We start from the raw sequence: 72,089 nt of genomic DNA, 5'->3' as shown, positions 1-72,089 counted from the left end.
TAACACGAGTACTTTATGAGGATGAGCCAGTATTATTCTGAATATTCCTCTCATTGTTTCATACGAAATCGCAAGCTATTCCAAACTCTCAGACATACTATAAAAAGTGAGAGTTTTCATGTCAACTTTTGCATGTGCAATCTAGGTAGACCATCACTTCTGTTAGGGACCACACCATTTATGTGACAGTGTCTTCTTCTAAGAACATGGTATATTCTGATGTGGTATTTCTCTGAAGGCACTGGAGCATGCTACAGAAAATGGAGGTAACCTCTTCCTGTGATATCTTCAGCATGCCTTGCCAAAAAGAAGCCAAACATTTTTTGTGATGCCTTCAGGACACAAATTATTTTAGTTGTTTGTATTTTTGCTGTGTTCTCCCCCTGAACTCTAGCTTCGCAAAATTTAAATGTGTCCTTGTAGCCATCTTCAACAAAAATCAAGGTGGAAAGGAGATACTTTTGTGTCCAGATGGTTAAAGCATTGTTCTTTGGTCAAGCTGTCTTAATCTTGATCCTTTCCCTAGAGTCTCAGACACACCTGCACATCAATGGTTTGTGGCGGGTGAGCAGAGACCCTGCTGCCAGCTCCTTGGAGCCCCGGGGTCTTTAACTTCAGCTGTGGAATAAGCCTGCTTCCATAACTTTGTCAGGAGATAGATACGTTAAAATCTTAGTGTTGTTTCTCTTTTCTTAAAAGAAAGAACCATCATGTGACAGTGTTTACTTGCCCGTTTTAAAAAATATATATGTGGAGGAAAAATTAGAATCAAGACTTCTTTGCTCTGCTTTGGTGTTTTTTCTACAAAGGAACTTTCTGATATCTGGAGCTAAGTATGCCTAGAAACTACGGACCTGAAAATCCAAATCTGGACCCTGGATTTTTACTGAGCCAATGCTGTAAATGTACCCCAGCTGTTAACTACACGGGCTACAAAGAGAAGGATCTCAAAATGGCTCATCAAGTGACTTATAAATATTAGTTCACGCGAGGAGTAATTTCTCTATGACAGTATGATGCTAAATCTACTCTCTTCATTAGATTCTAGGACCTTCATTTTTCTTTATTTAGATTCTAGCCATATTCCAGTCACATGTTAGGTTGGAGGTGTGCACATTAGTGCTGGTAGATGAAGGTTCACTAATGTTATCTCTGGCATAGAGAGGATGTATATAAGGCTAGAACACGAGTCTGAAAATATTTAACCAAAAAAAAAAAAAATACTACGACACATTATTTTACAAGGAAACAGTTTTAAAAAGCGAAAGTGTTTGGACTAAGTCTTTCTTTTGAAAGGGGGTTCTCGTTTTATTTTTAACTGGTAGCTATTCTGCAAACACATATATAAACAACTTGAAATCATGGGTCTTGAACCTGACGCATCGTACCAAATGGGAAACTGTAAGCACACCCACAGCTGTTCCTAACACTGAGACACAGGTGCCCCCAAATGGTCAAAATCATGGTAATATGCTTAATAGATTTCTAGCTGTGCCTGGGTGTATTTTATTTTAAAAACTAATGATCTAAATGTGATAGATGTAAAGGTGATTTTACCCATAGCCTAGATTTAACGAAAATATATATTTCCTCAAACACACACCACAGCACACGAATCTTTATGAAGGTATAAGTGGGCGCTCCATTTTGTAGACTAAAAGTATACCTTCTTCAAGCTAAAATACCATTTGTCTAAAGGTTTTAAAGGAGTAACATACTCTTAGCTCAGAATATAAAGGTTGTGACATTATAGTGTATTGAAGGGTTCAGTTTTACTTCTTCCTAGAGCACATGAGTGACACCCTGTGGCCATATTTTCTTTCTTTTTATTTTATTTTTTATGATTGTATTTGTTAACATTTCGAATTGCCTTCCTTCCCAGTCTCCCTTCCATCCCCCCCTCAGACTATCTCCCGCCCCTTTGCCTTTGAGAGGCACCCCCACCCACCTATTCCCCCGTTCTCTGGGGCATTTGGGCCTCCACAGGACCAAACACATCCCCTTCCACTGCTACACATTACTGTTCATTCTCCTGACCATCCAGATTCTCTCCTGTCTCTTCCCATACCTGTTCCTTCCCCCTCCTCTTCCCCTCCCCATCCCCTTTCCAACTCAGGTCCCTCCCTGGCCCTGCCTCCCATGATTATTTTGTTCTAAGTGGAATTCTTCTTCTAAGTGGAATTGAAACATTCACTCTTTGGCCTTCCTTCTTGTTAAGCTTCATATGGTCTGTGAGTTGTATCATGGGCATTCTGAGCTCTTGGGCTAATATCTGCTTATCAGTGAGTGCATACCATATATGTCCTTTGGTGTCTGGGTTAACTTACTCAGGATGATATTTTCTAGTTCTACCCATTTGCCTGTAAAATTCATGATGTCCTCATTTTTATTAGCTAAGTAGTACCCCATTGTGTAAATGTACCTCATTTTCTGTATCCATTCCTCTGTTGAAGGACATCTGGGTTGTTTCCATCTTCTGGGTATTATAAATAAGGTTGCTATGAACATAGTGGAGCACATATATTTGTGGTATGGTAGAACATCTTTAGAATATATGCACAGTAGTGGTATAGCTGGGTCTTCAGGTAGAACTATTTCCAATTTTCTGAGCAACTATCAGATTGATTTTCAGAGTGGTTGTACCAGCTTGTGATCCCACCAGCAATGGAGGAGTGTTCCTCTTTCTCCACATTCTCACCAGTATCTGTGTCACCTGAGTTCTTGATCTTAGCCATTCTGACTGGTGTGAGGTGGAATCTTGGGGTCTGTTTGATTTGCATTTCCCTGAGGACTAAGAATGTTGAACATTTCCTTAGGTGCTTCTCAGCCATTCAAGATTTCTCAGTTGAGAATTTTGTTTAGCTCTGTACCCCATTTTATAAATTTGGTTATTTGTATATTTTGGATGTTAGCCCTCTATCAGATGTAGGATTGGTAAAGATCTTTTCCTAATCTGTGGGTTGTCGTTTTGTCCTATTGACAGAAGCTTTTCAGTTTCACGAGGTCACATTTGTCAATTGTTGATCTTAAAGAGTCACTGGTGTTCTGTTCAAGAAAATTTCCCCTGCCAATGTGTTCAAGGCTCTTCCCCACTTTCTTTTCTCTTAGGTTCAGTGTACCTGGTTTTATGGGGAGGTCCTTGATCTACTTGGATTCGAACTTTGTACAAGGAGATAAGAATGGGTCAGTTTGCATTCTTCTACATGCCGGTTGAACCAGCACCATTTGTTGAAAATGTTATCTTTTTTCCACTGTATGGTTTTGGCTTCTTTGTCAAAGATCAAGTGACCATATGTGTGAGGGTTCACTTCTGGGTCTTCAATTCTATTCCATTACCTCTTTGTCTACCTTCCTGTCTCTTTGTACCAATACCATGTGGTTTTATCACTACTGTTCTGTAATACATCTCGAGGTAAGGGATGGTGATTCCCCCAGAAGTTCTTTTACTGTAGGGAATTGTTTTCACCGTCTTGGGTTGTTATTCCAAATGAAGCTGGGAATTGCTCTCTCTCTGTGAAGAATTGAGTTGGAATTTTGATGGGGATGGCATTGAATCTGCAGGCTGCTTAGAGCCAGCTTTGATGATATAGGTACAGAACAGTGCAGCAGAGGTCCTCTTGAAAGCCAGGTCTGAATTTGTCATCATTGGAAAACAAGACAGTATAGTATGTTTGCTCACAGAAACAATGAACTAGTAAGCTCTGCCTGGATTTCAAACATCACAGGCTGGGTCTTAATGGCTTGCACAGGTCTCTGTCCATAGCATATTATGTATACATAAATATGTATGTATATATGTATATGTATACATTTTACAATATTCATTACTCATCTGTTTGGAGCATTTGTCAAATATTTCACGTATCGCTCATTTGATCATCGTAACAACTGTATTGTCTTCATAATTTGATAGGTGAGGAATGAAAGTTAAAGATTAGGAAATTTAGATACACCAAGAAAGATTTTGAAAGAAGAATTAAAATCTCCTCTCCGCTGATCTGTTCATCTGTTCCCAACATGGTCCATGAAGGCTTCTAACTCCTTGTTTAATTTTAGTTTAGGTCTGTGTGTATTTCCCATATGTATGAGCACATGTGTGCCTGGTGCTCACAGAGACCAGAAGAGGGCATCAGATCTCCTGGAACCCGAGTTACAGATGGTTGTGAGCTGCCGTGTACATGTGCATTATGGGGCCAAACCCAGTCTCTGCAAGAGCAGCAAGTGCTCTCAACTGCTGACCCATCTCTCCATCCCACCAGGGCTACTTTTAACATGGACGAAGCACCCCCCAGACTTTAATATTTGGCATGTGTTTTTTTATGTTATTTTATATATATAGTGGTTAGTGGTGAGGTAGAAAGAGCCTCAATATGTAAATATTAAAGAAGAATTTTCTGGGGACAGTATTTATAGTCATGGTGGGAGAGAAGAATTACAATGGCTTGCTACATGCTAGGGATATCTCTTCACTGCGTGTTCTGATTGGCTGATCTCTGCCTTATCTCCATGGTTCATGTGCATTCTTCTGATGGTTTGAATGTGCTTGGCTCAAGGAGTGGCTCTATTAGGAGGTGTGGCTTTGTTGGGGGAAGTGTGTCTTTGTGAGAGTGTGTTTTGAGACCCCCCCCCCTCCTAGCTGCCTTCTGATCAAGATGTAGAACTCTTGGCTCTTTCTTCAGCACCACGCCTGCTTGGATGCTGCCATGCTTCCTGCCATGATGGTAATGGCCTGAACCTCTGCACCTGTGAACCAGCCCCAATTAAATGTTCACTTTTATAAGACTTGCTTTGGTCATGGTGTCTCTTCACAGTGATAGAAACTTTAATTAAGAAATTTCCATAAAAGAAAAAACTGAGACACTTTGAAATTAAGCAAATTGCTTCTGTGGGTTGAATTATATCTTACCAAGATTCATATAATGAAGTTCTAAGTCCCAGTACGTAGGACATATCTTTTATCATTTTTGATTAAAAAGTTACTGTGAATGTTATTGAAGATGAGAATCACACTGGAAATGGCTGGGCCTCTAGCCCAACATGACTATTATCCTTGTGACATGAACAGCTAAGAGGAAGCAGCCATTCGGATGAGGAAAATACATACAGAGCAGGGAATTATGCAGCCACGGGCCAAGGAATATCAACAACTGTCACCAGAAGTTAGGCATGGGACATGGAGCAGAGTCTTTCTGGTGACTCCGGAAGAACTTATCCATTCCGACACCATGCTCAGACTTCTAGGCTCTAGAACTTGGAGATAATATATTCATTCTGGTCTAAGCTACTCTGTTTATGGTACTTTATCAAAACAGCCCTAGAAAGAAGAAACGTGGGAGACGTGGAAGGAAAGGGCAGGGATGGGGGCAGAGGTTCCTGGGGCCCAGTGGTGGCCAGCATCTGGGATCAGGAGGAAGAAGACTTCATGCAAGGACCACACTGTTGAAACAGTAACTGTCCCAGCCTCTCATTTATATTTCCTGCTAGGATCTGCAGTTCAGTACCATAAACTACATATAAAAAGTTCATATAATGAGCTGCATACAATGAGCTACATAAAACAAGCTATACATATTTTGAGTGTGCAATTTAAGTTATATGTGCATGTACCATGAAAATGTTTCCCCCAACCCCTGCCTTTTCCACGTAGATTTGACTTCTGAATCTTTTCCTTGAGACAACACATCCATCCATCTGGTGTCTAAGGGAACTGAGGAGGAGGGGAACAGATGGTGCAGACAGTCAGACTACAAGGGACATTTGATGTCCCTTACTCACCACACGTTTTCCTGAAACCATCTCTGCCTGCCCTGGTATTGGGGAAGTGCCCAGCCTTAAGTGTTGGAGTCCATGGTATGTCAGTCTCTTTAGGCTGTTGTGACAGACTATTATAAACATGGCAGCTTCTGACCAACAGAGATTGGTTTCTCACTGCTCTGAAGCTGAGAAACCCAAGGTCAGGGACTCCACAGTCAGTGCCTGACAAGAGTTGGCTTCCTCACTGAGCTGATCTTTCTGCTGTGTCCTCACATGACACACAGGAGGAGGTACAGCTCTGAGGCATCCTTCATTAGAGCACTAACCCTGTCTCTCCTACACCATCACTTCCCAGAGTGCACAGTCAGTCAGTCAGCTGGTCATGTTCAGTCTACTACTTTCTGTCTCTGCTCGGGATTCTTCCCAATGCCTCTGAGTGTGCTCCCCCTCATTCTCCTCAACCATACCTGTGATAAGCCAGCCTGCCTGCATCTTGGGCTTGAAAGCCATCGTACATTAAAGTCAAGCCAGGTTCATTCCTGTTTATGATTAAATCTCTGTTTGTCACGGAGTGAGTTATTCCCCAAGTAACCTTAACTACAAATGGTTCTTGTGCTGGTCTGATTCCATGGACTGTTAGCAATTTTTACATAAAAACAAAACACAACCCCCGAATCCACAATCAAATGAATTTCTCTATCACCAGACCATTCAGACAATTTAAAATTCAGCCCAGTGTGAATCACCAAGGCTCGAATCATAAAACAGTTTACTCAAATTTATTTGCAAATAGATCTCCTTTTTAAACTGAGTTGCATAAGGCTAGTATGTTTTGGAAAACAGACTATTTGCTAATCAAGTTCATTTTCCTGTATATTGATGGATGACAGCAAAATGCTCCTGAACACGGAGAATGGCAGAGAAACTTTTCAGCAGGGAGTAAGGCTCTCCCATAGGCCACAGATGGGTACATTGACAGAGACAACGTCACTGAGAGTCGTCAGTCACTATGATTTTACAACAGCCTGGTGAAGAAGGCCTCTTGTGAATGTCTCTACCCCAGGCTGGCTTCAAATCTACCAAGCAGGCAAGAATGACCTTAGACCCTCCACTACCCCGAACTAGGATTGCAGGCATGAGCCATTATGCCCAGAAGGCTGGTTGCATGCTAAATAAACACATGACTAACCATCCCCTGTGCCCTGGTGATGATTTTGTACACATCATGAGATTTAGCAATAGCAGTGCATCTAACGGGTTTTGAGGATCAATTATGTAATGATAGAACTGTTTGAATTTTGTTTTTTTTTTTCTCCAATCCTCCAAAGTCGCTATGGAATGTTCCTTTATCTCTCATTTGCTTTGACTCTCACACGCATGTAGAATGCCCAGTCTTCCTTTGCAGGGATTCGCATCCTAGTAAAGATGTGCCTTCTCTAGAGATGAATAAAAGTAGGTCGTGACAGAATGCTGTGCGGTTTCACAACTCTGTAAAAACACACGGACCAGACTGAATTGACCCACAGAGATTTGTTTCTGTCCATTTTAATGCCCCTTTCCTAATGGCCCTGGCTGCTTTGCTCAGTGGGGTTTTATAATGTCTTCGCAGGTGCCAACACACTTTGAAATCCCTTGCCTACTTCTTTATTACAATTGTGATGGATGTTAAAGGTGTATGGAGTTGTACTGGTTTTTCCTCACAATGATATCTAAAGACTTTTATTTACTACTTTCTCTTTTCTGGGACTAGATTCATAGATCTACTTCCTTTCTCGCCCCTTTACTTGTTGGCTAAACAGTAAAGAGCAGCAACAAAACATTTTTGGGAGATGAAGATGTATTTCAGATTGATAGATTTTTAGCTAAATTTAGTTCAAATTCATGGCCTAGAGGGAAGAGGAATGACTTAGGAGACGGTAGAGTTATAAGGAATAGGTTTTAACTGGCACACTAGAATTAGAAATTAAAATAAAAATCATTTTAGAAAATTTTCTCTTTTTATTTATGTATCTGTCTGCCTTTGTATCTCTGTCTCTCTGACTGTCTCTGTCGGCCTGTATGTCTGCCTCTCTCTCTCTCTCTCTCTCTCTCTCTCTGAGTGTGTGTGTGTGTGTGTGTGTGTGTGTGAGTGTGTGTGTGTGCTATGTGTTTGTGTCCAATAGGTCAGAAGAAGGTGTTGGGTCCTTTGGAGCTGGAGTTACATGAAGTTGTGAGCTGCTCTATTTGGGTGCTGAGAATCAAACTTGGGTCCTCTAGAAGAGCAGCATGTACACTTGACCACTGAGCAATCTCTCCTGCCCCATAAAAACCATTTTTAAATGCTACCAAACTGCAAAGAAAAGTTGCATTTAGCATATTTTCTATAAAAAAAAAAAAAAAACATAAATCCATTCTCTAAGTTCTTTTCTTTTCCTGGCTCTTGGTTGACATCTCCTGATGCTCCCCCACAGATAAGCTGAGAAAACCTTTACACACCACAGAGTTCAATGAATCATTTATTAGGCCTCCACCTTTTGTAACTAATCTTTGTGAGTACTCTCAAACTCTTGACCATAAAGCACACCAGATTAATAAATTATTATAAAGCATTTGTAAGTAGATAAGCCTTGTCTAAACATCAAATAATAATGAGAGGGAAGTGAGTGTAAGCCATCCCAGAGGGCTTCTAATGCCCTTAATTCTCAGGTTGATCGGTTCTGAAAAGGAATTTCTCCCTTTTCTTTCTTTAAAAACATATTTATCAAAACAGAAGAGTTGGCTCAGCAGCTAAGAGCACCTATTACTCTTGTAGAGGACTTGGCTTCTGTTCCCAGCACCCCCATGAGGTTCACAATTATCCACCTAAGGCTGCAACTCTAGTTTCAGGATATCCAACACATTCTTCTGGCCTCTGAGGCCACCGGCATGCACATGTTACACATACATAAACACAGCAAACGCACACATTCATAAGATAATAAAATGCATTATGAAAAAAATTAAAACGTGTTTATCAATAGAATATAATTCCAATTACAAGTTATTGAAATTTGATGTGTAAAGGAAGCCATCTGTCCACTTAACCATAAAGACTGGTGATCAAGTTGTCTTTGAGCCATTTCTGCTTTTTAAATACTCCTCACCCATACTTTGTAAGTAGCCCCAACAAAACCTTTCCTTTGTCAAGCTGGATTTTGGTGACATCCTTGCTCTGGTCAGTTATCAGTTCCTTATCTTGAGTTAATAGATGTTCGTTCATGTATTTCCAGAAATAGTGTCACACAAGTAAGATTAGTAGTACTTAACCACATGGTTGTTCTCATTCCTCTCCCTGATATGTCTTCTCAAGGATTAGAGTGAGGGTAAACAGATTACAATCTGTGGCTAAATCAAGTTGTTTTGGAACATCTTATGACATGAGAATAAGTTTGAAAATATTCACATATTTATTTATAATTTATGTATGTAGTGTTATCTCTACACAAGTTGATGTGTGCCATGTTCCTGCAGGTGCTCTTGGTGACCAGAAGATGACAGTGGACTCTTCTTTTACTGGCAGTTGTGAGCTACCCGATGTAGGTGCTGGGAACCAACTGGGTTTGTGCCTCCCTGTACTCTGAGAGCTACTAGTGTAACTTACTCAGAAAAACACTTGGAAGATACAGTAACTAGAAATCTTTACCAGAGTGCTGTAAAATTCTGTTTGAAAAATTTATCGTATAATGTCAAAAATTGTTGAGATGGTTTGTATATGCTCATCCTATGGTGTGGCACTATTAGAAAGCGTGGCCCTAAGTGGGTGTGGTCTCCTAGTGAGCGTGAAGAATACCAACTTAAACGCAGGCTGCACATGTTCCTGGACCAGGATGTATATGTCGCTGCCCAACTCCAAGCTCAGGGATGTCAAGATGAAAGCATGACATGGTGGTGGAAATATTTGCAGCAGAGAAAGGGACAAAACTCTCTAAAGGGGACATCTCTTCTTCAGCCGCTGACTCTGTGACAACAGCGCACCCCTAAATGCCTGTCATTCGCTGCCCAAGGGTTTATTATCAAAGCCAAAGTACTTATATCCTAGTAAGAAAGAGATATGGGTTTCCTAATTTCACAGAAAACAAGTGTCCTAGTTAGGGATTTACTGCTGTGAACAGATACCATGACCAAAGCAAGTCTTATAATGGACAACATTTCATTGGGGCTGGCTTACAGGTTCAGAGGTTCAGTCCATTATCATCAAGGTGGAAACATGGCAACATCCAGACAGGAATGGTACAGGAGGAGCTGAGAGCTTTACATCTTCATCTGAAGGCTGCTAGCAGAAGACTGGCATGCAGGCAGTTAAGATGAGGGTCTTAAAGCCCACGCCCACAGTGACACACCTACTCCAAAGGCCACACCCACTTAGGGCCACACTTTCTAATAGTGCCACACCCTAGGCTGAGCATATACAAACCATCTCAACAATTTTTGACATTATACGATAAATTTTCTTAGAGGGTGAAACCAAGGGCACATGTAGACAGATATCATTTGGAGAGGAGAATATTAAAATACTACAAGTTGTGGTGAGAATCAAGTGTGTAAAAGTATGTGCAAATTTCCAGTAAAATTTTATAACCGAGGCTATAGCATTATCCAGCACCTGCTAAGTATTCAATTAATGTTAATATCTACCATTTACACATGAGATCCTAATTCTGTGTAATAGACCCCATCTAGGCAATTTTAATATTGCAAATAGATACTATAAAATGCTTCCTTAAAGTGGCAGGCCAAAAATAGTGAGACAGGATAATAGACAAATGGGAAGAAGAGAGGGGGAAGGGCGAAAAATCCATATAACTTACAATGCTATAGTTTTTCTATTTTATTAGTAAAGTTATTTCTCATCATTTTATATGCCTAACTTACAAATTAAACTTTATTGTAGGAATGCCTTCAGGGAAAAAGAAACATTTATAATACGGGGTCTGGTACTATTTGTGATTTTAGGATCTATTGAGGATCTTAAACCATGTGCCCTCAGCCAAAGGACCTAAAGGCAAGTCAGTCTCAGGATGCCTGGCCCTGTTCATCAATAAGGAAAATTCACCTTGTCAGCCAGTGGGATGATGAGGCAGAATAGGAAAGGGGAAGGCACTTCAGTAATGAATGCGCGCCTCATGAACAGAAGACATTTTTAACTTCCTACAGTGTCTTGAAGTGTGTGCAGGAAGACTTGGGGTAACACTTTGCTGAAAAAGAGAAAAATATGTGTCACATCTTTCTCTACCTCTCACCACTTTGTCAGAAGTGAAACCACGGCTGTCATGAGATTCCCATGAACACTTGTATCCCACTTAGGGAAACAAGAGCATGACCGGAAACCAAACCCCTGGGCTCTCAATGTGGATCAGCAGGATGCTGAAACAGGTCACCTGCTGCTGTAGAAAATGTGTATCTATAAACCGCTGTTCTTACCCTCTTAAAATGTTGATGTGCTACACATTTGAAAAGTGGTTGTACGTTGATATTTTATCGCTATTGCCAAAGTGCTTATTATAAAATATGATCTACAGTAATTTATAAGAAATAAAATGATTAAAAAATAGTTCTTTACTAACTCTTTTGGTCCTTGCCATTTAAACTTCAACATACATTTGCAAGAGTTCCTTCCCATCTTGACACACACACACTAGGTGTCAGGTTAAAATGTGGATTTCACCTCTTCATAGTTGTCCTGATATTCTTGTGTTTTTCTTGGCTTTGGGTAACCCAAAGGCTCCTCCTCTTCAGCAGACCACAGCTTAAGCAGCAGGAAGAGCAGATATTCCAAGCCTCTGTAAATTCCATGCTGGGGGCCACTTATTGTGGTCCTCAAGAGACAAAGTACTCTGGGCTACCATTCTAGCTGGGGTCAGAATGGAGGTAATGCTGATGTCAAGGTAACACCTTGGTTACCTTGGTTTCCAGCGTTGTCTAATGTGCAGGACGTAGCTCAGCAAGAGCTCCAAATGGGCGTGTACTCTGAGCCGTGGGAGGGTCAGTTGTAGCAATGCTGGCCTGTGAGACCCACCCCCACCCTCGCAGGTGAGAAAGTAGAGACCACACTCATTTTCAGGGGCTGACTCACTTCCAGGATGAAACAGGATGGGGAGGAATCGAATACCAGTTGTTTTTGTTTGTTTTTGTTGTTGTTGTTGTTTTTCCCTAATGTGGCAGGGCTAGAGCTAGCCTAGGGTTCAGTACCTCACAGGGGTACACATCCATCCAGAGGAACCTGGATTTCCATAATGGGATGGTCACAGCCTTTACGAATTTAAAAGTTCACTGTTTTGTGATTTTTGGAGGATAACCTAGAGATTCACACAAGAACCATGCAAGAGCTCTCTGCCTCCTAACCCCATAGCAAACCTTGCAAGCTTTAAAGAAGTGGTTTGTTAATTGTTTTCAATCTCTTACAAATATTTGTTTATTTTTTTTTAATTTCAAGAGTACTTTTCAAAAAGCTAAGATCCAGTTGGAGAGATGGTTCAGTAATCAACAGCGCCGGCTGCTCTTGCAGGGAACCTGGGTTAGATTCCCAGCACCTACTTTGTGGCTCACAATCATCTGTAACTCAGGCCCCAAGGGATGCAGCGCCCTCCTCTGGCCTCCACAGGCACAGCCTGCAAATGATAGCCTCAAGCAGGGAATACGCTCATACTCTTAAAATTAAAGAAATGTTAAAATCATGAGATAGTTATATGTTCCTATGTATTCCACGTGATGTTGTGGATTGAGGAAGGGTGTGGGTACTCTGTGGGACTAAGGAGAGGTTCATGATGGGATACGTGCCACCATGTCCCGGGAGGGCAGACTATGTGACCCACTATGGTGAGTGGCAGCTTCTGTGCATTCTCAGCCTTTAAAGGTGAGAAGCTCTAGACCAGTGGCTCTCAACCTTCCCCACCCTTTGACCTTTAATACTCTTCCTCATGTGGTGACTTCCAACTACACAATTCTTTTTGTAGCTACTTCGTAAGTGGAGATTTGCCTCTGCTGTGAATCATAATGTAAATCTCTGATATGCATGATACCTGATAGGCCACCCCTGTGAAAGTGTCACTTGATTCACCCACCCAAAGGGTTGTAACCCACAGGTTGAGAACCACTGTGTTAGAGGAAGCCTGGGGGAGGGGATAGATAGAGAAGGGGCCTACATCTGTTTCTAGCAGCATTTACCGGAGCTGGGGTTTTCTACAGATTGGACAGAAACTCTGCCAACATCTGGATATTTTCGCACCCTCCCCAAATTCACATGCTCAAACCTTTTGCATACTAAAATATTTAGGGTATATTAAAGCGTTTCTTTCATAAAGATGAAATTCATAGCTGTAATTCAGTGACCAGCTTCAGCTTACCCAGTGCCCTGCCCCAGAATATTGATGCTCTTTGCCTTCCCGTGGCTAAAGTTGTCCATCCTGGTGATGAGTTGCTGTTGACTGTCAACCTGGCATGATCCAGCGTCACCTAGGAGCCATCCCTGTGTGGGATGATAGTTTAGGTTGTCTGGGCTGTGAGGATTATCTCCAGTAGGTTAATGGAGCTGGGGTGACCCGCTTACTGGTGGGCTGCAGTATTCCTTGGGTTGTATAAAACAGGAGAAAGTTCGCTGAGCTTAGGTGTCTGTCACATTCCTCTGCTTCCTGACTGCAGATGTGACCAAGCTGCCTCAAGCTCTGCTTTTGTATCAGGACACCCCCACCCCCCCATGATGGACCACACCCAGAAACTTCAAACCAAACGTTCTCTTCTAATTTGCTTTAGTCACAACGGCACGGAACTAAGTGAGATGCCCATTAAGACCGAGATGTTTTAAAAGACCTTTTTTTAAAGTTCTATAGCCCTGGGTGAAAATTGGACCTCTAACCTTACAAGTTAGCAGCCCTTGAAAAATCTATAAATGCAAAGAATATAAAGAAGATGGAAGTATGAGAGTGGGTCTAGGAGAACAAAACAAAAACACAGAAGATTTAAAAAGATTAGTTTGGGGGGTATATCATGATTTTAGAACTAAACAAAAGTATTGTAACTATAGTTATTTGTACAACACCAACAGGCAGTTCTTGAAAGTAGCCAGAAGTGGGGAAGAGAGAAAGGAAGAGAGAGAAGGCGAGGACAGGGAGGGGTGACGATCAAAGGGAGGGGGTGAGGGAGGGAGAGAAGGGGGCGGAGAACAGTTGGTTTCTACATTTTTTCTTTTCTGATAATGGTGAAACTGTGAAAAATATTTCATTTAAGGAATCCTGGTGCAAACTGTTTTTTTCTCACCTTTTTCTCCCCGCACCTGGAAGTCATCGGCCACAGGCTCACCGAGTTGCAGTCTTAACTCTCTGAGTGAAATGCATGAGTCTTGCTCATCTCATGAGAGAAAGCTCTGTGTCTGCTTGTTCGTCCCTGTGACTCCACAGCTAGTGCCTGGCCAGCACATAACAGATGCCAATACATTTTTGACAAGGAAAAGAAGGGATTGAGTCTTAGCTTTGGAATCATAATAGATTTATACTTTTGCCTTTCAGGGGCCCGTGGCTTATGGTCATAATCTGTGGCCGTGAAACAGGATCAACCCAATAGGCATTAAACTACAATGTTAGTTTCATTTTCTCTGTATTCTAATCTCTCTTTGAAATAAGACATTGAATTTTGAGAGAGAGAGAGAGAGAGAGAGAGAGAGAGAGAGAGAGAGAGAGAGAGAGGAGACTAAAACGTGTGACTCTTACATTACACGTAATCCATCTAAACTTTATACCTGGATAGATCATGAGGTCACATGAGACCATTTGGGGAAAAGAATGAGGGGAGAGAATTTAAAAATGTATTCTTTACACCCAACTGAAAATGTTCACATCTGAGCACCAGAGAAGACGAAAGCCCTGTAATGGAAATCTGATCACTTTGTGTTCCACGGGCTCCTTTTCTACCGATAAAACCATAAGCCAGTACCAGGTGACGTGATAGAGTTGCTCGATATAAATCTGGACACTGAGACAAAGCAGAGGCCATGGCAAGATACAAGGTGGCCAGCACTCCAGTGTCACTAACTTCCTGACACACGCTGAGGCCACTGATGCTGTTCTCAGAGCAAGGCAACAAAGGACACATTCGATCGAATGTTTTCCAACTCTGGTCAGTAGGAAGCCAACAAAGTCACACTGTATTTTTCATTATTATGCTGGGAGGGTGTGAAAAAAAAAAAAGATTGTGCTGCTTCAACAAAATGGAAGGGGACTCGGCTGCTCTCATATTTCTTCCCCGAGTCTCGAGTGAGCAGAGCCATTATGTTTGATTGTAACTCCTACCCGTAAGCAGATGGGCAGGCATTACACCAGGAATGATAATAATCTATACGGAGAGTTCCTGAGACATGAGTTAGTGCTTTCAGACCCATAAAGCTTGGGGTTTTATGAAGATGAACCCTATTACAGGCCCACGAGCAAGCACACGCTAGTCAAATTACCTCAGCCGAATCAATGGCCCAGATCATTTGTACGTCTTAACCTTCTGGAACAGAGCTGGGAGATGCATTCTCACACTACTTCCCCGTCTGAGGGTTCAAATCAGACGTGGAAACTGTGTCTGAGCTTCAGAATCCTCACTGTAAAGAGAACTGGAGAAACAGTACACTGACTGCTATTACCAATCGATTGTAAACTCTCATCATTACCCCTCGCGCACAGCTTCAGCGATGCTGCCTGGGTGATTCTCGGAGAGGAAGGACGACTAGACAGACAAGTTCACCACAGAAACCTTCTGATTAACCACAATTAACTGAGAGTCAACTGGGCGCAATGTAAAGAAGGGGGGTTCAGTATGGAAAGAGCTGGGTGTGAGTTAACACTCTGGAAAGGACAGACGTGGCTACTTATGAATCCAACAACAATCAAGCACAGCCCCTAGCAGGCCCATAGTTTCAGCAGAAGCAGCCCTTGGCGCTAACACTCACATCTCAAACCGAGACTCTTACTGAGAATCCCTCATTCTGCAGTTCCACTGCAGCCCTCCGGTGACCTAAAGACCTCCCAAGACTCCTAGCAGCACCCAGTAATGCGTTTACAAGGGGATGCTTTGTCAGCACTCATCCAAACTCTGGCAATAGTTAATGGCACCAAGAAGTTCAACCTTCCACCCTCAGAATCCTTACCCTCAACTGTGGGAAGAGCTACCTGGTGTTGCCTAGTGTGGCGGCAGCACCACACGTATGAAGCACTTGGCACCACAGAGCCAACAAACACCATCGACTCTTCTGGCTTCATAGTAATACTGTTAAGGGAAACATCTTACTACCTCCAAAGCGTGTTAACATGGAGCTTCTTAACAGACTGTCCACCTGAGATGAATGTGGGCAGACTTTACCTCATTAGAAGAGCGAGGTTTGTTTTGAACCCCCGCCTCTTCTGTCTTAGTCCTGTGCTGATCCCAGGAGTCTGAACAGTGGGGCAGCTGGAATCACAGGAGGAGCCAAGTCAAAGCAGCGAGCAGATTCTAAGTCAAAATATAAAGCTCTGAGATCTCAAGATGGCACCAAGTTACATGGACACAGGACGTTACTGTTTTCTAGGTGGCCTCACCCCCTGTGTTCTCAAGAACTGGGACCACCATGGAAAACTGCAAATCAATACCTCATTAAGAATTACAGGCTGGGCTGGAGAGATGACTCATGGTTAAGAACACTGGCTGCTCTTCCAGAGGTCCTGAGTTCAAATCCCAGCCACCACATGGTGGCTCACAACCATCTGTGATAAGATCTGATGCCCTCTTCTGGTGTGTCTGAAGACAGCTACAGTGTACTTATACATAATAAATAAATCTTTAAAAAAGAATTATACGCTACATGGCATAAGAACTGGTGGGTTTAGGATAGCCATTATTCATTTATATAAAAAGCGTTGTTTTGTATAAAATGTATTTTATTTTAAATTGACATGTGTGGGAGTATATGCACATGGGATTGCAGGTGCCCTCAGAGGCCAGAGGAAGGTGTGGAACCCTTTGGAGCTGAAGAAGGGTTGGTTGTGACCTGTGACTATGAGTGTAAAAACCAAACTCAGGCCCTGTGGAAGAGCAGCAAGCGCCCCTAACTCTTGATCCCAGGGTCAACCCCTTAAAAATTCATTCTTGTAATTCTCAGCAATTTTGCTTGTCTGTCTGTCCTTCTGAACTATGTAAATATTTTTAAGATAAAAAAAGATGATTCTTGTTAGCAAATGTTGTTGGCAGAAATCTGCCTTTGGTGTGTAAATAGGTAAGATTTTTATTTACAGTTCTTTGAAAAGTTGTTGTTAAACCAGGAAGTGTATGCCAGTTAGAAATATATATTTCTATAATATATAAATAAACTCGAGGTATATAGTAAAGAAATTCACGGTGTAGTTAAACATCACTAGAAAAACATTTTTTTCTCTTTAACCTAGTTTTTAATTTCACTTCAAAGTACAAATTTATTCTATTACTCCTGGGAGTTTTTGTTTAAAAAGAAATGTTTGTTTTAGATAATAGAATATCTTTTAAAAGGTGGGGCAAAGAGATAAATGAAGGGTTTTGGCACCCTTCAGAAGAGCCAGAGTAAAGGACAGTATCTGAGAGGAGAACAAGCGAGCTCGTGCCCCCCCTCCCGCGCATGGTCTTCTTTCCTGGTGCTTCCTTCTCAAGGCTCTGCCTTTGCCTGAAAGGAACTGCCCCCACCCCAAGGAATGCCGGTCACTCCTCTCTGTAGCCTCTGGCATCAACTGGGACAACTGGGGAGGGAGACCAATTCTGCCCCCAGATCCTCCAGTACCTGAGTGGGATTGGCCCCAACTCAGGAGTTGCAAGGAGTCTGCTTTCTTGTAGAGTCACTCGCTCAACCCTTTGCGCTGTTGGCCTTCGGAGTATTTACCAGTAAATTAAATCACCGCCTGTTAGGGGAAGGATGAAGAGAGTGGGGGGCATATGGCCCATGGAGGTGTGGCAAGGACTGGGCGTAAGGGGAATGCCTCTGGGGGGTCCATATTGGGAATCCCTTCCCCCTGAGGGACCAGCCACACAATGGTATAGTACAGAATAGAGTTTATTCAGGTCATGGGAGAGTTAAGAGGGTGGTAGAGGCAGGGGGGGGGGAGTAGAGGAGTAGAGGCCGACCATGAGCACGTGGAGAGAGGGGGGGGGAAGGGAAGGGGAAGAGGAGGGATCGGGTGGGAGAGCAAGAGAGCCAGGAGGCAAGAGAGGCCAAGAGAGAGAGGAGGGGGCAAGCAGCCCCTTTTATAGTGTCAGGTCACTGGGGCGGAGCATACCTGGCTACTGCCAGGTAATTAAGGGGTGGGGTTTACAGAATCCCAACACCGCCCATAAGTCTCTGCTTCAGAATTGTTTCAGGGGACCCAGTCAAAGACACTCGGCTTCAGAAATAGTCCTGACAGGAACTTGGTGGCGTTTCATAGATCATTTGCAGGCAATGAAGACCCCCCCCCCCCCAAAGATGCCGTGAGAACTGATTCGGGCATGTGGTAGGGGTCCAATGTCAGAAACTCCCCTAGCCAGGATTGCCACAGAAAGGAATGTGCTGTTTGGGTCACCTAAGAAGTATCCCGGGCACGAGTGTCCTAAGGATTGTGGAGAGCTGACTAACCCAAAGCTCTGGCTTCCCCGCAGGAGTCTCCAGAGCTCAAACTGACACTTGAGTAGCATGCGGCAGAAAGGAAGTGAGAGTGTCACAAAAGAGCATTTTGGTCAGAGGAGGCACTCCTAGATTCTAGCTGTGAGCCTGCCGCCTCTTGACTGACAGATCCTAGCAGCCGCGGCCACAGCGCCACCACCGAAGCGCCGTTCGAGCCTCTGCTGCTGAGAATCAGACATCATCACTTCCACCTTGGAGCTGCAGGTGAGCCCGTGTTAAGGGCGAGCCTCTGCCCTCTGGCGTGGTTTCATATGAGGACGTTGCATATTCGTGTGCACAGAAACCTGGAAGGACAACCAATCGTGGGAGTGTGAGCAAAGAGTGACATCCAGTGGTCAGTGAGTCACATTTCTGTTGTGCTAGGCACTCGGTTTCTGAGAATGGAGCTAGTTGCCCCAGAAACTGACTTCTGCCCCTTCCCTTATACCCCGGGAAAGAGGTGTTCCAGGAAGACTACGATTTCAGATCAGACGCAACTGATGCTTCCTGCCCATTTTCCCCAAGTGGAACAAATGGAGGCTAGAAAGATAGTTCCGTGATTAAGAGAACCTGCTGCTCTTGCCGAGGATCTGGACACCCTCATAAAGGCCCACAACCAACCATTCATAACCGCAGTTCCAGAGAATTCAAAACTATTTTATGACCCTTCAGGCACCAGGCACACACATGGTACACGTATGTACATACAACAATCATACACGTAATTTGTATAGGGCTACAGAGGTGGCTCGGCGGATAAGAGCGCCTCCTGAGCTTCATAAAGACCAATGTGGGGTGAGCCACAGTTCCAAGGGATCTGGCGCCCTCTTCTGGCCTTTTTGGACACTGTGGACATATGGTTAATGGACATAAATGCAGGGTAAAATACTCATACACATAAAATAAAAATAAATGACTATTCTGAAGTAAATAAAACTAAATCTCTAAAATGTAGAACCAAATATCATATTGCCCCATAGTTTTCAAAATAAAATCTATAATTTAACAAATGTTTACTGAGCACTTACAAAATGCAGGAATACTTACAGAATTACAGGTCACATTCTTATTATGAAAGGCAGGATGTAATGTACACAAACCGCTGTGCACGCGTGCAGGCGCGCATGCGCTGACAAACCGCGGCCAAAGCTAAGAAGATCACACGGTAAGGTCACCGAGTCTGCCCAGAGGGCTGGTGCTGTGTGTGGCCAGGCAAAGATTCTTTGAGGATATCAGGCCAGGTGAGGGAAGATCTGTGGTACAGAATGAAGTTCCCAGAGAAAACCGGGAATCACACCTGATAACAACTGTAATTCTGCCTTCAGTTAAAAAGAAAGAAAGAAAGAAAGAAAGAAAGAAAGAAAGAAAGAAAGAAAGAAAGAAAGAAAGAAAGAAAGGTGCAGGAGCATGGCCATTAATGACGGTCATTAGATTTAGATTAGGAATCCAACTCAGGAGTAACACCATGTGCTACAACGGCCAAGGAGACTATTAATCAAACGTGCAGACCGAGGCACCACTCAGCACCGCACCCCAAGTACATTTCACAGGAGCAAGGCAGGCACCTCATTCTTCTTTCTTTGTCAGATAAGAGTATTCTACACACACACACACACACACACACACACACACACGTGTGCACACACATGCATACACACAAACAAACCCATGCATGCACACATTCGTCATACAGTCGTACTTAATTATAGAAAAGGATAAAATCTTCCTGTTTTCTTTTTATTATTGATGTGCATCTTACATATGATAAATTTCACAATTCCATGTAACTTAATATCCCATCTGTGAAGTGTATTAATGGTGCTATGTGTTGTAATAATTTAATAATTCTGCTGTCTAGTACTCCACAGTATGAATATTCCACAATGTACTTATTTCAAACGCATTGGGGTTATTTACTTGTGATGATGAGAAATAGGTTATCAACATTTTATAATGGATTATGATAAAGAATAAACATTCACTTTTATTGAGTATACATTTATGGTTAAAATTACTGATTGATAGACTGAATCAGACACATAATTGTAAGTCAAGAAAACTTGTTCAAAAGTCAGGAAAAAGTAATACTGAAGCATAGAGATGTAATGTTAGATTCTCGTCCACTGCCCAGCTGTTCCTTCTAATACAGGCCACAGTGCACAGTCCCCAGTGCACAGTCCACAGTCCACAGTGTACAGTCCACAGTGCACAGTCCACAGTCCCCAGTGTACAGTCCACAGTGCACAGTCCACAGTCCCCAGTGCACAGTCCACAGTCCCCAGTGTACAGTCCACAGTGCACAGTCCACAGTCCACAGTGTACAGTCCACAGTGCACAGTCCACAGTCCCCAGTGTACAATCCACAGTCCACAGTCCACAGTCCCCAGTGCACAGTCCACAGTCCCCAGTGTACAGTCCACAGTCCACAGTCCACAGTCCCCAGTGCACAGTCCACAGTCCACAGTCCACAGTGTACAGTCCACAGTGCATAGTCCACAGTCCACAGTCCCCAGTGTACAGTCCACAGTGCACAGTCCACAGTCCCCAGTGTACAGTCCACAGTCCACAGTCCACAGTCCCCAGTGTACAGTCCACAGTGCACAGTCCACAGTCCCCAGTGTACAGTCCACAGTGCACAGTCCACAGTCCACAGTCCCCAGTGTACAGTCCACAGTCCAAAGTCCCCAGTGTACAGTCCACAGTGCACAGTCCCCAGTGTACAGTCCACAGTAAACAGTCCACAGTCCACAGTCCCCAGTGTACAGTCCACAGTGCACAGTCCACAGTCCACAGTCCCCAGTGTACAGTCCACAGTGTACAGTCCACAGTGCACAGTCCACAGTGCACAGTCCCCAGTGTACAGTCCACAGTGTACAGTCCACAGTGCACAGTCCACAGTTCACAGTTCACAGTCCACAGTCCCCAGTTCACAGTCCCCAGTGTACAGTCCACAGTCTGCAATACACAGTCCACAGTCCACAGTGTACAGTCCCCAGTGTACAGTCCACAGTCCCCAGTGCACAGTCCACAGTCCCCAGTGTACAGTCCACAGTCCACAGTCCCCAGTGTACAGTCCACAGTCCACAGTCCCCAGTGTACAGTCCACAGTGTACAGTCCACAGTGCACAGTCCACAGTGCACAGTCCCCAGTGTACAGTCCACAGTGTACAGTCCACAGTGCACAGTCCACAGTCCACAGTCCCCAGTGTACAGTCCCCAGTGTACAGTCCACAGTGCACAGTCCACAGTCCACAGTCCACAATCCACAGTCCACAGTCCACAGTCCACAGTCCCCAGTGTACAGTCCACAGTCCACAGTCCCCAGTGTACAGTCCACAGTGCACAGTCCCCAGTGTACAGTCCACAGTACACAGTCCACAGTCCACACTCCACAGTCCACAGTCCACAGTCCCCAGTGTACAGTCCACAGTGTACAGTCCACAGTGCACAGTCCACAGTGCACAGTCCCCAGTGTACAGTCCACAGTGTACAGTCCACAGTGCACAGTCCACAGTCCACAGTCCCCAGTGTACAGTCCCCAGTGTACAGTCCACAGTGCACAGTCCACAGTCCCCAGTGTACAGTCCACAGTCCACAGTCCCCAGTGTACAGTCCACAGTCCACAGTCCCCAGTGTACAGTCCACAGTGCACAGTCCCCAGTGTACAGTCCACAGTACACAGTCCACAGTCCACAGTCCACAGTCCCCAGTGTACAGTCCACAGTGTACAGTCCACAGTGTACAGTCCACAGTGCACAGTCCACAGTCCCCAGTGTACAGTCCACAGTGCACAGTCCACAGTCCCCAGTCCACAGTCCCCAGTGTACAGTCCACAGTGTACAGTCCACAGTGCATAGTCCACAGTGTACAGTCCACAGTGCATAGTCCACAGTGTACAGTCCACAGTGTACAGTCCACAGTGCATAGTCCACAGTGTACAGTCCACAGTGCATAGTCCACAGTGCATAGTCCACAGTGTACATTCCACAGTCCACAGTACACAGTGTACAGTCCACAGTGTACAATCCACAGTGTACAGTCCACAGTGCACAGTCCACAGTATACAGTCCACAGTGTACAGTCCACAGTGTACAGTCCACAGTGTACAGTCCCCAGTGTACAGTCCACAGTACACAGTCCACAGTCCACAGTCCACAGTCCCCAGTGTACAGTCCACAGTGCACAGTCCCCAGTGTACAGTCCACAGTACACAGTCCACAGTCCACAGTCCACAGTCCACAGTCCCCAGTGTACAGTCCACAGTGTACAGTCCACAGTGTACAGTCCACAGTGCACAGTCCACAGTCCCCAGTGTACAGTCCACAGTGCACAGTCCACAGTCCCCAGTGTACAGTCCACAGTGTACAGTCCACAGTGCATAGTCCACAGTGTACAGTCCACAGTGCATAGTCCACAGTGTACAGTCCACAGTGTACAGTCCACAGTGCATAGTCCACAGTGTACAGTCCACAGTGCATAGTCCACAGTGCATAGTCCACAGTGTACAGTCCACAGTCCACAGTACACAGTGTACAGTCCACAGTGTACAATCCACAGTGTACAGTCCACAGTGCACAGTCCACAGTATACAGTCCACAGTGTACAGTCCACAGTGTACAGTCCACAGTGCACAGTCCACAGTCCACAGTGTACAGTCCACAGTGCATAGTCCCCAGTGTACAGTCCACAGTGTACAGTCCACAGTGTACAGTCCCCAGTGTACAGTCCACAGTGTACAGTCCACAGTGCATAGTCCCCAGTGTACAGTCCACAGTGTACAGTCCACAGGGTACAGTCCACAGTGTACAGTCCCCAGTGTACAGTCCACAGTGTACAGTCCACAGTGCACAGTCCACAGTCCACAGACCCCAGTGTACAGTCCACAGTCCACAGTGTACAGTCCACAGTCCACAGTACACAGTGTACAGTCCCCAGTGTACAGTCCACAGTGTACAGTCCACAGTCCCCAGTGTACAGTCCACAGTGTACAGTCCGTAGTGTACAGTCCACAGTGTACAGTCCACAGTGCATAGTCCACAGTGTACAGTACACAGTACACAGTGTACAGTCCACAGTGCATAGTCCCCAGTGTACAGTCCACAGTGCACAGTCCACAGTCCACAGTGCACAGTCCACAGTGTACAGTCCCCAGTGTACAGTCCACAGTGCACAGTCCACAGTGCACAGTCCACAGTGTACAGTCCCCAGTGTACAGTCCACAGTGTACAGTCCACAATGTACAGTCCCCAGTGTACAGTCCACAGTGCACAGTCCACAGTGCACAGTCCCCAGTCCACAGTCCACAGTCCACAGTCCACCGTGTACAGTCCACAGTCCCCAGTGTACAGTCCACAGTCCACAGTGCACAGTCCACAGTGCACAGTCCACAGTCCCCAGTGTACAGTCCACAGTGCACAGTGTACAGTCCACAGTGCACAGTCCACAGTGTACAGTCCACAGTGCACAGTCCGCAGTGTACAGTCCACAGTGCACAGTCCACAGTGCACAGTCCACAGTGTACAGTCCACAGTGTACAGTCCGCAGTGTACAGTCCACAGTGTACAGTCCACAGTGCACAGTCCACAGTGCACAGTCCACAGTGTACAGTCCACAGTGCACAGTCCACAGTGTACAGTCCACAGTGTACAGTCCCCAGTGTACAGTCCACAGTGCATAGTCCACAGTGTACAGTCCACAGTGTACAATTCACAGTGCACAGTCCAGTGTACAGTCCACAGACCCCAGTTTACAGTCCACAGTCCACAGTGTACAGTCCACAGTGCACAGTCCACAGTCCCCAGTGCACAGTCCACAGTCCACAGTGTACAGTCAACAGTGCACAGTCCACAGTGTACAGTCCACAGTGCACAGTCCACAGTGCACAGTCCACAGTGTACAGTCCACAGTGCACAGTCCACAGTGTACAGTCCACAGTGCACAGTCCACAGTGCACAATCCACAGTGTACAGTCCACAGTGCACAGTCCACAGTCCCCAGTGTACAGTCCACAGTGCACAGTCCACAGTCCACAGTGCACAGTCCACAGTGTACAGTCCCCAGTGTACAGTCCACAGTGTACAGTCCACAATGTACAGTCCCCAGTGTACAGTCCACAGTGCACAGTCCACAGTCCACAGTGCACAGTCCCCAGTCCACAGTCCACAGTCCACAGTCCACCGTGTACAGTCCACAGTCCACAGTGTACAGTCCACATTGCACAGTCCACAGTCCCCAGTGTACAGTCCACAGTCCCCAGTGTACAGTCCACAGTGTACAGTCCACAGTGTACAGTCCCCAGTGTACAGTCCACAGTGTACAGTCCACAGTGCATAGTCCCCAGTCCACAGTCCCCAGTGTACAGTCCACAGTCCACAGTGCACAGTTCACAGTTCACAGTCCACAGTCCCCAGTTCACAGTCCCCAGTGTACAGTCCACAGTCTGCAATACACAGTCCACAGTCCACAGTGTACAGTCCACAGTGTACAGTCCACATTGCACAGTGCACAGTTCACAGTCCACAGTGCATAGTCCCCAGTCCACAGTCCCCAGTGCACAGTCCACAGTCCACAGTCCACAGTCCACAGTTCACAATTCACAGTCCACAGTCCACAGTCCACAGTTCACAGTCCACAGTTCACAGTTCACAGTCCACAGTCTACAGTTCACAGTTCACAGTCCACTGTCCACAGTCCACAGCACATCTCAATTATTCAGGAACTTAGGAAGGAACACAGGAGAAATGTTAAATTGGAGACTAGTCTGAGATATGTAGCAGGAATCCATTATAAAAAGAAAAAATGGTTTATGAAATTCACTTACTGGGGACTGCAGAAATGGCTTAGAGGTTAAGAGCACTGAATGTTCTTCCAGAGGTCCTGAGTTCAATTCCCAGCAACCACATGCTGGTTCACAGCCAACTGTAATGGGATCTGGTGCCCTCTTCTGACCTGCAGGGATATATGCCGGCAGAACATTGTATTAATAATACATAAATACATCTTTAAAAAATAAACATACTAACAATAAAAAGAAGATAAAATTATGAATGAATCAAAAAGACATCCTAATTAATGAATAGGTCTGTTTATGGGCAATGTTCTAGTCCTATAAATCATTCTATTATTATGTTAATATATAACACTTCATCTTTTTGTCAACAGAACAATTCCTTTTTACATTGTTTAAATACTTTTAAGTATTTTAGTGTTGGAGAGATGGCTTAGCAGTTAGGGGCACTGACTGCTCTGTCAGGGTTTCTAAGTTCAATTCCCAGCAACCACATGGTGGCTCGCAGCCATCTGTGATGGGATCCAGTGCCCTCTTCTGATGACCTGAAGGGAGAGACAGTGTGTTCATAATGTTTTAGTTATTTTTCACTCTTGACATTTTCATATCAGTCTGCTCGTCTGAGTTCCTACAAATCATCCAGCTGAAATTAGTTTTTTATTATTTTAAATTAAGATAGAATATAGATAATATATATAAAGCATAGTGATTTCAATTTTTTATTTTGATACACATGCAAATGTGGTGCCAACCTTGGATCAAAATACAGGCTGTTTTCAGAACCCCAGAAGGCTCCGCATACTCTCAGTAGCTCCCGTGCACAGGAACTCACTATTTTAGTATTTGATCTGCTCAGCTGTTCTAGACTTTCCTGTTACCAGGACCGGATGGCCAGTGGTCTGTGTTCTTTGGTGTCTTCCTTCTCCATTCAGGAGGCTGTCTACACTTGAACACGCATGCATCAGTACAAACATACACTCCCTGCCCCTACATCCACATATACAACAAACAAATGGAAATATGGCAAAAAGATTGGTCTGAAAAATAATAAAAAATAAATCCCTCATGAAAAAGTATTTCCATTCGATCATTACTTTCTTACATTCTTGTGGCAAAACCCAAGAGAAATAGCATGGCGGGGACGGGGACTTGTTTTAGCTACAGCTGTTGGGGGGCACAGCCAATCATGGCAAGGAGCTTGTAGCAGGGGCTGAAGGCAGCTCTTCATACTGTGCCTAAGTGCTGTTTACTGCCTCTTTCTTTTCTCACTCAGTTGGGACCCTGCCTCATTGGATGATGCCTCCCACTGTTAGGGTCATTCTTCCTTCCGCAGTTAAACCTCCCTAAATGTTTTCTCACTGATGGCAATCAGCGTTCAGCATTCGACTTCACAATGTAAATGGCTAACACATTCATTCAGAAGTCTGAGAGCTCCCTTTAGTGCCCCACTAGAACTAGACAGTAAGACCCTATTGCAGAAGCCATATACATTCTGGATAAATGTGTTTCTCGGTGGAACTGGGCTGGAAGCGTCCTCCCTTTTGGCTGGTGTTTGGAATGCCAGGAGGTTCTGTGCAGGTGGGGTAAGGCAGCATTGTTAATCTCACTCAGCCGTGGTCCCGGTGTGCTCCAAACTATTCTGCCATACCAGGTATGCTCACTGCTGCAACAGGGGCATTATGGCTCCAGGAGTAACCCCCAATTCTAAACTGAACTTGAGATCTGTTCCACATGCTTGGCACTGTAATAATCCCGATCAAAAACCTATGGCTAGAGAGGTTACAGGTCCCACTGTTGATGTTTTATGAAATGGAACACAGAGTTAAATAACTTTCTAAATGTGTATCATTATGTCCTTAACCTAATGCAATTGTCAGTGAGTCAAAGTCGAGACTCACAGGGGGTCAAAGCCCTAAACATGTCTGTATGACCCGCTTTAGGCTCAGGGAACATTGCAGAAAGAGGGATGGAAAGACTTTTTGAGCCAGAGGTTAGAAGAGAATGCTATAAAATGCTACCTGCTTGACACCACAAACACACAGCAGCTGTGAACACTGACATAAAAGGGGAGGGGTGCTCTCAGGGGAAAGAGGTTAGTAAGGATTAAACTAAACTAAAGAGGCTACAGGGGAATAAAAGCTGGTAACACAGGGACACCACAATCACAGTACATTGTATACAAGTGTGATATTGTTAAAAAATAAATAAAAGATTAAAAATTTTCTTAGCATCATTCATCACCAGAAAAGTTATAAACGAAACCCACAGTGCACACCACTGTCTGCCCTCTAAGATGTCCACAGTTATGGAGGAAACAGGGTGCTCAGGCAAAGATGTGTTCTTCATAGCTGATAAGAATGAAAACTGGGTACAAATTGTTTAAGTTAAAATTGCATCTAGCCCATGGCCGTACAATTGTCTCTCTAATTGTATAGTGGATGAAAATGCACATCCGTGTGCACGGGGAATAGGCGAGAATACTCAAGAGTACACGGCGAAGAGACCCAAACTAGGAACAGTATCAGAAAAGACTGAATGGGTTCATGACCTGATGGATAGTCATAAAATGGATCGATCTACAGCTATAAGCAACAGCATGAATAACTTTAAAGATTTATTTACTTTAATTTTATTCATAGCAATGCATGCCTGCCTGTGCACCACATGCCCATGATGGCCAGAAGAGGGCGCCAGAATTCCTAGAATCGGAGATAACAGTGGGCTGCCTCGCTGGTGCTGGGATCCAAACCTGAGAGAAGCAATAAGTGTTCTAAACCAAGTGTTCTCTCCAGCGTGAATGACATTTTGTCTTAATTGGGTTATTAATATTGTAAAGAGACACCATGACTACAGAAACTCTTAGAAAGGAAAACATTTAATTGGGGTTCAGGAGTTTAGTCCATTATCAACACGGCAGGAAGCGTGGTGGGATTCAGGGAGACGAGGTGCTGAAAAAAAAGATCTGATGGTTCTACACCTGGATCAGCAGACAGCAAGAAGAGACAGAGAACCACCAGGCCTGGCTTGAGCCCTGGAAACCTCAAAGCCCACCCCTAGTGACACCCTTCCTCCAATAGGGCCACACCTACTCCACCGAGGCCACACCTACTCCACCGAGGCCACACCTCCTAATAGTACCACTTCCTAGGGGCCTATAGGGCCATTTTTATTCAAACCCCCACACATTTGTAAATGCAAAGTTAAATGAAAGAAGGCAGAAGTGAGAGAACCCACGGAATTATTCTAAGCTGTGAGCCATTAACTAGGTATCTGCTGGGGAAACAGCATTTGACTCCCTGGCCTCCTTACCAGCACATTTACTTTGTGAGGATTTGGAGAGCTATGCCTACTTTGCCTGTTTTTCTCTTTGTATATTATGCTTCAAGTGGGATTGAACACAAGGGCTTATCAAAGATAACCAAGTGCTCTGACACTGAACATATCCAAAAATTACACTTTCTTTAAAAAAAAAAAAAAAAAGCATAGCATAGCCTATTCCCCAAAGAAAGAAAAGTGATTAAATAAAGTGGTTTTGTGGAAGAGTTGGAGGGATAGAATTTTATAGGGTTTTTTTTTTTTTTTGAGATTTTTTTAAAGTACCGTAGTCGTACTTTTTTTAAGATTTATTTATTTATTTTATGTATGAGTACATACACTGTCGCTGTCTTCAGACGCACCAGAAGAGGGCATCAGATCTCATTACAGATGGTTGTGAGCCACCATGTTGAACTCAGGACCTCTGGAAGAGTAGTCAGTGCTCTTAACCACTGAGCCATCTCTCCAGCCCTATAGGGTTTTAGATAGTAGATAAATTTTGTTTTTAAGCTATGGTATAATGCAAAACAAACAAACATAAACCAACATTGCTAGGACTCTAAATTCCACCCAAAAATAAAAGACAGGACACTGAAAAGATCTTGGGAGCCACATATGGTCTGGATGCTCACTGACCTCCACGCCAAGCCTCTCTTTTCTGCATTTGTACTGCTCTCTACCTGTTACAAATAAGTCAGTCTCACCAAGTTTCTCCTGTAACTGCTACCCACTCAAGTTGACTTTAAAGTGGTCACATTTATATGAACCTGCCTCTGACTGTACTTGGTTTTCAGGGATAAGAATCTTTCTGTCATTTACTATGCAGTTTACAATCTAGAAGCATAATATAACAGCTATATGCATGTAATATAACAACTATATGCACCCAATGTAGCAACTATATACACACAATGTAACAGCTATATGCATACAATGTAACAACTATATGCATACATTGTAACAACTATATGCACCCAATGTAACAACTATATACACACAATGTAACAGCTATATGCACACAATGTAACAACTATATGCATACAATGTAACAGCTATATGCACGTAATGTAACAGTATGCACATAATGTAACAACTACATGCATTTCAATTGACTCATTCGTCTATATAGTTCAAACTTCAAGGTTATTCACTTTATTTTCATTTTTTTCACTTTATTTTCTTAAATGTAAGAGGCAGAAAAATATTAAAGACACAGACTTTGAAATTGGAGTAAGCAGAAATCCAGTTCCACTCTTATCGCTCTTAAAGAAGAAACCTGTTCAAGCCTGTCTGTTTTCTTTAAAACTTGGGTAATATGATTACTTCATAGAGTTCTTGACTTTAAAGGAGTCAGCACATGTCAAATCCTTAGTGTAGTGTCTGGCTCAAATGAAGTTACCACTACCCTCATGGTATCAATATTACATACAGTATTAATATTATATGTCACACCTTGTATTCTAGTTTCACTTCAGTTGCTGTGATAAATACTCTGGCAAAAAGCAGCTTGGGGTGGGAAACTATTTCAACTTATAATTTGAAGTTAAGGTTCATTACCATGGTGAAGTCAAGGTAGAAACTTTTATTGACAAGTTACACCAGATCCACAACAGAAAGATGACAGAAAAGAATGTTCGCTTGCTTGTATCAGACAACTTCTCTACTCTTACACGGGTTGAACCTCCTGCCTAGGGAATAGTGTTGCCCATAGTGGGTTGGGTCTTCTACATCAACTTAAGACAGTCCCATACAGATATGCCCACAGGTCAACCCAATGTAGACAATTCCTGATTGAGACCCTCTTCCCAATTTGTGTCAATAAAGCTAAGCATGGCTGGAAACTAATTAGGTATTAATATGGAATAGTAAATGTGTATTTGTGTGTGTGTGTGTGTGTGTGTGTGTGTGTGTGTGTGTGTGTGCATGCGAATGTGGTGTTAGTGCTTGGAACTAACTAGTTCATGGGGGTCTTTCTGTTTGTTTTGTTTTAGAGAAAACCGAGAAACTCTTAGTCCATTAGACTCATAAGCTAAGATTTCACCATGATAAATGGTGACAAAGCTGTTGTAATGTGGATAAGTTGAAGAAAATACCTATGTGATTGTGTTAATTCTCAGATCTCTAGAGAATACACTGGCATTTACTTAGCCTGGGAAGGACGATTTCTTTAACTGGAATCAACAGATATGCTCAGAAGTTAGAATGCAAAGGTACAAAGGTCAAACACCACAAAAATACTAAAGGATGCTAAAGAAGTGCCCTAAGGTGAGCTCGGGCAGACAGGCTGTAAAACTAAATAAGGAGCTCTCTTCTCCAGAGCATGGGAAACATCACACTCAGCCTTCCTGGGGACATAAGGAGTCTTACTGTGGGAAGATCAGTCTGAGTACTTCTAGGAAGAACACCAGAGACTGCTGGTTCTGTCTGTCTCCCTATCTCTAGCCTAAAAGAACAGGCTTCAGATGATCTCCCAAGAAAGATCAGTGTTTAAGTTGAGAAGGCAAGGTATACGTCTACTCGAACTGGCCTCTTTAAGGCTATGGATGAGTCATATTTAAACAGAAATGCATTCAAGTCCTAATCTTGATATAGAAAGAATACATTACTAACATACAGTCGTCTTAACAGTTTTCAGAAATTACAGATGAATCAGTAAGAGCCCAGTTTGTGCCGGAAAAGCAAGAAACCTGACAGTTATCTTAACAGGCAAATGCCAGAGAACTGATCATTGAAAAATATGTCGAAGGTTCTAGTAGCTACTGATTGCCATTTCTACTCCTGGGGCTGGAGAAGCACAGGAAGACATGACTACATAGAAGGTAGCCGGGTTTCACTAAATGGAGATTTGGACCCATGAAAATTGGGTCCGGCCAATGAGGCAAATCCTTCGACTAAACAAAGAAGCCGGAAACTAGGACTAAAGGCGACTAGAACTGCATCTGCCCAGCGAAAGACCTGAAGGGACTTACTAAGAGAACAGCAAGTAAGCAGCAAATATGTCCTGTCACACCTCCTCTAGCGCCCCCTACCGGTGCGAGCGAGAAGCGCAACTGATAATCAGAATCCGCTTTAACCTTCCAGAAGCGTTCATACCCAACCCAAGACTCTTAGTACTGAGACAGAAGAAAACAGGAATGTAAGACACTGATAATTGATACATCTCTGCCTCCACCACAAAACGGGTTGGTTTGTTTGTCTGTTTTGTTTTGTTTTAGTTACCGAGACTCCTTTACTTCTGATGTCTGTTGATCCAATGTTACAGTTATTTCTCTTTATTCGTGTATTTGCAACCGGAGTCCATGGAGGAAAGAGAACACGCCTGCTTTGTTTATTTTTGTATTGTGCTTAATACTTACAACTGTGCAGAAAGCACCAACCCAGAGATCTGGTTGCAGATCTTTGCCACAGCGCCCCCAAGCCTTTCCTTTCTCCCTTATTTGGAGGACAGCTTGGGAGACTTCAGACCCCCTGTTGTGTTTTGAGATTGCCTCGGGGCTCTTCCTTAAAATGCAAAGACACCTGACAGTATGCCCAACTGTATGTTGAGAAATATCTATTTCGCCCTTCCAGCTTCTTCTTCCGGGATGAACCCTGACATTGCAAGTGACTGATAAAACTTTGCTGTGCTGGGGTGAGCCCTTACCCGCGCTGACCTCTGTCACGCCCTGAAGTCTGTGGATTCAGAACTGAAACCCAGACCGCCGCCCTCGCGCCCTCACTCTGCGGGGTGGGGAGAAGCTGGGTGTGCGCGGTGCACTCTGGGCTCCATCGCCCCGAGTACCACTAGCGGTTGGAGAGGCGCCCTGGGGAAGCCACGCCGCGTTCTCCAAGATGTGACCTGAGCTCACTGCCTATGCACACCCATGGGACCCCGGCGCCCGGCCTCCGGGCCCCGCCGCCTCCCCTGCTGCCCACTCTGCTTCTGCTCCTGGCCGCGTCGGGACGCGCAGGTAGGAGAATCGCGCCTCTGGGACAAGGGAGGAGGGGGAATGAAGGTGACCTGGCAGGAACCTGAAACTTCTCGCGCCCGGCTCCAGCTTGCTGGATCCGAGCTGGACCTGAGGGTACAAGGTAGTAGCCCTCCGGAGTGGCCCAAAGTTTGTACCTTGGCAGCTAGGGGCGGCTGGCATGAAAACCTTGGCAGGTCCAAGACTCCTACTAGCCTGTGGGAGCTTGGATCTGAGTTTGAAAAAGCCAAATCAGCCCCAAAGGGGTGAGTCGCATCTGGTTCTCCTGGCAATCCTGAAACAAACATATATGTGCTCTGATTTTCTGAGAAATAACAAAGCACAAAAACACTAAGACGAGAAGTCATAGAGGGATTTTGTCTGTTGTTTTAAAGTTTAAACAGTAACCGCTGGAATTCAGATAGCCAAAATCATTCGCGCGCGCACGCACACACACACACACACACACACACAAAGTTTCTTTTTCTTTCTTTTTTTCTTTCTTTCTGTTTTTCTGCCATATGAAAACATACTCTTTAAAAAGCAAGGTATCTCAAGGTTTTAATTAAAGACAACAGCCACAAGGTTTCCCAAAACACTGATTGTATTTTTATAAAATTGATTCAGGCACCTGTGCCCTTTAGCCTGGGATGCTTTAGCCTGATACAGTGAGTGGGGAAAGTTACCCTGAGACTGCAGTGGGAGAACACATGAAACACGTATGCCGGCCTTGGAGCCGTTTCTGGGCGGCATAATGTACACAAAAAGATTGTTTCCTAATTTCTGAATGTATGCAAATATATGATTCTATTTTAATAATGCCAGATAGGCCAAATATCTTGTCCAAATATCTGGATATGAATTTGTTTTTCTGTTTTTGTTGTTTTTAAGGCACAGTTGAAGTTTATTATAAAAGGTTTGGACAGAGATTTAAGTGCAGGCACCAAGGGGGATATGTACACACACACATAAATACACATATATATACACACATATATACATCTATATATATACATATATACACACACATATACACACATATATATACATCTATATACTCATATATATATACATCTATATATACACACATATATACGCATATATATACATCTATATACTCATATATATATACATATATATATATACACACACATCATATGAGTCATTAAGAAATAGGGTGTGCAATAGAGCTACCATACTGAACTTGCTTGGTTTTGTTCCGAGAAATAAAACTTGCTTACTACTAGCTGGGCAAAGAGAATGGTATTAGAGGGCAGCAATACCTATACCTTAAAAGCAAACTTTGAAGCACACACACACACACACCCCACAGGGCCTTTGATCTATGAGACCCAGCACTTAGCATGGGACTGACCTTCACCGATACTCTCATGAATACTAGGAAAACCAGTTAGAAGGCACATCAGGTGCTTAATCTCTGAACCCATGGATAATCTTCATGTCTGCAGGAATGTGTACTTTTAAGAATTGTATGACACTGCCACTCATGAGTACATAATGCTTTAACTCTGGGACTTTATTTTGCACAAAATCCGGAGTTATACACGATAATGTTGATAGGACCAGGCTGTATTATCCCAGAAAGAAATTAACATCCCATGTGACATCAACATTTTATACACCTTTTGATATTTCACTTAAGGTAAACCACTACAGAAGTTTTGAATGTCCCTAGTGATCCCTAAGGGTGGCGGAACACTATTAATGACTCTCCTGCCTCTCTGGGAAGAAGCTTTGTCAGTTTCCTCCCTAAAGTCTATCCAACTCGGTCCTATAGATCATTCCTAAATCTTTATGTCTGTGTATTTTTTCTATATCTCTATGAGGATGAGGAGCCATGATCAACATTGTACGAACAGACATTTTAAGCCTGTAAGAGTGGGAACCAGGAATTCCTCAGACAATACGCCCCTGTTCAACCCCACAAAGGTTTCTGTTGCTTTTGGAATTCTCCAAGTCCTACCGTGTTCTGTGTGACCTGCTCCCTCCCCGACCCCCCCCCCCAGCCTTGCTTTAATTATTCCCCTTCTGGTCTTTTCCCAGTTCCCAGAGCAACCCAAATGTCCAGGATCCATATTTGCAGTTTCCTCTGATAGACTTGGCTCTTCCTGATCTACCCTGGCTAACTCCTGCTGACTCAACCTTTCACCTCAGTGTACCTTTCCTTAATCTCCAGTGTGGAAAGCCAGACTTCACAGGGCTTAACTGGCCGTCCTATCCAACTGCTTCATCTTTGAGTTACCCCTGCAACATCAGGGGGGAACTAATTACCTGCCCCCTGCTTGAACAAGTCTCACAGGAAACTCACTATGCAGACAGGCAAGATGCCCCACCCACTACTAAAAAGTCCTTCCATAAACAGCCCATGATGTTTTCGTCCATTCTTCCTATATCTATTTTGGTCTGAAAGCATGTGTTCTGACCCAGGACGAAGCCACATTTCAGACTCATACTCTTTACTCCTCACATGGCTATGCTACACCCCTTTCTCCAGGTTATTTACATTGCGTCTCCCACCCACCCACCCCCACCCCCCAAGCATCTGTGACTTCTTAGGCTGACTTCCCACAGAGCTTGATGGAATAGCTACCTTACTAAACATGAAACCTGGGCAGACTGCCCTTACCTGAGCCATCATTTCTACATCCTACAAAGGCCCTCTTCTCTTCTCTTTTGTCTTCTGTGAGACAAAGTCTGGCCAGATTCAGAATTTCATACTGGTATGATTTCACCTGTCTGTTGGGAAAGACTCTTTGAGTTACAGAGAGAAAGAAAGTGTGGTTTACTGTTCTCTCTGGAAGCCCTGGTGTCTGCGGTGGCAGTGATGTTAGTACAACCAAGGCGCTCTTCTGGAAGGAGAAACTTAATTGGTTTTAAATGTTATCTACACAGAGTTCTTCCTGATTTTTGAGGGCGGTTATCACATTCCATCTTGAGCCACCAAGATGGTGGCTCTCACCAGTCTACCCATGACCTGGTCCAATGCCAATTCTGCAGGGAGGATGGGTATAAATACACTGTGATGCCCAGGCTTGTCCCAGTCAGGCTTCGCTTCCTCATGGGTATGTCCTCCAGCTCCCTCTGTAGATGGAGAGTCAGTCCCTCTGTACAATTAAAGAACGAAGATGCTTTGTCTGCAATGGATATTTTCGGCACATTTTGTTCCATGTTTTCACCAGTTAAGTTTCCCCCTGCCTACCTTGTGACTGTTCCCCCTCCATCTGTCTCCTCCTCCTTGCCTCTGACTAACCCCGCAGTTCTTACTGAACCCTCTTAAACAAATGAAATCTTTCTGAGAAAATAGTCATATTATTTTTTTAAGCTGTCATAACAAAGTACCACAAGCTGTGTGGCTTAAAAACACATAGCTTTGTTTACTGTTCACGGTTGTGGGGACTGGAAGTCCAGGCACTGGATACTGGCAGGCTCACTCTTCCTAAGCACTGGGGGAGGGGTCCTATTACATGGTCAGATTCCTGCTTTCAGTTGTTAATAGTCAAGAGTTCCTAGACTTGTAAGCATGCTGCCCCAATCACTGCCTGGTCTGATCTCCTCTGCAAATAGCCACCTCTCTGTGTCCCTTCACATGGTCTTGAAGATTCTGTGTGTCTGTCTGCCTTTATGTTCAAGTTTTTCCTTTTTGTAAGAATTTCAACCCAACCTATTGACTGGAAAGGTCCTGTTTCCGATTGAGGTCAGGTTTGAGGTGCTGGTTGGGGATGGGGAGGGGTGTTAGAATTTCAGTTATTTCCCTTGGCAAGTACAATTCAACTCCCAACATCTACCATGTACCCCGAGATCTATGCACAGCCGGCAAGATGGCTTCTCTAGTGAGAAAAGGGGATAGCTTCCCAGCTGCATATGCAGGAGATTGTCCTCTTTAACATCTCCAGTGGTCTGTGTGCACTACTGAAAGGAAGTCCTGCAGAAGTGCCAGGCTGGGGACAACGTGGCACTGAGAAGATTGAGCACAGATGTGAGGTTCTTCTCACAGGATGGCCACAGTGGGCTCTCAGCAGAGAGGATGGTGTATACCTTTCTGCATCTGAGATCCTCGCTCCTAAGATTGATGCCTCTCTGACTTAATAGTTCATAGACTTTAAGTACAAAATAGAATTTCATGTACAGAGGAATGAGGAATTAGAGGTGGTCAGATTATACCAAATAAACTTAGTGATCCATTTTTGTTCTCAAAAATTTTTAAATATAGCCTCACTCAGCATGTTTTTTTAGTGATATTTCTTTGGTGGCTTTTCATTCATTCATTCATTCATTCACACATATTATTCAGTTACACACATAGGAACTGTTCTAGGCTCCTAACTGACAAGGAAAAGACCCTTTCTTGATATAGTCTCCAGAGAAAGACAGAAATGTTAGGGTGCAAATGCCAGACCTGAGGGGAAAGATCTATAGAAACATCCCACAAGACACCTGATCTAGTCAGAGTGCAAGGGTGAGCTCCTGTAGGAAAGAAAACGTGTGTGTGCAGTTTGCATCACAAATGTCCCACATGGGCTCATGTCTTGAATGTTCCTCCCGGGTCTGCAGGCCTGTTCTAAAGGCTATATGCTCTGGGAGGAGCTTGGTTAACAGAAGTGATCCTGGAGTGGGCTTTACTGACCCTGGTTCTGGCCTACTCTCTCTGCTTCCTGGTCTGTACCAGCTGGACAGCTGCTGCCTTGTGTTTCTGCCTCTACAGACAAAGCTGCTCTCATGTCTAACCTCCCTCATCACCATAAACAGAAACCATCCAAAATCTAGATCCAAAATAATACCTTCTTCTCCTAAATTCTCCTGCCGGGTGTCCCTGTCACCATGGTACAAAGGTAGCAAAGACGGTGCACCACATCACATTCTCCCTAGGTCAGAAGGACAGATGCCACAGGAGACACGCAAGTCTTAATAGCAAAAGAAACATCAGATTCTTTTAGAAAAACGCATGTCAATTCAGCAAACAAAAGTTTCCTGTCTTATTTTTTACATATTATATCAAATGTTTATACATACATTATATACAAACATATTATTTATAAACTTAAATATTTACAAATAATATATAAATATACTATTTACATATTACATCAAATATTTACAATTTAATATACATCTAATTTTTTTTTATTTAAATATTTTAATGTGTCAAACCAAAAGAAAGGTTGATCTCACATTAAGTGAATTCTGTCTTTAAATTACCAGGTACTAATACATTTCTAACTTACAAAACACATCTGAATGAAGAATCACAGAAAGGATGCTCTTTCTGAACGTGGTGGTTACGAAGCAGGTAGGAGTTCTGTGGGTGTAGACCTACCTCCAGGTCACTGGCAGTACAAGTCACTGTGGTCGGTAACCCTCTGTAGCATGGACACATTGAATGAAACCACAAACCGTTAGAGAAAGTCATGTGTGTTAAGCTGTGGTTTTTAATAACGATGCCATGTCCCTCTTCCTGAGTCAACAGAGTTCTTGAAAGGCCCTGCTCATTTTAATGAGTAAGTGCGAACCTGGTGGCTCATTGACCCAGTTTCAACCCTATTTCTGGAAAGTTTCCTCTCTGTCAGTGCAGCAGTGGATTGGCTGATGCTAAGGTCTCTGGAAACCCACAGCCCAAGAACATGATATTTGGAAACAGGATCTTTGTGGATATTAAAGACTCATCACCCAGTCACTGGTACTTAGGTCAGACTGCTGTGCTCACAGGGAGACAAGAGAACTCTGAAAGGCCCTGTGGAAGCAGAGATGTTCAAAGGTTAAAGTTACAGCTACCGTAAGCCCAGAAACCCCATGAGCCTCAGAAACTGGAAGAAATAAGAGATTAGGCTTTCTAAGAACCTTTAAAGACAGCATAGTCAGAAAGGCACCTTGATTTGAGATGTACAGTCTCCAAAACTACCTCTCATTACATGGTAATGGTGGACCATTACCATGGCAGCCCTAGGAAACTGTCACTGCCGCCTGTACCTTTACTGGCTTTTTCTCTTTTGAATACTGCAAAATAGTATGAACAACTCAGTAAGTCAGCCTTCTTCAAGGTATACGCGGCAGGTAGAGCCCCCATTCGTTTTATTGCATCTGATGCTACAGCTGTCTCAAGGCATAAGTCAACCCCAGAAAGGTCTGCCCCTCATCCTGCCCACTCTCAGAAACAGCAAGGCAGCAGCTTGCCACTGCAGAGGGGAGTCAGTCAGTAGTTCTCAACGGGTCGTGACCTCCTTGGAGTTACCTAAGACCTACTGAAAACACAGATAGTTTACACTATAAGTCGTAACCATAGCAAATTAAAGTTACGAAGTAGCAACGAAAATAATTTTATGGCTGGGGTCACCACAGCGTGAGGAACTGTATTAAAGGTCACAGCACTAGCAAGGTTGGGTATCACTGGTCTACAGAAACACCCGTTTGCTCTAACAGTGCTTTGGGATGGCTATCATACTGTGTCTCCACAGTGTTCCATTAGACAGTCCGAACTCTGTCAGCCTCATTTCCTCAACAATCTAAACCAAGAGTGAACAGAAGTCGGCTCTGTGCGTGAAGTTCTTGAGACTTAAAACAACACCAAGCAAGGCTTGGACTGAGTTTCACTTCAGCAGTCAAAGGTCTTGTGTGCACCTGTTAGGACGACTGTGGGATGTTCTTTGTGTTTCAGTCTATATGGCTCATGGCATTTATTTACTTGTATAAACTGAACCATCCCTGAATCATCAGAGTTTCAAGTTAAGGATACTCAGTGTGTCTGTCTGTCACATGTCTGTCTGAGTTTGTGTGTGTGCATGCATGTATGTGTGTATGTGTGTGCATGAACATGCATGTATGTGTGAGTGTGGCATGTGTGTGTGCATGTGTTTGTGCATGCATACATGTATGTGTGCATGTATGTGCATGCACATGTTGTATTGTGAGTGCGTGTGTGTGTGTGTGTGTGTGTGTCTGTGTGTTTTGAATCCAGACAGGACATTCTTCACTCTAATTCACTGATGCAGAGGGGGTGGGAGGGAGTCTGTCTTCTGCTCTCTCTCCCTCTACTGCCCTTCCTCCATCTTTTCCATCTTCAGATCACTTTGTATTTTATTTCCAACTCTCAATATATCATGACTTTAAAGCTCGCTCACATTTTTCTGTTGATTTTCTCTCACGTTTTTCTCTTGTTGGCTCTCTGAAGATTTTAACAATGGAGATGTCGATAAAGAATTGTGCTGCCTCAGAGAGGACACATTTCAAAGGGAGTTGAAAGTAAAATTGAAGATGTGTGCTGGTATTAATAGGTGTCTATTAATTGAACTTGGTGTTTCCGATCACAATTCATTCTAACACTGTAGTAGTCCCCGGTGCCTTGACCTTCACTGCATCGTTTCCGCCGGATTTTTCTCTCTGAGACATATAATCAAGGACTAGAGACACCAGGCTACAGTTAAAGCTCCCCAAGTGCTGTAAGAGTCGTTATTCCTTTTATCATCCTAAAATGTGGGGAAATCGAGCATTTGTTCTTAGAGAGCTCCTTTTCTAAAGGAGAAGGGAAGGGAAAGCAAGAAGGGGAAGTCTATCCAGGAGATGCTCTGACAGCAGACAACAGAGCTGACATGTCCAAAGTAACCACAGCCTCTTCCAAAGAGGTGCCGGGGACGGGCTGTTCACCAAACCTCTCAATAGGGAGTGTCCTAAATTCCTGCTCTTCAGAGGTGAAGGTAGAACGCCCAACATACATGAGTCCAGAAATCTCTGTTAGTGGCTAAGCTGAATCTTTGGGGCGCAAACTGCAGTGTTAAAAGCATTCATGCCACTTTTAAGAACTTTGGACAACCCAGCTGTAAAAATGTTACACTGCACAAAAGCAAAGCATGTTGAGCCGAAGTAAGACCGGATTTGTTGATGCTGCTGCTGCTGCTGCTTCATGTTTAGCAGCGATTTATAAAAAACACTGTTTCTAATAGGAAACATATCCCAGATGCCCCAATCTAGTCAGTACTATCAGGAGTCATGAGCCTCTTAAAGTGTTTTGGAGATACACTGTCTTTGATGGGTAGATTCAAATATTTTCATTTGGGGAGGGAGGAAACAAGTCTCTATTTGAAACTCTACTTGCTTCAAGCACAAACAGCAAAATGCATAAAAACATGTCTAAGCACATAGATTTGCATATTGAGGTGTGACCAAAAAGAGTAACGCCAAGGTTTTTGGTTTGTTTGTTTCTCTGCATGGCTTACCCTTCATTCACCCCATGTAAATGTACACATTCCGGGAAGGAGAAGGATGTGTTATGTTAGGTTTGTGGGGAAAACATGAACAGTCATTCCAGACTTGGACCCACTGACTAACTGTAGAAACTGTTTCTTCCACGTCCAACTTGGTGGACCAGTGAGTGTCTTGGGTCTGCTTACCAGAGAGTAGGTGACTGGAAACTAGGAGCTTCCCTGAACAATACCATCTCCACACAGGGACCACCTGAAAGGAGCTGCACCTCTCAATCATCTTTCCTGACAGCTCCAAGACCAGGTGAAGCAGGAAGGCAGGAGGGTCTGGTAGGTGGACTTCTGAGTGAACATCCCGTCACCCTCCTCTCCCTTCCTACTGAGGAATGCTTACAATGCATTATCACTGTCACAGATGTCACTGTTGTCTCTTTTGTCATTATTTAGGGCTCGAGCAGTCTGTGGGTCACTGTACTGGCTGACTTTGTGTCAATTTGTCGCAAACTGGAGTTATCACAGGGAAAGGAGCCTCAGTTGAGAAGATGCCACCATGAGATCCAAATATAAGGCATTTTCTCAATTAGTGATCAAGGGAGGAGGGTCCAGCCCATTGTGGTGGTGCCATCCCTGGGCTGGTAGACCTGGGTTCTATAAGAAAGCAGGCTGAGCAAGCCAGGGGAAGCAGGCCAGTAAGCAGCATCCCTCCATGGCCTCTGCATCAACTCCTGCTTCCTGACCTGCTTGGGTTCCAGTCCTGACTTCCTTTGTCGATGAACAGAAATTTGGAAGTGTAAACTGAATAAACCCTTTCCTCCCCAACTTGCTTCTTGGTCATGGTGTTTTGTGCAGGAATAGAAACCCTGACTAAGACGGTTACCATAGCAATCTCTGCTCCAATGATGGCTAATGATCAGGTTCCCCCTAATCATATATAGTGATAGGTAATGCCCTAGACTCAGAATCTCTGCTCTGCTCTACCTTATGTGTATTCCTGTTCCCATGATACCTTGGTGACTGTCATAATTTTTATTTTTAGTCCATTATAGTCACCCACTAATGCCTCACTAAATTAATTATATGATTATGTTTTTCCACCACATAAATTTCAAAGAGTAATTTATCCTGTTTACTTACTTCTGACCTTAGAAACCACCATCTTTAACATGCAAAACAGAATGGTCCCATAATTTTTAATTCCACGACGCTATTCTTTGAAGTATTCCTGAAGGCCGTGGGTGAGTATCCTAGCAAACAGAACCAAGGACACTTGGGCTTCTGCATCTGCCAAATAACTGAATGACTTGGAGCAAGTCATCCGGCTTCCCTAGGCTCCTGTCTAGCCAGCTCTAAAAGGAGAATAATTACTATGGAGGATAAAGCCACGCCAATTATTATTTTAATCATCTCTTTCTTCATGCCATGCTCTGCCAAGAGCTTTACATTAAGAATATTGTTTCGCTATAGAAACAAGCCTAAGAGGTAGGTTGATAGTTCAAGTGAAGAAATGGAGACAAAAAGTTAAGTAACTTACTTAGACCGGGATTAATGAGTGGTGAAAATAAGTATAGACTCCAGTAGTCTGAAAACAATTGCCGGCAGCCAATGGGACATAGTAAGTGGCAGTGCCCTATATAATGGGCAAGTCAGAGAAACTGAGGCCCACACAAGTCAAACAGAGGGGACTCAGAAATGACAGCAGGGATGGCTAGAAGAAAATCAAGTTCAAAGATCTGAAGTTAACACCAAAACATGCAGTTAGGTAATGTGTGTATTTCTTCCCAGGAAAGTACTGAGTCATAAAATACTGCTAAGACTTCTTTTTCATGGATACATTGTATGCAATTAGATGGGAGAGGAAGAGAAAGCTGCTGATATATTTCAAGGTAAATGGGTTACAATTTGCAACAGAAAACCTCTTTTGTTTCTAGCACCCTGAAGTCACACTTGTGTTGCTGATAACTCCCTTGAAAGCAGTCCTACCTGTTTTGTTCTTTGGAGCTTCAGATGGAATTATTTTGTCTCTCACTTCCTGAAATGGGCTAATCGCCCTCTGGTGCTTTTGGTACTCAGTGCCTTTAACCTTGTTTCCTACAGAAGCAAACTCACTCTAGGCTGAGAGGTTTGTGTCCTTTTGTGTTTTCCTTTACAATCCTATAACCATCAAACAGCTGCTGAGCATCTGCAGGTCATGCCGCTGCCGTGTGCCACGAAGCACACCCAGGCGATTCCAAGCTGTACGTCCAAGTACAAGGATCTGGTGGCTCTAGCTGTTTCGCCACAACTGAGGTGTTCAAGTGAGTCTGGGGCCTCCGTTGCCATGATTCTCTCAGCAGGAAGCTCAGCTTCGCTCCCAACAAGGCAGGCACTTGTCATATGGTATACTCAAACACTTAGCTATGGTGTCCCACTCTGTTAAATAACTCAGAGCCCTGTGGTTTGTTCTCCACCAGTGTGGAGAAACAGGGTGGGCTTGAGCATCTGGAAACACTGTTTTCTTCCTGGCCAAGGCTGGGCAGATGCCCTCCAAGTTGAGATTTTTGTAGGTTGTCACGGGCTTGAGCTGCTTGGTCTCACATAGTCCCCAGAAGTGGCTCCTTTTGGCCCCTCCTTGTCTCAGTCTGTTTCCTATGGCTTGTTGAACATAATATCCTTAATAGGTACGTAAGAATGCTGCAACTTCAAAGGAGAAAAGTATAAGGAATCCTAGAATCTATTCACCCCGGCCCTTTGTGCTTTCTCTTGGAGAAGTGCATCTTTTGAGAGTGCAGCTGGCATGAATACCTTCTTCCTTTCTACAGCATAGCAAAATGAAAATACCTGTTATTCTAAGGTGTAAAATTAAAAGCTGCAACATTTAAAAGATATTTATTTTGTTATGTATTTAGCACACATGCACACAGGCTTGCTCAGCTGCAGGTTGCTTGGGTAAGGACATCAGCTCTCCTAGTGCTGGAATTCCATGCAGTTCTGAGCTGCCATGGCATAGGTGGTAGGAACTGAACTCTGGTCCTCTGCAAGAGCCCCAAATGCTCCTATCTGCTGAGCCATCTCTCCAGCCCCTAAACTGAAACATAAGCAATGTTTGTGATAGTAGCTTTGAGACCACCAGGAAAATATCACATCTAACTCTCCCATGTCTAGACAACCGCATCCCAGACAACTCTTAGAAACAGTGTAACAGCTCCTAATCTAAAACCCACTTAACACATCCAGGCACAGTTGTGGACCACAGTAGCCTCACCTCTGAAGGGTGAAGCTGCAGAGTGTAAAGCCGTGAGTTCAAACCCACTTACCACAGTGCCAGTTAGTGAACCAACTAATGAAACTCCTAGAGTCACAGTTCCACATTCTTTTTTTTTTTTTTTTTTTTTTTTTTTTTTTTTTTTTTTTGGGAGGGGGGAGGACCCACTTGCAAACACAGGGCTCTATTTCAGAGCCGTTTTGTAGATTGAGCTGAGCTCCTTGTCTCCTTCAACAAACAATCTTCATCTGTTCAGGGTGCTATAAAAGACACCACAGATGGAGGACTTCTATAGCTCTTGAGACTAGGGCTAGGAATTCCAAGATTAAGATACCAGCAGATCTGGTGACAGCTCACTTCCTAATGCAGGGTCCATTTTCTTAGCATCTTCCCATGGTAAAAAGTAAAGGGGATCCCTCTGGGGTCTTTAAAAAGAAGGGACATCAATAGCATCCTTGCAGCTTAGCCTGTATAACCCTAACCACTTCCCCACGGTCCCACTTTCAAAACTGGCATTGAGCATTCAAGTTTAGCATTGTGAATGGGAGCACATTTGGCACCAAAGTACAAGAGGGGAAAATAGGCACCAGGAGCTCCATAAATATAAATGAGTTAGTCCACCAGTATATAGGCAACCAGTTTTTAATTTTCAAGTTCATTAAGTTGACAAACACTTCCCTGTGAATCCCTTACAGCTTTGTTGAGTTTTTTTTAATTTCTAAAACTCAAAGGGATCTAGCCCTTACAATAGTCAAGAAGGCCAAAAGGGGGCCCATAATTCTGGCAGGTTCCGTGGATCCAAAGAGTTTCATATTCCTTCTACAGACCACCCGGATGCATGTCTGTGTCTTGAATGTTGAGTGGTATGGAGACCTCAGTGACATATAGAGCCCTATACCATAAGAATATTGCTAAAATAAAAGGAGCACAAGACGACACTCAGTAAATGCTGCACAGGTAGAGGAGAGGTGATGTTTCAATTCCAAAAGACAAAGCAGACACTAATGTCTAAGGACAAGGAAGACCAGACTGAGTTCTAGTGTGGACAATGGTTAGGTGTGTTTGAATTTGGGGCATTTGGGAAAACAGCAATGAGAGAGACCAGGGCTGGCCAAAGGATATATGTATTCTCTAGATCTGTAGCCCTGCGTTCTGATTCAGCAAGTTTAGAATGAAGGGTGTGGCATCCTGTGGATCAAGAATCAGAATTGTGCTTTCAGGCCAGAATCTATGGAAAGCTGTTTTTTTTTTTTTTTTTTTTTGTTTGTTTGTTTGTTTGTTTTGCTTTTTCCTAATGTCTAAATTGGTGAGTGGCTCCTGTTAATGATGTAGATGTGACTTATTTTTACTTTAGTATTGATTAGATTATCTTAGCAGTATGAGCTTACAAAAATGACTCATTGCAACTGAAGCATTTATCCAGGGGAAACTTTCTAGTTTCCAAACTTGAAATTTTCCCTAAAATTTTGTAGTGTTTTTTTTAATCACAAGACAATTATTAATTATCAAATTACTTTTCTTTTGGGAGGATTATGTAGGAGTGTGTGTGCATGTGTGCCTGTGTGTGTGTATGCTAGTACAGATGTGTATACACACACATGAAGACCAAGTGTTCTTCCTCAGATGCTGTCTACTATGGTTTGGAGACAGGATTACTTCCTGGGACCTGGGCTCACTGGTTAAGTCAGGCTGCCTAGCCACAGCCCAGATATAAAGAACCTCACACTTGGATCTTACATACCTCCTGGGGATTGAACCCGGACCCTTGTGCTTACATGGCAAGCACTTTACAGAGTGAGCTATTTCCCTGCTTCGTGTTTTCCTTTTTCAAGTATTTTTCTTATCTTTTTAAAAGAGTGTTGCTTCTGTTTTTAATTATTTTTGAATCGTTAAAACAAGCAAAGGGCCAATGTTCCCTTGATATATCTTCACTTGTTCACTCCATAGTGCTCTCTGGCCCAGCTCTTCTTGATATATTGGTCCATTGCTAACCCCAAGCCTGTATCATAGTGGAAACCCTGCCTGTTCCTTGGGCTGATGCTGGGATAACCTCACTGGTCTCCGCTTCTAGTCTATCCAGCCCTTCAAAGCTGTATCCCAACCTCACTCCAGAGTCAGGTCATCCACTTGGACATAAATAGACTTGTAACATCTCCCACTGAAGAACAGACCACTTTCTTTTTGAGCATCAAATGCCATTCCAATGTCTTCCAGAGTTTTAGAGATTAGAAGGATTTAACCTCTTCCAACACTGTCTTGGATAGCTGTCCTAGTCAGGGTTTCTATTCCTGCACAAAACATGACCAAGAAACAGTTGGGGAGGAAAGGGTTTATTCAGTTTACACTTCCACATTGCTGTTCATCACCAAAAAAAGTCAGGACTGGAACCCAAGCAGGTCAGGAAGCAGGAGTTGATGTAGAGGTCATGGAGGGATGTTCCTTACTGGCTTGCTTTCCCTGGCTTGCTCAGTTTGCTTTCTTATAAAACCCAGGTCTACCAGCCCAGGGATGGCTCCACCCACAATGGGCTGGCCCCTCCCCCCTTGATTACTAGTTGAGGAAATGCCTTACAGCTGGATTTCATGGAGGCCTTTCCTCAACAAGGCTCCTTCCTCTGTGATAACTCCAGCTTGTGTCAAGTTGGCACAAAACCATCCAGTACAATGGTATTTCATCATTGGCCCCTTTCATCATATTTTCAGAAACATCTATGAGTATTTTATCATTTTTATTGGATAGTCTCTGTCTTTACATTTCAAATGTAATTTAAATATCCCCCTTTACTCCCATCCCCATCCCCCCTCCCCCTCCACTTGCTTCCATGAAGATGCTTCCTCTTCCAACCACCCTCTTCCACCTCAGCACCTTGGCGTTCCCCTACACTGGGAAAACAAGTCTTCACTGAATCAAAGGTCTCTCCTCCCATTGATGACAGACAATGCCATCCTCAGCTACATATGCACCTGGGGCCATGGGTCTCTCCATGTGTGCTCATTGGTTGGTGTTTTAGTCCCTGGGAACTCTGGAGGGTTTAGTTGGTTAATATTGGGGTTGCAGACCCTTTCAGCTCCTTCAGTCCTTTCTCTAGCTCCTCCCCTGGTGTCCCTGTGTTCAGTCCGATGGCTCACCTGCAAGAGTCCTGCCTTCTTGATGACTTTTCCCATCCCAGAGACTCTGCAGGGAACGCTGCCCCTCTAAGCCCAGCTTTCACCTTAAATCCCTTCCCAAGTATGTTCTGTGACTCACAGTTATAACATACACCCTTCTCTACTTTGATCGCCATTGTATAAGAATGTACTTGTTTGTTTAACTAACTTTTTAGTACTATCCTTATTTCCACTGGCCAGAGGCTGTATGGGGGCAGACACACATCTGATAAGCCACCATTAGATATCCCCAGAGTAAGTCCCTGGCATTATCTCCTGCCTGGAAATGACAGATTTTATTTCTTGGCGGCTTAGAAGCTAGGAGTTAAAATGCTTCTGTCTACCCTGTATGCCTGCTTGAAGCCTCCAGAATAATTCGTGTCCACCTTCCCCTAATTTCTGGAAGTCCTGGGGAGTTTTGGACTTGCATGCAGATGCATCATCCCAGCCTTGGTCACCATGTCACATGGTTCCGTCTCTGTATTACTCTCTCTCCACATGGCTGTCTTTTGTAAAGACATCCGGCAGGTCAAAGTCCATCTTGCTCCAGTGTGACCTCCTTATCTTAATGGAGATGCTGTACTGAGCCTATTTCCAAATGGGATCACATCCAGAGGTATTGAGGGTTAGGTTGTCAATATATCTAGGGAGGGGAAGGACACAATTCAAGCTCTAGTGCCAAAACTTAAGTCGAATGAATAAATAAACTGTAAAGAAACAGCATTTTTTCATTCATACAGGCAGGATATTCACAGGTGGAAGTATTTTTCATTCATACCTGGTGTATTTTATATGAAAGACTGAGCTCAGATTCAAAGTGAAGGTGAAATCTATAGAAGTGCATAGATTTACTATGGTTTTGAACAAACAGATCATCAATTCAAAAGAAATTACAATAAACTTGTATCGGCCGGTTTTGTGTCAACTCAACACAAGCTGAAGTCATTACAGAGAAAGGAGCCTCAGCTGAGGAGATGCCTCCATGAGATGCAACTGTAAAGCATTTTCTCAACTAGTGATCAAGGGGGGAGGCCAAGTCCATTGTGGGTGGAGTCATCCCTGGCCCAGCCCATTGTGGGTGGTGCCATCCCTAGGCTGGTAGACCTGGTTCTATAAGAAAGCAGGCTGAGCAAGCCAGGGGAAGCAAGCCAGTAAGTGACATCCCTCCATGGCCTCTGCATCAGCTCCTGCTTGAGTTCCAGTCCTGACTTCCTCTGATGATGAACAGCAATGTGGAAGTGTAAGCTGAATAAACTCTTTCCTCCCCAACTTGCTTCTTGGTCATGATGTTTTGTGCAGGAATAGAAACCCTATGACAAAACTCAAATGCAATATTCTAGGAGTCCTTACCTTTGCAGTCACCTCACTGGGGAATGTGTTTCCCAGGTACAACTCCTTTGTACATTCTTCAGGATCAGTCGTGGAAAGAAATGAAAGTCAGTATTGTGATCAGAAAATAAAAGAGCCCCCTACTATATAAAGGGTATGGTGGATTTTTTTTATTAATGTATTAACCAGGTCTGTATCAAATCATTGCAACACTTGAATTATTTTATGTAGCAATTCCATAGGATATACGTGTTTTCCCATACGCTCTGACTTCTCTCTGCATCGAGGGCAGTAGCTGAGTGAGTGTGTAAGTGCAATAGTACTCTCAAATCCATTTCTCCTCACGTTGGCTGCATGGACTCGTGCAGTTAACTTCTATATGAATCACCTGTCTGATCTGCATAATTAGGATGGTAACAGTGTCCACCATAGGGCTTCTGTGGAGACTGAGTTGATTGTATAAAACACATAGAACTATGTGAGCATAGAGAGGATGCTAAGCCTTAGCAACTATTCCTAATGCACACTTTCCTGCCACCAACTACAAGATACGAAGGTTTTTTACAATATGAATGTTTTGTACAGTCTTGTGCAAGGTGAATTTTGTGTTCATACAATATCCACTATTAAAACAGAGTCTTGTAACATCATTTTCAGTCTCTAAAGAACCCTTATCTACCGAAAGGAGACCCGGAGCAAGAAAGCAGCCATCTGTGACATGCCCATAACCCTATGTTCAAATGACCCTGAAGTTAGAGTCGTTTATTGTCATCGACCACAGGCGTCATTAAAATTCCATAATTAACACAAGGCGTGACAGATACAGACAGACAAATGACTAGTGATCTGTAGCCGCTGGTCAGCATCCACTGCTAGAAATAAACAGTCCGTGAGCCGAGAAACAAAATGTTCTGTGCTTGAGAGATGATTAGCATAGTTTAATGTACTCTGATAAAAGCAGTTTGGACACAGCAAGCCATGTCACAACAAGGAATAGATTCTGTACCCTGGGGAGATGGAGAGCAAGACGTGCTCATAATGGGGCCACCCCCTGGATAATACTTTGATTCATTGACAAGGAGATGATCCAAAACTGATATATTTTCTGCCTAAGCAATAAAGCAAAGAATGTTGGTCCCAGCGACAACTCTGCGGGACTGGAGATTGCAGAGTTCTTTTGAAAAATAGTAAACTAGAAAGTAATATCTACTTTAAAATGTGTTTCTACTAAATAGGTACACACTCAGAAACCTCGTCAGAATATTTACAGTATTAACTAACCAACTATTTCATTTTTTTTAAAAGAATTGTTCTATGGCTCTCATTAAAATGATGTTAAGTTTCTGGTCTTTTCATTCGTGTGCGAGTGCCTTTGCCTGTGTGTGTGTGTGTGTGTGTGTGTGTGTGTGCATTTTCGTGCATGCATGTGTGTGTATGGTGTGTGGTGTGTATGTATGTGTGTTTGTATGTGTGTATGTATGAGTGTTTGTGTGTGTGTGTTTATGTATATAGTGTGGTGTGTGTGTGTATAATGTGGTGTGTGTATGTGTGTTTGTGTGTGTGTGGTGTATATGTGTGTGTGTGGATTTTTTTGGTTGCTTTTGTTTTTGATTTTTCTGGTTTGAGTTTGGATTTCTCAGGACTCCTCTGTATAGTCCTGAATGGACAGAGTGATTGGAACTCATCTGTAGACCAGGCTGGCCTTGAACTCAGAGACTTGCTTGCCTCTGCCTACAGAGAGCTGGGATTAAAGGCCTGCACTGTCTAGTTTATTTTGGTACCTAAGTTTCTTCATAAAGATAAATAGAATTAAAAATACAAACCTTTCAAGGTTGGAAGAGTTTCACACACATATTCACTTACAACTGAACATGAAGAGGGCTTTTTCTTCCTTTCATTTATTTCTCTTCTTTTAGCGATTAGTACCCTATTTTCTTTCAGTTTTATAATTTTTTATTAAGTATGTTCTCTTTTGCTATGCAAAGGTTACTTCAAATTGAGCATCTAAAAGAACTGCACATTACCTCACACTGCTCCTGAGGACCAGGAGGCTGTAGAAGCTTCTCAAAGTAGTTGTAGCTAAGAGTGTCTTGTAAGTATCTACTCAAGAAACCAGCATGGCTGCCCTCATCAGAAAACTAGCCTGGGGCCAGAGGGTCTGTTCTGGCACTCACTAAGGTGTTTGGCAAGAGATATCACTCAGGTCTTCAACAACAGTTAGCTGCCTGAGGTACTGCATTAACCTCTCCTTGGATCTGCTAGGAATTTGCTGCTTGCCCCCCCCCCCAAAAAAATCCGATCTGAGGAGTAAAGAAAGGGAGGGAGGGAGGGAGGGAGGGAGGGAGGGAGGGAGGGAGGAAGGAAGGAAGGAAGGAAGGAAGGAAGGAAGGAAGGAAGGAGCAAGCAAGACAGGAAAGAAAAACAGACATCTTATAACCTGATCCTGGAAGTTTTTGTTTCTGTCCTGTGCATAGGTTACACAGACTGCTTCAGGTATGCTCTGAGTAGTACCTTCTGAGTATCAGGAGGAAGTGAGTGTGTGACCATGCTTCAGGCAGGGGTTGGCTACCATAGTCATGGTGATGCATCTGATTGGCTGAAATGTACATGCGTGAGGCAGGCATAGGCAAGATGCACAGTATTTATAATCTACAGTTCATTTTCAAACAGTGGAATGACATGAGGAGAATCTTTAGGAAGCATGAGGAGGCTGAGTGGGGAAAGCATTTGCCATACAAACTTGACAACTTGAGTTTGAACCCTGACACCAACACTGTGAAAGGAAACCAATTACTGCAACGATCCTCTTATCTCGACACATGCACCAATGTACATGCCTGTATTCACATGCACACATGACACAATAATAATAATAATTTTGTTTTAATGTACACTATGAATTACGTTGCATGAATTTCATAATATACACAATGCATTTTAACCATATGTACTACCCAGCCCTCCAACTCTTCCCAGACCCTTCCCCAACTCTCCATGTCTTCTTTTTCCTTGTATGACATAATCAGTTCAATTAGTGATGTCTGGATGCCCGTGGTTGTGGGGGATTTCCCCTGGAGCAACACAGCAGTGGGCCACGCCCTCAAAGAAAATTGAGTGTCCCTCCGCCAGCATCCTTGAATAACTGCTCGGCCAGGGATGGGACCTGATGATCCACGCTGGCATTTGGACTGATTGATCTTGTGCTGTCCGGTGCAGGCTGCCTCGGTGCTGTGAGGCTGCCTCGGCGCTGTGAGTTCATGAGCTCAGAAGTTACTTTGTATCTGGAAGGTCACGTGTCTCAGTCATCCTTCCCCACCTCCTGCTCCTGTATCATGTATCGGTTCCACTTCCTCTTCTGCAAAGTTCCCTGAGCTTTGGGGTGGTGAGAGGTGGGAGGGGGGGTGGTGAGTTCAAACAGACCCGGCTTAGGACAGCTACTCCTAGCCACTTAATCCTAGCTCTTGGGCCAGGAATGAGTCCCTCTGCACTAAACACTGCCCACAGCCAAAATGAAGCTTCTCTGACCAGATTAAAATCGGCCCTGATCTAAATATACAGATATTCAAAAGGTAGTTTGCCAGCAAATGTGAGTCTCCCTCCTAGGGTTTTACCCATGTGCTTCTGATAGGTTTGCAGTACAGAACTTAAATTCCTTCCCATGGAGCAGACCTCAAATTCAGCCAGCAAGTGGGGTTGCTGTTTTAACACCCCCCCCCCACAACAGTCATGCCACCAACACACCTGTGGGTACATCTGATCTGTCAGGTTGGTATTGTAGCATGTCAGGTCCAGCACTGGGTAAGACCAGTGCTTACTGGTGTCTTTCTGTGCCCCTCCCACACACCCGTGGCCTGTTAGCACCTTCTGACACTAAATGCTAGTCAGCAGAGAGGACATTTCCCAGTTTGTACCAGATTTATTCCCTTACATTGTGCAACCAAAGCGTTTAGTTTCTTCAGCTAGCTCTGGAAGAGTTGTCCACTTACCTCGACATACATGCCATGGCACATGTTCATTCTCCCTCTCCTTCTCTCTCTCCCTCCCCCTCCCCCTGCCCCTCCCCCTCTCAAAGGTAACCATTTGTTTTAATGTTATTCACCTTAGTATTCGTTCTCTTTATTTAACCCATCATCACCAGAGTTTGATAATTAGCCCGGCGTTTGTGAAAGCCCCATCTAAACAATGGCAAAGTATTAATCATGATGTCTATTGGGAGGCTGCAGAGATGGATCAGTAGAAGTGCCTGCTGCAAAACTGGAGCACTTGCTGGGTGGGTGTGGTGCGCACACCTTTAATCCAAGCACTCAGGAGGTAGAAGCCGGTGGATCTTGGGAGTCTGAGCCACCCTGGTCTACAAAGAGAGTCCAGGATAGCCAGGGCTACACAGAGAATCCCCACCGCCCATGTAAAAATCCAAGCACAAGCAGGACAAGTGGATCCTAGAAGCTTGCTAGCCACAGTCCAGCCAAACACTGAGGTTCAGGTTCAGAGCAGGACTTTCTCCTCAGTAATTGATGATGAGGATGATGATGATGATGATGATGAAAGTGGCAAAGAAACAACACACACATACACACAGAGAGAGATGGGGAAAGGACAGGGAGAGGTCTATTGATCAGTGAACATAATGGTTGACCATGTATTCCAGAGTATAGTTCATTTCAGAAGAGAGGATGCTTTGGTTCCTTGTAACAACCACCACATTTAATTTAAATGACTAATCCACTTTTTATCATTCAAAATGTTTCTTAAATCTTTCTCCCATACCCAGCATATTTTAGGCATCTAAGGTTACTGGAATCTGTACCTTCAGATCACATTGTTACAAATCAGACTCTCCCCTTGCCTTATCCGTTACATCTATGAGCCACATTTAGTCAGTGTCTTCCATTGTTAGCGTATCATAGCACACGGGGCATGTCAGGTTTATTTCTCATAAGATACCTCCTACTCTACACATTTGAAAATGTGGGACAGTACCAGTTCAGACCTAAGAGGATTCTACAGATTTCCTTTTATTAAAACAGTTCCTCTTCTAAGAGCTAAAGAGTGATGCTTCAGTTCTTCTTAGAAGGGGAAACAAAATACTCAAGGAAGGAAATTCGAAGACAGAGTGTGGAGCCAAGACTGAAGGAAAGGCCATCCAGAGACTGCTCCACCCGGGGATCCATCCCATATACTAAACCCAGACACTATTGCTGATGCCAAGAAGTGCTTGCTGACAGGAGCCTGATACAGCTGTCTCCTGAGAGGCTCTGCTGGAGCCTGACAAATACAGAGGCAGATGCTCAGATGCTCATAGCTAACCATTGGACTGAGCACAGGGTCCCCAGTGGAGGAGTTAGAGAAAGAACTGAAGGGGTTTGCAACCCCATATGAACAACAATATGAATCAACCAGAACACCCAGAGCTCCCAGGGACTAAACCATCAACCTAAGAGTACACATAGAGGGAGCCATGGTTCTAATCACATATGTAGCAGAGGATGGCACTGTAGGGCATCAATGGGAAGAGAGGCCCTTGGTCCTGGGAAGGCTCGATGCCCCAGTGTAGAGGAATGCCAGAGCAGGGAGGTAGGAGGGGGTGGTTGGATGGAGAAACACTCTCATAGAAGCAGGGGGAGGGAGGACGGGATAGGAGAATTCTGGAGGGGGGCCTGGGAAAGGGGATAACATTTGAAATGTAAATAAACATCAAGGCCACCAATGCCTTAATTCCAGAGTCCCATTTGCTACCTGCTCTGGGATGAACTGAGTCAGAGCATACACTCAGGTTCCACATAGTCTGAGGCACCGGCGCCATCTTTAGAGACCAGCCAGCTTACTTTAAGAATTAAGTTCTTTCTTCCACTAAAACACCAAACCCTCTCCACTCTTTTTCTAGTTCCTTGTGTCTTCTGTGGTTTGCCTAAACCTACAAATGTCACCTTCTTATCTACCAACATGAAGAATGTCCTGCACTGGAACCCACCAGAGGGTCTACACGGAGTTGAAGTCACATACACTGTGCAATATTTCATGTAAGTTGCTTTTTTTTTTTTTTTTTTTTTTTTTTTTTTTTTTTTTTTTTTGCAACTAGTTTATAAACACAGGCTCAGACGCCTGTCCATTGGGCAAAGATAACCTTTCTATGGCACTAAATATCCTTTGGGGAAAAAGTTCAGACACTTTTTGTTTTCTTGATATTTTAGTAAATTACAAAGTATTTGTTTTGTGGAGCCAAAAACACGGACTGTTAAGGCAAGAGCATTAAGGCATGCCTGCAAAACTCGAGACAATGGGGCAGCAACGTGGTTCAGCAGGTTAGGGCAATTGCCACCAAGCCTAAAGACCTGAGTTCCTTTCCTGGGACCCACATGTTGGAAGGAAAAAAAATGACTCCAGCAAGTTCTCTTCTTACATCCGTGTGTGCACTGTAGTATGTACATGTGTGCAAACGCTAGTGCACATGCGCACACACACAAGTAAATAACAAATGAGATGAATGGAGAAGTTGGTTAAAGCAGGACACTCCCGGAACACAGTCAAGGCAATCAATCTGTTGACTCTGAGACCTCTGAGCTTATGGGAATCATTCTTAGCTGAAGCTATGCAGATCCTATACAGTGGTCCACTCCCACTAAACATAGCAGCAAACAGACACTTTTCACGACTTTCATGACCCTTCACAGGCAAGAAAGAATGCAAAAGATAGACAGTATCCATCTCCAGAGACCAAAGGAAAAGGGCACAGCCGAGACTACCAGCTGTGAAGCATTCGAATACCACAGAGCCAGAAGTGAAACAATCACCAACATCTAAGCAAACCTCTTTTCTCTAAGAACTGTCTTGTATTTAAGATTTCTTTTTCCGTTATGTATATGTGCGAGTGTATGGCACATGTGTACAGGTGCCCCGGAAGTCCAGAAAGGGTGTTAGATCCTCTGGTGCTGGGGGTCATTGGCAATTGTATGCCACCTGATGGGGGAACTGGAAACCACTGGAAGAGAAGCAAGAGTTCCTAACCACTGAGCCATCTTCCCAGCTCCACACCTGTGCAGCCTGAGCTCTAAGTGAAAATAGCCCCACACCAATAAGGGCTAAAGGGCTAAAAGGTCTAGTCTGATGGTCTAAGAAGGATTAGTTAGTGTCTTCACCAGCAGAAACTGATGAAATAACCCCAAGGCGCTGCAGTTTGGAGACCAGGATGTCATAGGAAGGGAGCTGAAGTGAGTGACATTCATTATGGAGGCCCAGACACGGTGCAGGGAGAGATCTGAGAGAAATTCAGGACGAAGTGTCAGAGGATAGGTGGCAGCCCAAGAAGATCACGACCTTCCAGGAGACCCTTGAGCCACATCAGCCCCGGGAGTCCAAAGCCAACAGGCAGGCAAGTGCTCCCGCAGAACAAATAACAGACTCGATTTAAAAAACAAAATTATTTGACAGAAGCAGAGGTTTAAAATTCTGCACAGAAAAGGCTCATTAGACTCCCACTCCTATACCTTAGGCTTTTAAATGTTATTTTATTCTTTTTCACAGTCTTTGGGGTTTCTTGGGCTCAGGTGAATGCTTCTTCAGCTGCTTTCACTTGGGAGCTCTCATCTTAGTTGGTGACAGATGAGGTTTCCCTAATATTCTGTCAACAGACAATCCAAAGCACTGGTAAGGAATTAGGATAGCACCTACCTGGAATTATTGACAATAATAGAAGAAGAAAGCTTTTCCATGGAAGAAAGAGAAAAATTTATAAAGTAATGGTCTGCACAGTTTTATTAAAGTGGATAAACAGTGAGTTCTGTCTGTTTGCTTGCTTGCTCTTGTTTTTGAGATGAGGCCTCCTGTAGCCTAGGCTAACCTCTGACTTTCAATATAGCTGAGGGTGACTTTGAACTCTTCTTTATTCTATCTACTACCCAAGAGATCGGATTATAGGCATGTACTGAAAAACATGGTTCTATATAGAATTTTTTTTAGCTCTAATGGTGACTAAGTATGACTGTAGAGCTTCCTTGTTTTCTTGACATCTATGAGGAATTGATTCTGGACCCTCCACAGATGCATAAGACCTTTCTCTAGGATGACATGGCCTTTGCCTATAATCTGCATATACCCTTCTATACTCTTTAACTCATCCCTAGGTTATTATAATAAGTTACTGCTTCATTAGAAGCATGTGCATTGGGTCTGGCCTGTATCAGGTCTGACCTGATTTCTGTCTATGTAGCTGCCTAATCCTCCTTCTGTCTATAAGTAGGATAAAATGCCCAACATCATTTACACCGAATATTTTTGGTTAATGAGCTGAAGGGTAATTTATTTACCCCTTTGTTCCTGAAGTTTGAACTTTAAAAACCTGCACCATATTTGCAAAATAGTATGACCATTTTTGTCCTTGGAAAATGAATTCTGACCACCAAAGTTGGGTGAAAACCCCTAGTAGACATTGTCTGGAACCTTGTTCTCATTTCTAAGGATGGTCTCAGGAACTGCTGTTTAAAGAAAGCCTTCAGCTATGCAGAGAGAAATAGCTCACCAGCATGTCCTCACTTTTCCTTCCATTAGGTGGAGCAAAGAGCTTGCTTTGTCCTTGCAACTTTCAGAAAGAGCTTTAAAAATAACTAGAATCATCATTGTTGAATGGGAACAAAAGAAGATGTATTGTGCAACTTTTCAATGACTACTTAAAGAGACACTTGCCCTGTGGGAGTCCTGGCATGCCTGGGTTTGTAAAAGGGTTAGGGTTAGGGTTACAGTGCCGGATGGAGTCAGGCAGTCCTGGGCTCATGGCCAGGTTGTGATCCTGACTGGGTAACCCTGAGAGCAGGTTACGTGATTTTATACTTTTACTGGGGGTTTGTTTCCAGAGTGAAAAGTTTAAACCTTCAATTATACCCACAAGATAATTTAATGTAGAAAATGGTGTAATACTCAAAACAGCAGCTTTGGCTCTGGGGAAAGTGATTCCAATTTCAGACAAACCTTCTACTATCTCTGCAAACTTGACTGGATCCCTTAATCTTGCTGAGTTTCAATTTCCTGCTCCATAAAAAAATGGGACAAAAGGCAATGAAGCCCATTTCCTGGGGCTGCTATGCAATTCAGTGAGGTGGAAAAGGTGAGCCTGTAGTGCCAGCCTCGGCTCATCATAGGCACTTTTAGGTGTTTCTCATGTTTATTATTAAGAGCCAGAGACTAGAGAGGCCTCCACAGGACTTGTCCCATGGGAGTTTATCGTTACTGGAATATTTGTCAGCTCTTCTATTCAAATATCAGTAACAGTAAATTTCTCCTTGGTCAGTATTGCATAGTAAAAAGGTGCCCTACCCTTGGCAGAGTGAGGCATTTTAAGACAGGGCAGGCAAAGGAAACAGTGACGGTGCTTTTCCAACTTCAAGTCAAGACCTGTTGACAGGTCAAGAAACCAACCATGAGCCCAAAGCAAGAGGATCAAAAGTTCAAAGGCATTGCCACCTACACAGTGATTTCATGGCTAGCCTGGGCCATGTGACACCCCCAGTTCCCCAACACACACCAACCCATCTCAAAAGACCAAAAACAGAACAATGAAATAAAGTTAAAAAGTAAATCACTTGTGAGTAACATAAATAGTATCTTTTATGGAAGAAAACGAATGGTGTTGACTGGTAAATAACCAAATGCACAACACACAGAAGTTGGGGTATTATCTGGTAAAGCCTAGATAGTATGTTTCCTGAGCTTAATCAAAATGTAACTATAGATGTAAACACAGATTCATCCTTCTTTTGATCATTGATCAGAAAGTCCCCAGGCAGTGTTGATCATCTGCAAGGAGAAGTTGATTAAGATCTGACTGTATTTGTCAAGTGTTTGACAGATCTGGCACTTGTGAGATGAAAGATATCTGCTTCAGACTTCTGTTACCACACGGTTCAACAACTTTGGCGATACTCAATAATGTTGCCACATCCTCCTTGTCAAGACTTAGTCTTCCCGTGACTTTTGTGATAGATATTTCTCCTATTCTCAAGTCTATTTTGTTCCCACCTTGATGCTCCTGAAGTTTGAACAAGGCTTTGCTCTGGGTTTCCATGACTAAACCTTCTATGAGCAATTTGTGTATAGACTCCAAAATCTCTACCTCTCTCTTTGAACGTCAAGCTCCTGCATTTGAAGAACTCTTACGTATTTCAAGCTCAGTCTAACACTGCTGAATGTATTAGTTTTCCCTCCTCCTGTCCTTCCCTTCCTCAGTCTCCCAAGCCCAGTCTTCTTTGGTGATCTTTAGCTTGGTAAATATTATCACATTCCATGCCCTTGCCCTAAACAGAAAGAGGTATTTTGTTATCTTTATCTGTGTGATGTCTTCCATGCACTCAGTCACTGGTTCTTATTTCTGTTGTGTCCTCACTCATTTCACTGCCATAATCCTTATATATAGCACCTTCCACCTAGACCACAGCAGTGCGCACTGAACTGCTCTCTAGATTGCTACCAAGCTCTGCAATTGCTACCAATTGCTCTACATTCTCTGCAGACAACTTGTAAACCTTCTAAACCACACCTTTCATCTTGTTCCCCAATAGACCCACTTTAATTTCTTCAGTATCCTCCAATACAACCCTGTCTCCCCCACTGACTTATTTGCCTAAATGTTGTATGCCAAGGTATATTTTACCTGAGAAGTGATGAAAATGTTTCCCCCTCCCTGTTTTCTTCGAGATGTCATATTTTAACAACAATACAAATCAGCGTGAACAATGTAGTCAGTTCATTAACTATATGATTATGTTATACCCTCACCTACTGCATCCTAGTAAATTTCCCCAAATTTCTTAACACTTGGTAAAGTTTTAGATTTTTATGAGACTGTCAAAGTAATTTTTCTTCCAATAAAAATATGGTTAACTTTCCTTTAATGCACCCACCAAACTAGCTTCATATATGTCTTAGATTAAAAGCTTAATTACTAGAGACTGACCACACTGTATGCAAACATTTTACTGTAGCTGAAGTATAAAATTGCTACACGCTTTCAGGATGCACTATCCATATTGTAACTCACATAAAGGCAAGGTGTTTATAGAAACTCTGACTCATGCTCCGGACAGCTAATGAAAATATCGCCAACAGCAAAAGTGGATTTGATTATATCAGAATGACAGGCATCTGTGTTTTTGCTGGAGAGAAAGTCTTCCATTCAATTTTATATAATGACTTTTTTTAATTGTAAAGCATGTAAAGGGCTTCATTATTAATTCATAGTTTCTTTCTTAGCAGATATGGGCAGAAGGAATGGCTGAGTGCCTCTAAATGCAGAAGTATCAGCGGAACCTCCTGTGATCTTTCTGTTGAGACCTCAGACTATGAACACCAGTTCTATGCCAAGGTGAAGGCCATTTGGGAAACCAGGTGCTCTGAATGGGCCGAGACAGAACGCTTCTATCCTTTCTTGGAAAGTGAGTAATGCCAATTTCCAGCATTGCTGAGCTAGATTACTAGAATGATACTCTGGCCTCATGGGCAACTTTGCCCAGAGAAAGGGGTTTCCTTGACTCTTGCTGTACAACATGTTGAGTACCCAGACCTGTTGCTTCATGTGGCTGAACACCAAAGTCAAACATATAGAGTGACAGGTTTGACCAAGGGTCCTTTAAGATCTCTCTCAGATTCAGAATTAAAGACAGGTGCCAATAATACCGGATTTTTGTTTTGTTTCATCATTTGATGGAGACTTTGAATTAAAAAAATATAAATTGTAGACTAGTGAATTGTTGATGTGTGCCCAGAAGATTATATACTGTCCTGATCACACAACTAAGTCTCCTTTTCACTAAACTTGGTATTGTGTTATTGTTTCTGGGTGTAACACAGACTTAAGACAAGAATCTTCTGATATTTGCTTTTATAATTTTCCTTACCCAATATGTGACTAACCCAACTGTGAAGGATGCTGGCAGGGCCACCATAATGAAATATTTAAGGGCTGCAGAGGCTCCCAGGAGGAGCCTTTTCCAGTGTCCTGCCAGATCCGAGGCTGGTGGCCTATGTCCTCAGGTCATATCCTTCTCCTATGTCTGTTTTCTACAGGCCAGGAACTGATAATGGTATATTTTTAAAGTAGATTTTTAACCAAAACAATATTTTTGACATGTGAAAATCATGCGGACTTAAATTTCAATGCCAGGGGCTGGAGAGATGACTTAGCAGTTAAGAACATTGACTGCTCGTCCAAAGGAGTTCAAATCCCAGAAGCCACATAGTGGCTCACAACCATCTGTAATAAGATCTGATGCCCTCTTCTGGTGTGTCTGAAGATAGATACAGTGTACTTATATATAATAAATAAATACATCTTAAAAAAAAGAAAATGTTTTGTAAGTTCCAGTGTCTGTATATAAATTTTTCCAGAACATCAACCCTGTTCACTTATTTATACCAATGGCTGCTTTCACACCACAGACTAAGTCCTTACAACAGAGATCATGTGGCCTGCAAGGCCTCTGGGCTTTTATGGTGAAAGGATCTCCCATAAAAGGGTGGTTTTAGGTCTCTGATCCCAGTAGGATTGTAGTGTAGCTTTATCTCCGGAGGAGGGATTCACACCTGAATATGCTAATGCCCTCTTGTCCTCTAAGCCCAAATCAGCCCACCAGAGGTTGCCCTGACAACTGGCGAGAATTCCATCTCTATTGCCCTGACAGCACCAGAGAAATGGAAAAGAAGTCCACAGGACAACCCTGTTTCTATGCAACAAGTATACCCCAATCTGAAGTACAACGTGTCTGTGTATAACACTAAGTCAGGAAGAACGGTGAGCCTGGCCTCGGATGGGGGGTATCCTCTGAGCTCCCTTTCTGTTCTTCCATGGGCATAGGTGGTCGTCGGACTTTGGGTCTCTTTGTGAGAATGTGGCAGCTGATAGTCTTCAAGAGAGATATCACACAACATACAAGGAAAGTGCTCTGCCAACAATTGATAATGTCACTATCACTTATTAATCTCACTTGATGAAGTTTCTTTGCTTATACATTATCCATCAGTCACTTTCCAGGGGCTATATATGTAATATATATGGATATATACATATATATATTTATATGTGTGTAATATATATGTACATATTTTTATATATGGATATATGTGTGTGATATATATAGATATATATGTGTGTGTACCCAAATACATATATATTTATAATATATGTATATGTATTACATACATTATATGTGTGTGTATATATGTGTGTGTGTGACATATATATGTATATGTATGTATGTATATATACATACATATATATATATATATATATATATATATATATATATATATATATATATATATATATATATATATTTGAGCAAGAAGAACACAGGACAAAACTAAGTAAGAACTCTATCCTGAGTTATCATTTGGAAGTGTTCCTAAAATTGGCCCATTTCTAACTGTGTTCTGCCCAGCTAATAATATATGTTGAAACTATGCTGAAAAAAAATAAAGCTTGTAGTCACATGCAGGATACAGCAGTGTCTTAGCCTTTCACTTCTCTGTGGAGCTGTCCTGAGACATCCTGGGACCTTTGGCTCTAACCTCTGTGCTTCTCTGTCCCAGTGGTCCCAGTGTGTCACCAATAGCCCACTGGTGCTCAGCTGGCTGGAGCCCAGCACTCTGTACTGTGTCCACGTGGAGTCCTTTGTTCCGGGGTCCCCTCGCCTCCCTCTGCCTTCTCGGAAGCAATGCGTCAGTACTTTGGAAGGTAAGCTGCAAAAGATTTCAGCTAGTCTGAAGATAGGGAGCAGATAAAGCAGGGGGAAAAAAAACAGTTTAGTTCAAGCTTTAACAAACCTATGTCGGTCAAAATCAGATTGAGCTATGAGAAAACATCTACTTGTCCAAATGCACTGAGCTATCTGGGCCTTTGAGCTTGGTCAGTATTGACAAGGGGATGTCTCATCATCTGGAAACTGTCAGCAAGACCCAGGAGTTCACGGCAACAATCCTCCCTAATGAAGGTAGCTTCCTACCTTGGGAAATACAATGAAGAACCTTCATACACATCCTCTGTCTTCTTTCCAGCCATGGTCACTGTAACCACAGCAGACTTCCAGAACACTCTATGGCAGGAAGCAGAGCATTGTCCTGGGAACACTTTCAAATACCACCGCTTTGATACAAATTACAGCCCCTCAGTCGCCTTCACACATCCCTTGTTAGCCACAGGCAGATCTGTGACCATCACAGTCCCTCTCTTACCATTGCTTCTCTCTGTCTCCGTGTTTTCTGAACAACAGTACCTCAGCACTGTAGTTTCCGATGCCTCATTTAATGACCTGGAGTCACGTTTTGTTTGTTTAATATGCCTGCTCTACAGTAAGAACTTCTACTTAAACCCTGAAAATGGAAGAAGTCCCCTCCACTGTCGAGTAGCCTTCATCAATTATTATTTCCGATCCTCCCTTCTAACAAATTCTCACAATCTTTTGCCTTAAGTTCTGGTTCTTTCCTCATCTTCAGCTAAGAACCCACAGCACCACCCCACCCGTCCCAGCCCCACCCTGCCCCGTCCTAGCTCTGCCCCATCCCAGCCCCCCCACCCCCACCCCGTCCCAGCCCCACCCCTACCCATGCTACTTTCCTCTTATTTTTTCAAGTTGAAACAGTCCCTAGGAAAAGTACAAAACTTTTTTTTTTTTGAAAAGTAAAAAGCTTTACTTCTGAGTCACTTTATCGTGTCTTCTCTTCGAAAAGCAACCATTCTCTACCGTTAATACAAATAAAACGCAAATGCCAAGCAAGCAGGAAAGGGACATAAACGAACTGGATTGATCAGCATTGTGCCTGGAATTAGTGGTATGTTTCCTAACAGTTTGATCCGTGCCAAATGGTAGGAGTGAACTTCCAGTGTAGCTCAATCAGCCACGTACAGATCGCATGAGCTTCTTCCCAGGAGGAAGATGGAGCGCATTAGCGCAGTAAAGGGACAGATGAACGCACACCATTTCTAGTATTGAAGTTTCCCACAATGTCCCACCTAATCACTCACCAGAGAAAACTCCTAAGACACTACTTTCCTTTTTAAAAAGTAAAAAATATTATCTCTCCTAGGACGATGCCTTGAAAAAAATCTCTGCTCCCTGCAGTTTCTCAACCCCACCATGAAAATGGAGCGTATTAGTTTGTTGTAGCAAATGTGCTAAGCGCGCACCACACTATCCAGCCACTGTCATCACCAACTTCTTAGTCAGGATAAGTCCTGGCGCCTGAGCTAAGCTGTCATGCCAGCATTTATTTGCATCGTGGTTTGGGCACATTTCTGTGTAGGCAGGCAAACGCTCTCTCCGGGGACGACTGAGGGGGTAGAAGGGTTCTTCCGGGAATGCTTGCATTCACTGTCCCACCATATCACATCTGTTTCCCATCTACAGCCGGTGGTTAGTGGGATAGACACCACGCTATTTTATGTCTGTCAGACAGCAAGAGCATCCAACATCCACATGGATTAGAGTGATTAGAGTGTTCCTGAGACACACTGGCTGACTTTATTGGTGTATAACAAATGTTGTGGGGGGGGGCATTGTGGTTTAAGTTTGCATGCTTTCTTTCCCTTTTTCTTTCCTTCTTCCTTCCTTCCTTCTTCCTTCCTTTTTTCCTTACTTTCTTTCCTTCCTTCCTTCTCCCTTTCTTCCTTTCTTCCTTTCTTTCCTTCCTTCCTTTCTTTCCTTCCTTCCTTCCTTCCTTTCCTTCCTTCCTTCCTTCCTTCCTTTCTTTCTTTCCTTCCTTCCTCCCTTTCTTTCCTTCCTTTCTTCCTTCCTTTCTTTCCTTCCTTCCTTCTTCCTTCCTTCCTTCCTTCCTTTCTTTCTTTCCTTCCTTCCATCCTTCCTTCCTTCCTTTCTTTCTTTCTTTCCTTCCTTCCTCCTCCCTCCCTCCCTCCCTCCTTCCCTCTTTCTTTCTTCCTTTCTTTCTTTCTTTCTTTCTTTCTTTCTTTCTTTCTTTCTTTCTTTCTTTCTTCTCCACTCTTCTTTTGCTCTGCAGCTCTTACAATTCTCCTGAAAAACAGATCCAAAGATTTTCAAGTCAGCCCTCATCATCACTGTGTGAACCGGATGCGCAAACTCTTAAGGGTAGGCATGGGACTGGGAATCCTAGAGACAACTGTCAATAGCTCATCCCCAAAGGCCACAGGGTAGCAGAACTCCCTCTTCCTCGGGTGTCTCAGTCTCTTTTTCTTAAGCCTGTCAGTGAGTAGATCAAACTCACCCTCATTGTAGAGAGCAATTTTCTTTGCTCAGAATCTACTCATTGAAATGTTAATCCATCTAAAAAACTATATATATAAAGAAACATCTAGACTAACCATAGGTAAGTATCTATGACCTACACAAGCTGACATATAAAGTTAACCAGCCCAACCTCCAGGTAGTTCACACAAGCTTCACTTGTGTGTCAGACACGGTGGTGCAAGCCTGTGTCAGCTTTGTGGTCTGGTCAGTGGTGGGCCAGGATATTCCTCTTAAAACTCTTTACTAAGCTTTTGCATTATTGGACAGATTTTTTCACTCACCATAGGCCACACAGCAGGGCTCCTCAAATTAATGACATTATCTTTTTAAATTATTCTCTCTGTCTGTATCTCTCTGTCTCTTTCCATCTGCCTCTGTGTGTCTGTTTCTGTCTCTCTCTGTCTCTTTCTCTCTTATACACACACACACACACAAACACACACACACCCTGCTGAGGCAGTTTACTATTTTTTTCTGTGTATACATATTTAAGGCTGACCACCTTGGAACAGATAAACTACCTTTGTCCCTGGAGAAGACTGAACAGTCCTCTCTCAGGAGCCATCAATTGGCTGTAATTCTTTATGGATGGGAACTTGGACAATTCCCCACCCACATTGCCATGTTAACTGGTCTTGTTCAGGTGATCATATCTTTGAGATTTCATGGGTGTGGCTTCCCTGTCATATATAGAAGACACTATTCACAGGAGACAGTCTGGTCCTCTGTGTCCTACAATTGTCTCACTCCACTTCCAACATGTTTCCTGAGCCTCAGATATAATGGTGAGTTAGTTATGTGGATCTGCTGGGCTGGGCACACCGCACTCAGTTGTTTTATTCATTATGTCCAGTCATGGATTTCTAGAATGGTCTGTACTGCAAGAACAAGCTTATTTGGTCAGTGAGGGGTGGGAGCTACACTGATCTCTGGGTATAAGGATACAGGTATGTGGCTGGAGAGATGGCTCAGCGGTTAAGAGCACTGACTGCTCTTCCAGAGGTCCTGAGTTCAATTCCCAGCAACCACATGGTGACTCACAGCCATGTGTCATGGTGTCTGATGCCCTCTTCTGGTATGTCTGAAGACAGCTACAGTATATATATATACATGTGCATATTTATGTACACACATATATGTATATATACACATATATATGCATATATATGTATACACATATATGTATATACATACACATTTATATATACACACACATATATGTACACACACATATATGTATATATACATACACACATATATGTATCTCTAATTTATACATTTATAAATTATGTACAGTATATACATAATATATAACATAATAAATTTAAAAACAAAAACAAACAGAAAAGAATACAGGTATGTATTTGGAATGTGATAAGAAAGTACATTGGCTTAAGAAAGTAGTAGTAGTAGGTTCTTCTCAAGGGTCCATGACCTCACCAGCTACAGGTAGTTGGCTCGGTTTATAATACCAGGCATGAATTCCCCCAACTGAGCCAACGCTAGGTCCAATTAGATGGTTGTTGGTTACTCCGGGAGGGGTGTGTCACTAATGCTTCCATGAGTACATCTTGTCACATGCTGATTGTCGTTGTGGTCTGCAGGCTGTAGAGTAGGGTTTGAAAACTCAAACCATGGGTTGATTTTTCTCTCTTGGTATCTTGTGCTGTACCTTAAGTACTGAGAACTGGTTCTCAGGAGAGAGGCTTCTAAGTCAGCATCAGCTTGATTTCTCTAATGTCTGTGTCCAAAATGTGGGATATCTTCAGCAACTGGATTTTAGCTTCAAGCTCTGGGAAACAACAAAAGGCTATGGTAGTCGCCCATAATATTGGCAAACTTCTCTGACTAGTAACTCAAGGGAAGTTTCCCGTGTCCAGAACTAGGGATTTTGTTAAAGGGGGTGCTGCTGTTTTGTCTGAAGACCTGTGAATTGCTAAGTTAGGTGATAGACCCATTTGTTTTCATATCCATGAGTCAGGATGTGTATTTTGGAATACTTACTGACTTATATTGTTAGTGCATTTTTACTGTAAAGATGTGGAGGGTGAATTTAGACAGGGCCTTAAGAACTTCATTGTCAGAGAGATGACAAATTCTCAAGTTTCTCAGAGCATAAATGAGAAAACTAAGTCCATGAATGCAGGTGACCTGCCCACAGCCTCTTGGCATTGCCCAGGTTTCACACAGCATTAAATCATAACATTACAATCCTAACCCACAATTTTTCTTTAACAGTTCAAACATCAACGTGGGAAGCTAAAGTCATCTTCCGGTATGTCTTGCCCACGTCGGCCATTGTGTTTCTTTTCTCTGTGATTGGCTACTCGGTTTACCGTTACATCCATGTTGTCAAAGAAAAACACCCAACAAATTTGGTGAGTACTTGTCATGGTTGAAGACTGACAGGACAACAGGAATGCAGAAGAGGAGGATAGAACACATCATTCCCTATAAGAGCAGAGTGGCCTTAAGCTGTTGATGAGAATAGCTTGGTAGGAGCAATGCTTACATAGCATGTGTACAGTCCTAGGTGTGACCCCCCCATACCCCCAAACCAGGCAAAAAACAGTCTCTGTACTGAACTCACTCATGAACATTCCAACACTAGAAGTTCCCTAGGCCTGAAACAATTTTACAAGAAGATAAAGTTGTGGAATAAACAGATAAGCCAAGTCATGATCACACTGCCTTTCTCAAAGTTCAAGCCTAGTTAGAGATACTATGTGAAGGCTAAAAATAAATACACATTTTGAGGATTCATGGGGTAGAAGGAATCTCAAAAACCTTTTGCGGTGATCAGTTCTCATGTTCAAGCTCGGGTTTGAAAGAAAGAGACAGGACACTTACTACAAGCAGAAAAGGAAGCAGAGCAAGGTGGAGCAGTGGAGAGGCCAGAAAGTGTGTCGTATGGCGAGTCTGCCATGTTCCCTGTGAGGGGCTACACTGGGGAGCAGCACTAGGCTGTGTCATGGGAGAACATGGTGTTGTCAGAGCTTGTGTTCAGTTTAGAAAACTTTCAGTAACGTCCTGAGTGGTGATGTCATGCTCACCATTATGTTTTAGACCCAACAGGACACTTGTTCTAGAAAAATAAAGCCAGCCAAGACGCCGTGAAGGGGAGGAAAGATGACAGGCCAGTGTATGCTTGATATCAAAATATTCTCCTCGGGAATTACTAAGAGACGCATTCGCAAGTAAATGCATTTCATACATGTACCTGTTCCCATCAATTCCATTCATAAAGGTCTCTGCTATCCTGCTCCAGTTAGGTGCCGGGGTTGGCTTCTTTGTAGCACAGGGAGACCTTTTCTGGGAGGAAAATTCACAGAGACTTGGCTGCATGTGACTTTTTTAAAGCCTATAATTCTGTCAAACAATGGAGTGAAAGGTCCTGTTGTGCGGTGTTAAATGAAATCATGTCATTGGGTGACAGGAAGATTGTACCCCATCACTGATGACTCTCTGTAACAAGCACCTTCCGTGTACCCCGAAGAAGAACAAGAATTATGTCTGTGGTATTCAGGATGGAGCCTAGGGCCTCACACACAGGCAGCATTCCACTCCTTGGCTATATTCCCAAACAACTTTTTAATCTTTTCTTTTGAGACAAGGTCTGGCTACATTGCCTCAGTCGACCTTCTCCTAGCCTCCAGAGTAGCTGGGACTATGGGGGTCTTACTGATTTTCTTTATTTTTGGGCATCCCTGACATGATTTAGACTTTTTAAAATATCCTATAAACTAACAGATAAATTACCTCTTTTTTTTTTTTTTTTTTTTTTTTTTTTGCCTTATTATATTTTTGGATTTTTTTTTTTCCTAGCACAATTTGAAGACTACAACCTTGCATCCATTTTCTTTTCTGCTGTTGTGATAGAGTAACTTAAATTTATTGGACAAGGACATTGTTTTCTGTTTCTAGCACAGTTCCAGGTTACAGCCCACCATAGCGGGGGCTGGGCTAGGGGTAAGGTTGGTAGGAGAAAGCATCACCGAGAACCACGAACTGATACCTCTGAGGCCCAGCCTGGGAAGACGCTGCCCATGTCCAGAGTGTGTTTCCCCCACATCCCTTGGTTTAAGTTAAGAAAATCTCTTACAGGCCAACCTCATCTAGACATAAACAGGCTGTCAGTGAACGTCTCCTCTGGTGGCTTTATTTGTGTCAAGGTGACAATAGAAACTATCATATTCCCTTTCCCATATCTATTGCTATGCCTGTTGACATTTCTTGTCCACAGTGTATCCAGGGAAGAGCTGTAGTCCAGGCAGCCCCAGCCTAATAACAACTGGGAAACAAATGCACTTTCTCTAGCCTTACACTCTAATGCTTTTCATCCCATAGGGTTCTATGGGGAAACTCTGCTAATTTCTGTGAAAGTCTCCCATGGAGGACTCCCTTCATTGGCAGGGCTTCCCCTTCTCTGACCTTGTCTGGGAACTCAAATCCTTCCCATACCCCACATCTCCACCTGTGCGATGTCACATAGCCTGTTAGATGACAGCTTCACCTTCCTTACTCCTGACAAGAACTCATTCAGCCGCACCTGAGATTCCTAAAGTACTTCCCCATGCTAAAGAAGCATTTAGGTGCCTCAAGCCTTCAGCCAATTACCTTTGCCCATCCTGCATGTTTCTACTTTCTCCCCCTGTCCCATCCCCCAGAACTAAATAAGCCTTTAATCGCCCAAGTAAAGTTGACCTACCTCCCTGCGGCTGGTCGGGGGTTTGTCTTCACCATTTGTACTTGCAGGCCTTCAGAACCTCTGTCAGTTTGTCCTCAAGTACCAAAAACAGGGAGGGTCACGGCTTAAGAAATGTTCCTTCCTTTGCTGGAAGGGAGTTCCCAGTCTTAAAGAATTGAGAAGATTCCAGAACTTAATTGATTCAAGTCCCTCTTAGTCACACCCCTGAACCTCACACGGATACTCTCCATTGACACAGTTCACTTCTGGTTGCACTTAATGGGTCCTGGGTACCTTGTGTCTCCCAGTGACGTTTCCTCTAAATGCCAAACATAACCCCCTGTCACGGGTTGGTCAGAAAATGTCGCACATTATCTAGTGACACAAGAGGTTGGCAGCTGCTAGGAATGTCTCTCCAAAGTAAAAAGTTGCAGCTCATTCTCTTCTCTCTGCAGGGACTGATTTATAGAAACGAAATTGGCAAAAGCGTCCTTGAACCTACTGAAACGATCACACTAAATTTTATCTCCCTCAGTGTGTTGGATGATGATTTTAAAGTTTCCCAAAAGGATGTGAGTTTATTGGACAAAAGCAGTGGTGACGTCAGCGTTAATGACCCTGAGCCCAGCGAGAGCTGGGAGCTGCGCTGGGAAGAGGTGGAGGGCCAGCATTTAGGATATTCTTCGCATTTGATGGACATTTCCTGTGGTGCCGAGCAATGTGACAGAGACACCTCCCTAGCCCAGCACGAGTGGTTCAACATCCCCATACCCATGGGAGAAGCAGACACTGAGCCTCAATACAAAATCCTAACTGACTTCTACAGGGAGAGTGAAGACCAGCCACTCTGTGGGCCAGAAGACGCAGCCAGAGCAGAAAAATTATCTAAAGCACAGGAGACTTTAGCAAACCTGGACCCACAGCTACATCACCTAGGGCAGGAGCATCCTGACTCAGACCATGGGCCAGAGGAAGAGGCATCTGCAACACTAGTGGATTGGGACCCTCAGACTGGCAGGCTGTGTATCCCTTCCTTACCTATCTTTGACTATGATCCTGGGAACTATGGGCTTGAGGACATAGAGCAGCTCTTAGTGGATAGCCTTCTGTCTAGACTGTATGAGAACCAAGCACCTGACAAGTCAGAGGAGGAAAACGAAAACTGTATCATGCGATTTCTGGAGGAATGGGGATTACATGTGCAAACGGAAAGCTAACTTTCTGTTGACTGTCAGCAAAGGAAGGAAACCGTCCCAGGGAGCAAACAGTGCGGTCAGCTTCCACACGACCATTTTCCCAATCCATGGAGGGTTCTGAAGTATAGGAACTTTCAGGAATACAAAGCTCTGAGTTTTGTTGTAGACAGAGTAAGCATTTTCAGGTTGGGTGTGAACTTTACAGAAGAGCTCACCGTGGTTCCAGTTTATTATTTTCTAACAAGTATGCCTGTACAGTTATTTTCTGTTTTTTTTTTTTTGTTTTTTGTTTTTTTTAACTATATGTATGTGACACTATCAGACACTATCAGAATATTTTATAAAAGTCATTTATTTTATAAACACCGTTTTCCTAGACTGTGTTGATTGTTGGCATGAATTTTTTTGCAACTTACTTTTAATAAGGGTTCAACCCCTCCTCTGGCCCATCACCCACCAGAGGTAGTAGAAGAGAAAAGTTATTAAGATATGAGGGGAGTGGACCTGATCACCAATAGTTCTTTGGGGGCAAGCTCAATTTTCTTTGTCTCAACAGCTCAGTTCCATAGCAAACACCAAGTATGACTCAGCAGCTGTAGCCCAGCTCTAGTCAGGCAGACACTGCACACTAACCAGCAGGTATAATCCAGTTCTCTTGGCACGCAGACACCACACACTAACCAGCAGGTACAATCCAGTTCTCTTGGCACGCAGACACCACACACTAACCAGCAGGTACAATCCAGTTCTCTTGGCACACAGACACCACACACTAACCAGCAGGTACAATCCAGTTCTCTTGGCACACAGACACCACACACTAACCAGCAGGTACAATCCAGTTCTCTTGGCACGCAGACACCACACACTAACCAGCAGCTGTAGTTCAATCCTAAAGAAATGGCAAGGCTCACCAACTGGCCCAAGGCCTCTGAAGGGGCAAGCTGCCACAAGAACCTTACAAGCAGTTCTTGGGTAAGTTTCTCTCAGTGGAGGGTGTTATCACAAGTGAAGCTCAACAATGCTATTGTAAGATATGTCATTCTTGAAGAATAGTGAGGCAGAGCAAACCAATGTTTTCCTCCCACTGTCTGTGGGGTCATATTTATACTCCTCCATCATGTGTCCTTCCGTAAGTCTGTTATAGCAAGACATCCTTCCACACGCATCTGCTTCAGGAAAACATTCTTTTGTGTGTTTGCTTTATTAAGACATCCTTCCACCTGTGTGCCCCAGCAAAACATCATTTGACATAACTGACTTTCTAGTTGATCATGGGGATATTAGGACACTTAAAAATACGCCATCACCACTGAATGGATGGAGAGAGGTTTACATGTAAAGGCTCAATCCATTGTTCAGACATTATAGTCCATGTTCGGAGTTAGTAAACCGAGCATAGTCCTTGGAAGTTCACGTTCATGTTGAAAGAGGCAGCGTTTATCTTTGTTTGAGTAGTTTCGGAGTATGAGCTTAAGTGGCTATTCTTTTGTAATCAGGAATATGCCCTATCAATAATTTAGTAGGGGCCTTTGTTGTCTGAAAGATTTGTCATGTTTTATACCAGAATGCCATGCTTATTGGGGGAGGTGTAGTGCTATAAAT

General features: G+C 43.5%; 1 protein-coding gene across 1 annotated transcript; it reads left to right on the top strand.

Annotated features, from left to right (window-relative positions):
• Positions 1-32,340: 32,340 nt before the first annotated feature.
• On the top strand, positions 32,341-70,505 carry IL20RA (interleukin 20 receptor subunit alpha; the record flags this gene model as incomplete). Its single annotated transcript, XM_080941957.1, has 7 exons — positions 32,341-32,437; positions 54,245-54,380; positions 59,602-59,780; positions 60,960-61,135; positions 61,933-62,077; positions 66,840-66,979; positions 69,744-70,505. 7 exons carry the CDS (start codon positions 32,341-32,343, stop codon positions 70,503-70,505), a joined length of 1,635 nt encoding a protein of 544 aa, XP_080798083.1.
• Between the last annotated feature and the right edge of the window lie 1,584 nt (positions 70,506-72,089).

This window comes from Micromys minutus (genome assembly GCF_963924665.1).
Source record: "Micromys minutus genome assembly, chromosome: 30".
NCBI classification, from domain to species: domain Eukaryota; kingdom Metazoa; phylum Chordata; class Mammalia; order Rodentia; family Muridae; genus Micromys; species Micromys minutus.
Note: the sequence above shows the minus strand (reverse complement) of the source record. Positions and strands in the feature narration are given on the sequence as shown.